Genomic DNA, 72,089 nt, shown 5'->3' on the forward strand with positions numbered 1-72,089 from the left:
AAACTGTGATTTCGGCGGAGAGACGAGATTAAGAGTAGAAATTAAGTTACAAAATTCCTATTTTATTCTTAAAATAAACAAAATGTACAATCACAATGCCAATTTCACTCACTGTTGTCAGGTCTTGTTTGTCCCTTAAAAAAAAGAAAAAAAAGAACAACCTTACGATCTTTATGAAACGTACCAGCAAAAATTGAATGGAGTCTCCATTTCCTGACAAGTGTTCATGAGAAGAAGCATAGCAATAGAAATAACAAGTAAACTTTACATAAGAGGAAGGTAAAGTACAATTCCTGGATATCATACACGTTGATCATTAAATAATACAAGGTTTGTAATGACAGTTTGTACGCAACATTTCAACAAAAAAAAAAAAAGAAGAAAAAGATGAACCTCTGTTGTGTGAGGAAGAAAAAAATACAAACAGGAGACAAACAAAAGCAGATGAGGACAGAGCGGGATGTCAGTGCTGCGTCGGTGTGTAAACAGTTTTTAAAAGACCGTTTCCTGGTAAACGTCTGAAAAAGAAAGAAGCAGATGATGTAAATTCCCACAGACGTGCAGAGTTACTATGGAGACACTGGATATGAGTGAAACTGGGAAAATGCTCTAAAATGACAAGAAACTAAAAGCTTTTTATTTGCTTTCTTACGTTTGACTGCAGCAGCAGAAATAGTTTTCGTTTGGGCCGGAGCAGTCGGGGAAATGTAGTGTGACATGTTCAGTTCCATTAACAGAGTTCAGAACATCCTCTGCAGAGACTGCGTGCAAAAGCTTCAGTGAGAAGCTTGAAGTCGGATCCTTGGACAGGGCCTTGTTTTTCTCAGCTTTTTCAAATTGGGTTATTATATTACCTACATGCACTGAAAATGTATGAAAGGGAAAAGAAAGGATTTTTTTTTTTTTTTTTCAAACAACTGCCTTGTGAGATCAGATTCAACTCCAATGTAAATGGCTTGTTTGGCCAAGTGTTATCCATTCTGTGTGTGTGTGTGTGTGTGTATGTGTGTGTGTGTGTGTGTGTGACTCCAATGGCGTTATATCTGCACCGAGGACCAAAACCACGAGCCCTGCTGGCAGCCAGCCGCAAGTGCTGCTCGAAATAAAACAAGAAATAAGTGCTTCATGAAACAAACATACACAAGTCTCCCATATTTTTTGGTTACCAGTTTGCTGCCAGCAGCTGAATCCAATCACCATTTTTTTTTTCTTTTTCCTTGAACTTTGACGCTTTTTTGAATCTCACATAGTCATTTTAAAATCCAGACCTCCCCTCACGCTGGGGCCGCAGAGTGATTTTAGGCTGGGACATTAGTCGGGGGGAGGAGGGTACAAATCAATCTGGTGAACCATGCCAACAAAAGCAAAAAAAAAAAGCAAAATAAAAATTGATAATAAATAAATGTCAGAGGGAATGGTCACAGTCTCCCGTGTCTTTAACTGTAAGATTTCCTTTTCAATCTCAAAGACTGAAAGAGAAATAAAACAATACAAACCTGTGTGTCACACACTAAGACAAACTTTTTCAAAGCTGTCTTTTGCACATGATATGAAAACTAAAATAGACATGGCGGGTTTAAGCTATAATCTTGACGGAGCTTTCAGCCCGGCTGGATGTGGAAAAAAGTAAAAGAAAAAGAAACGCAGATACAGCAAATCTGTGGGATCATCCGAGGATTATTCCAGTCCTGAGGAGTTCATGTATCACAAAGTAACCGAACCTTAAAGTCGGACCTGCTGCTTTAAAGTGCACCACCAGGCGTGGCACCGCTGTAATCATCTTTGGGCTGAGTGTCGGTTCGTGTGTGAATGTACCATTTTCTGATTTGGACGAGGAGATACTCAAGTATCTGTGTGCATGTCAGACGAGACGAAGTCAAGAAATCAAGAAGAATTTCCCCAAACGGATAATTATTCCCCCCCCCCCATTGAAGCTCTCCCTCGTGGTATGTTGCCAAGAGGCACAATACGAGTTATTGCTCAATAAATACCGAAGGTTTAATTCGGAGCCAAATGTGTGTCAACGCCTAGCGAGGATGTGGGGCTCTTAATGTGTGGAGCCGTTAAACTGAAAAGTTACACCAGAAGAAACATGTTGCAATACTCTTTGGAAATTACATTTCATATTTGAAACGATGTAAATCTTTGGGTGCCACAAAAAAAAAAAAAAAAAAAAAAAAAAAAAAAAAAAAGTAAACCTCTCTTAAATTACCTATCAAAACAAAAAGGATTTTAACTTAGTCATATAGATGCATCAAAAATATTCAGATTACACTTCTTTGACTCAAGTTTCAAATACAATACATAATTTATGGCTTTATAAGTTAAAACGAAGAAAAAAAACGCCTCAATCTACATCAACGTCTCACCCACAATATACAAGTTAAATTAATTGGTTTTAAAGCAAATTTACTGTCCACACCACTCAAGGTAACATATGTGTTACTCTTCTGACTTGCTACTCAGTGCTTAATTTGCATCTTGATATTGTCGTAGTACAAAAAAACATGCTCTGCAAAAAAGCCGTAATGAAGTACAAACACTATACAAAAGAGGCAGTCTTTTACAAATATTGTTGAAGCATCCCTTAGCTTGTGGAGTAGAATAAAAGTAAAAGTCTCATCCACTTGGGCCAAGTAAACAAAAAAAAAAATTGTCTTTCTCATCACTGCTGTGAGAATGACTCCCTTTGTAATGCCTTGGTCACAACACATTCCAGGAAGACAAGTTCGAACAAGTCTGGTCTCTTTTTTTTTTTTTAACTTTTTTTTTTATCTCAGCCTTAATTTCCAAGCAAAAGGTAGAGATCGCTGATGAGAGCTCAAAAATCCCCTTTCCACTATAAAAAAGGTTTTGTGCTTTCAAACCATGACATCAGTTGACTTCTTATCTGGCCGCCCCGCTGCCCTTCTTCAATATGGCCTCCAGACTGCTTCATCCATGCGGCCCCCCGGGTTGAGGACGGTCGGGGAGTTACTGTGGCTCCCGTCTCCGTCCACCCCTCCCTCCGTCTGGCTGGGCAGGTTGGGGTTCACCAGGGAGGTGCCCGTGGAGGCGCTAGTGCAAGGCGGGATCATGCGGGATGGCGAGCGGTCCCCGCCGGGAACCATGGAGAACTGGTAGGAGTTGGAGGAGGCGCCGTAGTAGAGATAGGGCGTGCTGCCGGTCTGGAAGGGTCCGCTCTGGCTCTGGGTGGAGCCCGGGTACGGCGGGGGAAGGTAGGTGTGATAGTGGGCGCTGCCCAGCGACATGGCCGAGGTGACGGGCGGCGTGTAGGTGAAGGTGGCCGGGTAGTGCATCCGAGGGCTGGAGAAGCGGGTGTCGGTGAGGGAGGAGAGGCCCGGGAACTGACGCTCGAACTGACCGGGGAACGGGCTCAGGTCGGAGGAACCTGAAAACACACACAGACATTTCTTCAGGACTGTCTGACATCACGGATATCATTATGACATCTCTTCACACAGTTTGTCAGTTCTGATTATGTGAAATGTGGCCTGGGCTCATAAACTATTTAGCACTTTGTCTTGTAGAGTAATTGAATTTAATAAATAAGTCCCTTGAGAAATTAAACAGTAGTAAACTGAGTCGTCGTTTCCAGCCAATGTATTAACCAATTTGGAGAAGCTAATGGATTTTGTGGGCACAGTTATGGAGAAGCATTTATCTTAAAATATTGTTACATTCATCAACTTCAGCCGTGTTTTTCACTCCAACTCCCGAGTTATGATAAAGCTAACAAACACTCCGTGCATCCATGTGCCTTAATGTGTTTACACCTCTGCATATTTACGTTGCTGAGCGTGTGTTGGTGCATGTTTATGTGTATCTCTATGTTGTTTATGCATGCAAATGCATGTATATGTGTGTGTGCAGTCCGTTCGTCTGTGTGTGTGTGTGTGTGTGTGTGTGTGTGTGTGTGTGTGTGTGTGTGTGTGTGTGTGTGTGTGTGTGTGTGTGTGAATACTGTATGCACATAAAAAAGCAGTTGGGATGAATCAGGAGCTGCACATGTGGAAACACTTTGAGCAGAAACAGTTTCCATGAGATCCATAATGAGGCAGGGCTGAGCTCTGATGTGGCTCCTCTCCTCGCCTCCCATCGGCTCCAGAGCGTGTGTGTGTGTGTGTGTGTGTGTGTGTGTGTGTGTGTGTGTGTGTGTGTGTGTGTGTGTGTGTGTGTGTGTGTCCGCGCGCGCGCGAGAGAGAGAGAGAGAGTCAAGAAGGAGCCGCTCCATCTCACCCTTCGTTCCTCTTTTCGCTTCATCCCTTTAAAAAATACCCAAAAACCACTAACTGGCTGCGGCGAGCTTCGCGCTGGGCGAAGAGTTTAAGGAGAATACGAGGTCCTCCCCCTCTCGCGCTCCCTCCCTCCTTCCCTCCCTCTCTCCCTCCCTCCCGTCTCCTCTTGGTGGTTTAAGTCCAGCCATGGCGCTCTTATCATAAATCACCAGGCGTCTTCCGTGTCACCATGTCTGCTGCGTGAGGACAGGGGGCGTTGGGGTAGAGGAGGAGGAGGAGGAGGAGGAGGAGGAGGAGAAGGAGGAAGAGGAAGAGAAGGAGGAAGAGGAGGGGGGGCAGTGTTTATGTGCAGGGGAGGAATTGCGAAGCCGAGGTTTTGTCGCTAGCGTCAGATAGCATATGCTGCCAATTAAGGGCCTTTAAACTTCCTCTGTCCACGAGATGGGTTCGACTGGAATAGAAATGGTCGGTGATTGTCTCCGCTGTGGAGCAGCAGCGTGACCTCAGACATGACCGGCGCGCTTCAATAAACTCGCGACGTTTAACTTTTGGACCCGTTTTGTTTTTCTGCGCTCAAAAGCGGTCCCCCCCAGCGATGAGGAGCCAGATCGAACTTTATGAGCTTAAACGAAACCAGGGTGCGAAATATCTGGAAGAACCCCACAAACTGTGAAGCATCACTTCCGACTTCAGGTGTTTGACTCGACTGATGGTCTTGTGCATCTCAGCAAATGTCACATTGCAGCACAGGAGCTCGATTGTTTGAAGGTGCGCCGCGGTGGGGGGGGGTGGGGGGGAGGGGAAGGGGAGGTGAGGGGGGGGGGGGGGGAGTTTGCAACCGGGAGCATCCATATCAGCTTCTGCTTGTACTTGTCGGTATGTTCTGCGGCGGGATACTGTTACAGAGCGGCCTGGCGAGGTGTCAACATGATCTCCAGAGATCTGAGAGCCTTAGTCACATCACTTAGGAGGCATTAAGCGCTCGAGGTGTGCGAGTGGGTAGAAGGCGGGAGGCGAGGTTTGAATCCCGCACGCGCTCCCGCACGCACATGTGTCACTTGGAGAACAAAGCCTGACGCTCAGGAGATGAAAGCTGAAGGGAAAGACCAAACTAATCAAAGCTGACAAGGCAGCTGGCTGGATTTTAAACCCTTTCTAATGCAGAGTCACACGGCTGCATTGCTTAATCACTCAACCTTGCTCGGGGCGCGCGTGCACACACACGCACACGCACACACACACACACACACACACACACACACACACACACACACACACACACACACACACACACACACACACAGAGTAGTGTCTCTGTGAGCAGCACAAGGAAACAGACAGAAAAAGTAAGGAAGAAAAAAAAAATAAAACCCTCACATGGCAGTGAGTCAAACAGGTGTACGGGGGAGAAAAGTTGTCTGGCGGCATGTAGGGGTTTTAAAAAAGGAGCTTTCACAACATCGGGGGGAAAAACAGAGACAAATTGGAACACAGATGCTGCCGTTACTGCAAACAGACTGGCTAATGCAATTACCCAGAATGCCTTGTGAGAGTGGCGTATCGCTGTAAAGACACTTTATTTGTCAGTCACGAGCCTGTTATTATCCCTGGGCCTGTTATTACCCATACTCCTCTGGGATCAAAGGCTTACAGCTAGGAAAAAAGGAAACAATCGCTTTTTTTTTTTTTTTTTTCCATCGCTGTCTGAGAGAGGCCGTCCAAACCGCTCTCTGGAGAGACAGTCAGACTCTGACAACATGCCTAATACCTCACGAGCAGCTAGCTGTGCCGTAATATTCTCTAAGAAGTAACTAATAGCTTGTTTTCATCTTAGTATGATCCTCTGTTTTTGTCTGAATGTGAACCCGTGTGTGTCTGTCTCTTCACCCCCCCCCCCCCCTTCTGACTGTTGTGTCTGACTTATATGCAGCAGATTTGGAATCATCCCGATGGGACGAGCAGACTGGGTGGAGTCGTGGTTTCTACCTGGCAATCGTCTAGGCACGTCACTGATGGCTGGCAGGCCCGTGCCTCGGCTGGAGGAGAGGGGGGTGGTGGAGTGGACTGAGGGGGACGCCATGGGACTCAGGTAGGACGGATACGTCTGTTCATATGACCAGGGAGGAGAGGACTGGGACTGACGAGGGTCTGATGGGGAGAAATGGAGCGAGGGTGGGAAAGAGAAAAGGAAGGAAGGAAAATAAAAAGGAGCCCAGAAAGACAGGAAAAGAAAGAAAAAATAATTACCAGAGGCCCACAGGCTTGTTCAAATATTCGAATTTTCTCTGGCTAAAATTGGACAATAACAATCACAACAACTGTAGACATTATTAGAGTCGCTGTCTGTCAGGCTTGTGTTTCGAGTTAAGTATCAGTTGGGTGCGTTATGCAACATCCTCCATAATGACACATCTCATGTTTACCTTCGAAGAGAAGATCTTCCTGTTTGCCTTATAAAACATTGGGCTCGCAGCTGAGGCACAGAGAGCCTCGCTGGCACTCTCCCAGGGTGTAAACATACCGGCAGACAACCGCACCACACTTTAGTATTGTGTCTGTGCAGCAGCACAACAACAGGACGTTGATTGAGACTGGAGGCTTTATCATATACATATCTATGTATGTGTTACGATTAGATTTCTAATGTGATGTGTAGTGAAGCTGGGCTACTTATGCATTTTCCAGGAGGTGCAAAGAAACATTGTAGAGCACCTCAGCTAATGGAAATAGAAATCAATATTTCATTAAAACATATATTTACTTGCGTTAGCTGTAACTTCTGAGATGTGACTGAGAGTGCACGAAAACGTCTTAGCACAGAGCAGAGAGATCTAATACGTGGCTAAAAACAAACAAACGAGAGAGCAGCTCAAAATAATGAACAAACAGTTTTTATTGTTAGCAAAGAAAAAAAACAACTAAATTATGGGTTGTATAAATGGTCGGAGCAGATCGCTGAATGAGCGGAGAAACAGCTGGAATTTGGTCAAAATTTGAGCCAGACATATTTCGATCAGCGGATTTATTATTCGATATTGACCTATCGCGATATTTGTTGTTGGTCGATATGCCTCGATATGAAAACTGTTTTTTTTTTTTTTTTTTTAACAGATCAGAATGCAGACAAAAAAAAAGGTTTGGGGGGTAAATTTTTAATTGCTCTATTTGTGTTTTGTTTTTTTGTAGTTATTGATACTGCATGGACAATTTCTTTTTTTTTTTAATTCTGCCTCCATTACATATCTAAAAGTGTTTTATAACCACATTTGAGGGATCATTGCAAGAAATGGGTGTTTATTTATACTGTATGGGTAAAAAGAATATCAGCTGATATGTTGATATCAGAGCTTTTCTACTCTCTAATATCGGGTCCCAAAAATCCAGCGTCAGTCGGTCTCTGGTTTAAATAGCCAATAGTAATAGATGTTGTCGATTCTCTCCAGCTCCAATTAATATGTTATGAAAATGCAAAGGCGACGAAACTAAACTGTTCAATTGTATGAAGACATTCATATCCACTTTTATACACTTAAGTATCTCTATTGTAATGTAACGTATTCTGCAAATGAAGCGGTACTTGAGTTCATCTGACAGGGCCGACAGGGCGCGTCACACAACAAACTGTGCTAATTATTAAATCCGCACCTTTCACAGGATGCTCAATTCAGATATAACACGCTGTTTAACCATGCCTCAAATGATCCACTAAATAGCACCACAAAAGCCACGCCAGAGAGTAACTAAGAGCTAAATGATGGCGCGTGGCGAGCCTCCAGAGGTGCGGGCCGATCGGGTGGCAGCGCATCCCCGAACCGTGAGAGATGCCGTTACCTTCTGAGATGGAGATTGATCGAGCGGCGGAGCAGAGACAGACAGACGATCTCGGAGGCAACGTAACACACCGCAACGGGCGTTTTTGTGGCACAACCGCTGGTCCCATGAGGATGTGGGGTTTGATATTTCACCTTACAAACAGTTACTGTAGCTCAGCTTCTTGCCCGGTAATTCAGTGATATGACGCTGTTCAGAATAAGTGCAGTGTGCTGATGGTCCTGTGAATCCAGTACTATATTTTCCCGGCAGTTTGGGTGTTAAATACATGATTTAAAAACACAAAAAGTTTTGAACACTTTCAAACCTTTTTGTCCTTGTGTGCAAATATGAAATACAAGGCTGGATAATCTATCCGCAATCAATGCTGTGATATTATCAAGCATGTAATAACAATGAAGTGTGGTCTATGCATCAGACAAAACTCTTCACACCTATTGTGATGTCTTGTTTTGGCAATTTCTTTTAAATCTCAATTTGGAGCCTTTTATTTTGACTCGATTTCCCAAGATGACAGACACAGTACGATCATGTCATACAAAACGATCAGTGCCAAAATACACATTTCAAAAGAAACACGGCAACCTAACAGGTAAAGCCAAAAACATTTTTTGACTCCGGATAAAAAAAAGGTTTCATTGTTCAGTTCAGTCGGTATCATTTTACAGTCTGACTCCTCTCACAGACGACACATACTTCGAAACGGACTTTAAATGCCAACCACCCGTGCAGCAGAAAGGGGTGTTTGAAACTTCGCTTAACTCCCCCGAGGTCGGGATCAGCTAGCGAACAGTAAGCTGACAGTGAATCAGCGCTTCGGTTGGTGGATGATTCTTGGTGCCTGAACGCTGCACCATCACCACCAAGCAGCTGACCACGGGAGCTCACCTGTGATCTGCGTCTGTCCCTGCGGGTTGAAGGAGTTGGCCCCTGTGTTGAGGGTCGGCCGGGGGCCTTGAGTAGGGACCGCGACCCTCACTCTCATCCTCTCCAGCTCGCTGAGGCGGTCAGAGAACAGGCCGGTTTTGGGAGGGTCCTCGAGCTTTTGTCGATGTCCTGCAGACGCAGGGGGAAACGCAAAGTTGTATTGATTAGTATGATGGGACACAGGCAACCTAATTGTAGTTAATCAGTGATTCGAATGGCTGCAAACCACATTGTTATCATTATGGGATGAACTGTGCCGTCAACACTCAGCTGTATCACGTTCTCTTGGAAGACAGTTTGTCAAGTATCCTGTACAAGGTATTGATTCTTCTGAGTCCTGCCCTACTTTGTAAATAGTTTGTGCTCCTACTCAAAGAGGAGTGACAGAGCCTTACATCGTATTAATTAAAAACGGCAAATATCGTATTACCTTGCATGAGAGAAAGGAGGAGCATTGTATTGAGAGTGAGAGGTTGCATGTGTGTTCGTTCTTTTAACCTGAGGCTTCTTCCTCAGGTAAACACCAGCTCTCACGCCATTGCCCCATTATCCCCACAGGAGTCATAACTTATGCCAAATATATTCTGCCCGTTCTTTTCCTGCATTCCGCCGCTGATAATTTTACACCCTTTATATCCCAGCTTCTATTCTCATCCCCCTCTCAGGCTGGAAACTCTACACTCCTCCTATGTACGAGTACACTACATGCACATCGCCGCTGCGGGTCGGGTCGTCTGCACAAAAACACAAGAGACAGTGTCACTCGCTCTGTCTGAGCCCATCCCACGTCCCAGCAGCGCTATCGCCCCAGTAGCAGGAACCAAATCAAAACCTGCCCAGGGGCCCCAGGTGTAGACGACAGTTTAGCAAAGGCGGGGTTAGAAAAAAAATGAGGCCTGAGCACACACAGTTCTTTTTTAACACCGACACAGTGGTGTATCAGTGCGTCTGTCTGGTCTTGCACTAGTTCCCCTGTAAAGGCGGTAAAGTAAATATCAAACAGAGGAGAGTAGAAACTCCTGCTATGCTTGGCAGAAGTCCAGCTGGCTCTGGCAAAAAAGCCGAGCTACTTCACAATCCAGCCCAACCTGCCTGCTGCCTGCTGTGGGAACAAAGGCCTGATACTACAGCTATACAACACAGGGCAGATGATGAAGAGAGATGAAGGTGAGCAACACAGACCTTACAGACCTTTTAAAAAGACTCATCATCAGTGTGACTAAAGCATGATTACAGCGATCAAAGGCAAAAAAAAACAAAAAAACCCTGCCTCACAGCCAAACAATGTGTATTAATGACATTCTGGCTGCAAGTCAAACCCACTTTTCTGCCTGTCTGCAGATTGTTTTCAGTCACTTTCACTGTCACATAATGACAAAACCGCCCGTCGCAGCCTCGCATTTTTCCACTCTTGCAACAACACATAATTTTAGCTTCAGATATTCTATTACAAACCATATGACTCTTCACAACAAATTAATTTACTCTGGAACAACTGTTTGGAATTTTAATGCCAAAATCCTGCAGCAGTGAAATGAGACTTGAGAATGGCGGCAACGAAAAAGGCAGCCAGTGACAGTGAGACAGACCCCGATTTTTATTAGGATGACGTGACCGGACTGGCATCGTCCAGCTGAAAATAAACAGGCAATCTCATCATCGGCTTCTTTGAGTTCCTTTTGGAAGCGACAATAACATCAGCTACTTAAAAACCTCAGCTTATTGAAGACTTTATAACATAATTCATGTCCATATTTCATTAATAATATTTCCCCATCGTTTCTTCAGGATAATTTGTGCTGCTCGTTGGCATTCGTCGTCTCTCTGTGCAAGCGGTGCCCAGTCAATCATAGCGTTTCCACTTTCAACAGACTGAATTTCTATTCTAAAAAAGCCTCGGGACACAGTGCGGGCTTTGTGCACAAACTGTCTCCTAGTGATGGGAATAAATAGCAATGGGAGACCGGGGGAGATGAGGGGAGACAGAAAGGGGAGACAGACACAAGTGGGGAGGAGGCACATGGAGAGGAAGAGACCCTGATGACCAGTAAATTAAGATCTCTGGATGTGTCTGAGGCGACGCAGGCTCCAGGAAGAGTGCAACAAACGGCGAAATGGGACAACAGGGTTTAGGACCTTTGAAGAAGATCCCAAAATACAAATATCGTATGTTAAAGGAGATAAAACCAACTCTGATGTGCGCGACAAAGTCTGTCACTGGCAGCTTAAAATCGACATCCCAATTTCAAAAGTCTCAGCTTCCATCATGATGCGCAATGTTGTCAAGAAATCTATGGATACAACCCACATTAAAGGAAACCGTATTTATTTCTCCTATAGGAATGCAGCATGTCAACCACCACATTACGCTCCAATTTACACTCCAAACAGCCAGACCTCAAGTCCATTAGTTTAGCAGGCCCTGACAGTAAATACAGTTTTTCCTGAGTTAATTACACCTTTTAGAGGACAACTGTTGCCAAACACAAGACGTCTCAGCTGTTTTATCGGAACCCTAGCAGGGCGGAGGAATGAGCCGGGGGTATTTAAAGGAGCGGGAAAGGCGGATGATTTCACTGCCGTAGGGAAAGTCCCTGAGATTCCCATCATCCCTGTGAAAACAGCGGAGATTTTCGATAGCGCCTGCCACTTCCCTGCCCAGCCAGCGGCCGGAAACATGGACAGATTCAGACCAGATGTGAGCAACTTGCGCACACAGGGAAACACACACATGCAAAAAAAAAAAAAAAAAAAAAAGAGGACGTATGGAAACACACTTCTGCACACAAGCATCACTACACACAGGCTCACACACACACAAAAGATTAATAATGATTAGATAACACCTCTATAGATAGTATCTCAAATCACACAGTTGCACAGTGATCCTAGAATAGTATTATTTCAGCCGTCACAGAGACACAAGTCTGGATTCAGCTCCCCCCCGCTGATCTGATAACAGTTAGTACAAGCAAGTAGGAAAATACAATATAAGTCCTCTGTAATTAATGGCAGCATTTGACTGCATCTGAGCCTGAGCGCAGAGATCTTTGACTAACAGTGAGCTGCCACCTCGTCCTGTCCTGGCTGAAAATATACCTCAAAAAGGTCTTTCAGCTCGGTTTGCGTTGGGATTTCACATGACAAGAGTATCAATGTCACTTTTTGAAAGCTTAAGCAGCTCCAAGGGCTAAAACGTTGAGAGTACTGAATTAATTTAGAAAATGATTTCCCTATTGGCTTATTTCCAAGAGTCAGACGAGAAGATTTACACCTCTCACATGAGTACATGTGAAGTTAGAACCGGCGGCCGGCTAGCTAAGCTAAGCAAAGACAGGAAACATGGGGAACGGCTAGCCCGGCTTTGGCTGAAGGTAATACAATTCATATTTTGTACATATTAAACAATTAGGACATAATGTGTGAATTAGTGAGCTTTAGAGGTGGATTTTATTACTACTGACGTGAGCCAAGCGAGCTGGTTCCCTTCTGTTTCCAGAATTCCCATTCACCTGAGAGGAGTCATCCCCAACTGAGAAACAAATAAATAGAAGTGTATTTTATATCTGCAACAATTAGTCGATTCATTGATTATTATTTGTTACAAATATATGAATCATTAATTAATTGAAATATTTAATCCTTAAATATGAATATTTTATGCTTCTTTTAGTCATCCACGATAATAAACGGAATCATTTTATTGTTTTGAACCGCTGCTCGGGACAAAAGACATTTTTAGGCTCCACCGTAGGCTTTGGGAAACTCTGGTCTACATTTTCTGACATTGTAAAGATCAAACAGCTAATCAATTAATGGAGAAAACAGCCAACAGATGAAAGTAATCATTAGTTGCAGCCTATTTCCAGGATGTTGATCTATTCGTTCAAAGATCCTCCTCCTTCTCGAACACGTAACGATCACCAGACACGTCAGTAGGAAATTCTACTGCTTTCTGCCTGACTAAGTAACATATGAGGAAAACGCCGAGCGCCAGAAAAGCCGGAATAAATGGGATGATTTATAAATTTAGTGTCACGTCATGCCCTCTAAGCCCTTCAGTCTGGTTTATGATCACTGGGTGAGCTGGGATGAATGTATCTTTGGGGCTGATTCAGAAAACCCCCCATGCTCGCGGAGCCTGGCTTGAATCAGCCAGTCTGTGTTTGCGTGTCAGTCATCTCATGGTGGAACAGTAAAGTCAATGAATGAATACACTGGGTCCATATTTCACTTTTTTATTTGCAGCTCTCACAGTGGCCGTGTTGTGTTTTGCGAGCGGTCAGAAACAATGAATTATTTCAGGTGGTGATCTGAAGCTGGCAGAGCGTGGCTCGAAGGGTAAAGCGTCTACCGTGGGGGTCTGGCATAGGAGAGGAGAGGAGAGGAGAGGAGAGGAGAGGAGAGGAGAGGATAAAAACAGAATTGGGGGTAAAAAAAAAAAATAAAAAAAAAAGGACAGAAAAGAGGAAGAAGGGGGAAAAAAGAGAGAAGAGAAAGGAGGTGTGTGAGACGAAGCAGCCAGCGAAGGAGAAAGAGAGAAAGAGGGAGCCAGGCTGTCGTGGAGCGCTGCCAGCCGTCTGTGTGGTCCATGCGTTCCAGCCTGGAGGAAGCTAGCCAGGCAAGGGAAGGGCACACACACACCCACGCACACGCACACGCACCCACACACACACACGCACACACACGCACACACACACACACACACACACACACCCACACACACACACACGCACGCACACACACGCACCCACCCACACACCCACACACACACACACACACGCACCCGCACACACACACACACACACCCGCACACACACACACACACACACACACGCACTTGCATGCACACACAGACATACACAACAATTCCCAAAGGCGATACATTTATTGAGCGCAAACACACTTTATACAATATTGTACAAAGCGTGCGCGCACACACACACACACACACACACACACACACACACACACACACACACACACACACACACACACACACACACACACACACACACACACACACACACACACACACACACACACACACACACACACGCGCGCAGTTTGACTTGTGTGTGGTTTTCAGAGCGGCTCCCTCTGCACCTCTCGGCTCACATTAAAGTGTTTTGATTCAGAACAGGGGAGAACAAATCCCTCAGAGGTGTTTTTTTTGTTGCATCTCGGGACCAACCAAATCCAGACTTTGTCTCTTTATCTCTTTTTATGATTCACTTTGTACCTCCCTCTCTCCCTCTTTATTCCTCTGTCTTCCTCTTTGTCTCTCCCTCCCACTGAATAATTTGGTGTTTTTGTGTTGTAGAGGCCTTGGCACCTCTTCAAGGAACTTCATGAGACATTCAAGTGACTGGCTGCCTCTGGAAAAGCCTGAAGTATTTTTTTTTTCTCTCTTCGCTCTTTCTTGCCATTCTCCCTCCCTCCCTCTTTTCCTCCTGAAGTTTGGGTGAGTTTTATTTGTCCGGCTCCCATTGTTAAAAGCTGTTTCAAGTGAGGCAGCAGAAGATAGGTGAAACTTCTGAAATCCTCTTTAATTACCTGGATGCTCAACAAAAGTATTCTGTATTTTTTTGTTTCAGTTTTCTGGAGGCAGTTACTGACGAGGTACGATAATAAAGACACATAAAGGGGCCTCATTCCTGTACATAATTCAAGGAAATGAATTAACAGCTGGCTGACATCATTTTAATTTCGTGGTACAATGGAATTAGGATCTGCGACGCTCTTAGCATTTAGTGCTGAGCATAAATGGCTGTTGTAAGAAACAAAGGCCAGGCCTGACAGCAGGTAATAGTACCCTATGAGAACATGTGATGGCATGTGTGTGGGTGTGTGCGATGACACTGTTCAGAGGCCTTCTGGTGTCATCATGACCAATGTTAATGAAGGCATCTCACTTACTCTTAGTGTTTCCAGACTAGCAGTGTTTTGTTTTCAGCAGTTTAAAGGTCCTATGTTTTCCATTTACATTGTTTCTGCAGTCTTGATATTGATAAGATTTTACTGTGGTTTTAAGTACCAAAAATCATCGTCGTATAGTTTTACATCTCCGTTCTCAAACGTCTCTTTGGAGCTCTTCCAAGAACAGGCTGTTTTGTGTCCGTGTCTTTAAGGCGCATTTATATCAATGAATCTCTCTTCTGATTGGCCGACTCTTTCCTGAGTGACACACGCTCAGGCCAACACCAGGTTTACTTTGCGGTTGTAGCTTGCCAGCTCCACGACACACTGACCAGTCTGTGTTTTCTTCCACATGACAGATTGGTCAGGAATTTGTGACATCATAAACTTACGAAAGTCCAAACGGTTTGTCCAAACAGCAGAGTTGCTGAATATTGGCTGAGCGTGTGACATTTTCACAATATTTCTAGAGCCCCGAGGTCTGCTTAAAAGCCCCTTCAAGTACAATGCGATTGCTCCTGGGTTCAGCACGCATCTGACCAGGCGTTCGGGGTGTCTTCTAAACACCTGGATTGTAGTCGGGAAAACACTCAGTAAACCGTATAGTAAAGTTCAGCTACGTTTATCACATCACACCACACATACTGCCTCAGGTAGCTACAAGCTTCCTAACTGTTGGAAACAAGTTTTAAAGATTTCCTTTCGAGGTCTCGATACAAACACAAACCTTCGCTGTACTATTCAGATAGCTCAGACACACAATCTCCACTTTTTCTCCATTTCTCTTTCTGTGCTCTGTTTGTTCTTGCCGGGCAGATATTTGTCACAGCGATCATGGTTTGACTAAGTTGGCACAAACCCGTTTTATAACATGCTGCGCTGTGCACGTGCTTTGCTCAATGCAGCGAAAAGCCGTAGTGGCGCGACGCACGCAATAAAATTACATAAAATACAAAAAAAAGAAATACAAATCAGAATTTATATATGGGACCTTTAATAGGTTGTACCCTAGCAACCAGTCCAATAGGGTTGAATTTTGGATGTGGGATTCTTGGGAAATCTTACAATTCAGAATCAATTAAAAATGATTATTAAACCCATAAAAATAAAAGGTGCACACGATATATTTTTGGCTTTTACTGCAGTTTCGTGTGTGCCAAACCACTGACTCCTGTCTTTCACCCACTGCGCTGCAAATGACACATAACTGACATTTAAGCCAACTGGTTTTGACGAGGCTTCTGTCTGACTAATAGAAAAAAGCAGAGATGTGTGTGAGAGTATTCAGCTATTTCATTGGCAGGGGTCTCCCGGCTGCTCCAAGCCCCTGGTTAGTAAGTGGAGGTGACAGAGCCTTTGCTGTGAGGGCTCCCCAGCTTTGAATTTCATGACAGCAAAACATGCAACTTCTGTGTCAAAATTTAAATCGCTTATGTTTATAATTTCCAGCCTGCTATCAGCCTCTGGTGTGATTTCGCATTTTATTTCATTTTTTCGTTGTATTTCAGTGTATTTTATCTGTTATATTTATGGACATATGCAAATTTTTGGGGCTCTGCGAAGCACTTTGTATCTGCAAATAAAGTTACTATTATGACAAATATATAGAAAACCATAATTGCATAAGTACTGTGCGTGTCTGTGTGTCACAAGGGTTTGGCTTGGCAGACAGGTCTCCTGAACCACTAATATTGTCTGCAGGCCTGTAAGTAACCAGGGCCTCTTCACCAGACTTGTTAACACCCTGACCAAAACCGAACCAAAACACGACCCCGTCCCCGAGCCCAGAACCCCCAAAGACCCGATGGCTTCAAACACCACAGAGCGGAGACGGGCCTGACCACTAACCTCCACCACTGACACACACACACACACACACACACACACACACACACACACACACACACACACACACACACACACACACACACACACACACACACACACACACACACACACACACACACAGTTATGCGTAATAACCACGGGAATATGCCACAGCGAGACACAGTATGTGTGATGCCACAATGGTTTTTGTCACCTTCTGTGTTTGTCTGTCATCAATTATCTGTAATGAGAACAGTGGGTTTGGACAGAAAGCCTTGTATATTGTGTTATTACAGCTCAGCTATTATCACTCAGGAAGTTTGTCCCAGCTGGCCGCAGCCACCGTCAGGAGCAGCCGAAGGGAGACAGAGCCACCTATAAAAGCATATTGGTTTAAACAACCACTCCCTGTCTATTAGCTCAAAATGGCATTTAATGAGGCCTATTACTCTGCTCCAAATCAGCACTGTGGCCACACTAGACTAATGACACCAATAACACACACTCACTCTGCAAAACAAGTCATGTGGCTGCACAAATGCAGACACGACAGACATACACGCAGATCCAGTCAAACAGATACGCCTGCATGCATGAACACACACATGTATACACACACTCGGTGCAGTGGGAAACCACAGGGTAACCAAGAGCTGTCAAGCGATTAAGCACAATGCGAGCCACAGAAACCAAGTTAGCCTCCCGCTAATAACACAGTGGCCAGAGGGACCTGACTAACCACTTACCATCCTCGTGCGCACGCACGCACGCACGCACGCACGCACGCACGCACGCACGCACGCACGCACGCACGCACACACACACACACACACACACACACACACACACACACACACACACACACACTGCAAACCTCTGAGAAAAATCCAACCGCAGATCTTTAAACTCGGCCTCACTGATATTCGTCACTCTGACCACGCAATTAATTAACTGAAGCTCAGCGCCACAGTTCAGAGATATGAGCCCTGCTGAGTCACGGGTGGTCCCACTTTATTCCCCCCACTGATATTAGACGAGGAACCGCTGGGGAAATGACATCCCTCAGGAGGACTCATATGGTTACCATAAGGCTCATCAAACACACTCAAACAAAAGTGTCCTTCCTGGAGGAGACACCCACAACCAGGCAAGTCATTAACAAGCAGAAAAGATGCCAATAAAACCTTGAAAAGTGTCAAAATGATAAATAGATCTGCAGCGAGTGCTCTTTCCTTGTAGCCTCACCAGCCCATGTTGAAATGTAGTGTTACTGTCAACTCACTTCCCAGAAACAACACAGTGTTTTTACAGACGAGGGCCACAGAGTGCCAGTGTATGTCAACTTCAAGAGACAGCCTACTGTTTCCCCTCTCCACGCAGACCCTCCCCGCGGGGGCCCAGCGCACCGCAGGCCTCCTAATTACCCACTCGTTTAACACAAAATAGAGCTGTAATGGCCGACAAAGCCCCCCATGTCTCAATGAAGCGTTCACAGATAGAATCGCCGCTTTGGAGACAGCCGGTGCTCTCTGCTCCGAGTCTCAGAGACCTGGAGGAGGAGGAGGAGGAGGAGGGGGAGGGAGGGGGCGGGGGGACTCGGTGGAGAGGGCACATGTGTGTTTTGCCACCCTTCGACCTCGGCTTAATGACCCCTGAGAGGGAGACGTGTTCTGGCTGTAGTTTCTGGGTAAATTATACCACCACTGTAATTCTGACCACTTAACAGCAAAGGAAAGAGGTTCAGGGGTTATGTATGATGACATAGTCTTTATTGCTTAAATTACTGTCCTGAGACTCGAAGTAAGAACATGCAAACTTTAAAGGTTTTTTTTAAGACCACAAATTGGGCAAATAAAAGGAAAAACAATGGATGACTGTGTAAAGTCTCTTTACTCTTCCAGAGTTCCCCTTCACCTGATATCAGGTAGCGCTCTGTTTGTCTAGTTTAGCGACTGGCCTCTCACATGTTCAGGCTTCCAGTAAAACCTTCTGGACTAAAAAAAAAAAAATCTCAAACTCTGTTGAGACCAAACTGAGCTTTTTCTAAACAAACTCAGTTCCGACTCCCATCTGCTCGCCACCAAATAACAGGACTTGTTTGAAAGTCATCTGACGGGGGACAGCAGATGCACAGGAAATGCTTTTGATCAAACAAGATGGCTTGAGAGTGAGAACGGATGATGGTGGTGGCGAGGGGTGGGGAGAAGGGAGAGAGTGGGCGTGATTGCGAGTACATGTGCGTTTGAGGACAAGCATATGCCTTTGTTTTCGGGGCGCATGTCGAATGCTCCGAATGTGGAAGTGTGTGAGGCGCTTTTTTGGCACCGTGGGCAGGTTTTCCTCCAGCAGAGACTGATGGTGGTACTAATCCTACTGTCTCCCGGCTCCTCTGTGTCTCCTGGTGCCATATGTGACGGGGCAGGCGGGCGGGTTGTTTGTGATGTGATATTGTTCATTGAGACGCCATGAGATGAGATTTTTTTTTTTTTTTTTTTTTTATGAATAGGGAGGAGGGTTGTGGAAACAGCTGCATGCCAGACCAGTTGGCACTGATGGCTATAGTAAAGTTTTTTTTTTCCTCCTCAGTTGTTTTTATATGACCCATTAAAAGGAGCTGATGCTAGCACTCTGCTACCCAGTGTACCCTCTCGAGATCACTTTGCCTCAAAGTTGTATTCCTCTTCTTTCTCCCAAACTGTCACACGGGTGACTGAGCTGCTTTCTGAGAGGTTAATTGTGGTTAATTGCCTGTTGATTGCTAATTAACAGAGTTTAGAAACTTTTTTTTCCAGTAAATCCCTTTTTTTTGTTAATTTCCTTGTTTAAATAGCCTGTCATCATTTTGCTGCCATTGGTCATTAAGTCACACCCTCAGCTAAGTTAAAGGGGGTTTCCAAAAAATTTTGCGTATCAAATTTAGAAGTACAAGTCAGTCTGTGAAAAGAGTTGAGCCACAGTAAACCTGACGATCTCACCAGAAACTGGACCTGAAATTTGATCTTCCATCACAAACTGGAGGTGCAGGGTTAAATCGTTTAGAGTGGCATTATGGGAAATGTAGGATCCAGTATTTTTCTGCAGATTCATGGCTGCAAAGGAACGATATTTTTTCCACCATCCTTATTAAAATCTGTCTCTTGTGACTTCCCCGTACTAAATCGCTGGCGTGCTCTTCTTAAGGCAGATTGATATCGTTCACTGCCTCTGTGTGTGTGTGTGTGTGTGTGTGTGTGTGTGTGTGTGTGTGTGTGTGTGTGTGTGTGTGTGTGTGTGTGTGTGTGCGCGCGCGCGCATTGGTACTCACTCCTGGGCTCACGCGGTCCATCCACGGTGACCTTTATGGCTCGGTGGTAAGTGGCCACTTGTGGCGGGTTGGTGAATACTGTGATTGTCAGTGTGAAGCTCTTGCCTGTGGTGACATCAAACAACATCAAATGACATACCATCCAGGGAGACAATGACCGGTATTCATCTGTAAACCATCCCGGAGTCACAAGTGTAGTTGTGATCACATAAAAGCTAATACAAACTGAGTAAAATCGACTTTAAGAGGATTAACAACAGACAACATTGGCTGCTTGAGAGGGTCTATTTGGGTTTTTTGTCCAAGTCTAAATGGAAGCTTGACTGCCGGAGCCGGTATCTTGTTATCCAGAATTTCTGATGCAGTGTGAGTGGGCGAGAGGCATTTTAATAGTCACTTCCTTTCTCGCTAATCCCCAGCAGTTGCTGCCTTGGGGTGTGAGTGTTTGTCTGTGCAAGCGTATGCGCTCCTATGAGCATGCACGGGGAATGCTGTGAATCAGAGCACAGCGGCCAAGTCAGCAGCAACACTAACGTTTGAGGTATGCAGACGCGTCCTGTAGCCATGGCTACGCGCAGGAAACAGGAAGTTGGGGAGGGGGAGGGGGCAGCTGTCCATTGAGTCGCAGCAGTCTACCCGAGCGCGTCCTCCCCTCCTCCTCCTCTGCTCGCTCTGCCCTCCCTATAAACACGCTTTTTCAATGAAGTGATAAGGCGAGCCAGGGGAGAGATAGCAGATCACAGAAGCAACAGGTGTCCCACAGACCTGATTGGAGGCGCATGAGGGTGAAGCAGGGCTGCTGATCTACGATAAAGCGGGACACCCAGTGCGTCACTTTTCCTGCGTCCCTGCGTCTATTACCCGTCATCTAATTTCTGCTTACTGTCAAGGTAAACCTGCACACTCCACGATTAAGCCTATTGATGCTATCGACGGTATCTGATTCCTCTCAGAATTATCCGTCCTAAACGTCGCCGCTATCATCATGACGCGGCGACTATCAATCCTTGTCCATCTCTGCTGGCTACATCCTCCTCTCTGCATGACTTTTAGCTATCTAACATCCTATCGGTTCGCTCTGCTTGTACTTATCTGTCATTGCTGGGTATTGATTTCAGACACCTCGTAGTCTGATCTGCCCTGGCTCCTATGTCACTTCCTGTTACTAGATTCTGTGTCACAGCAAAGGGGACGCACGCAAAGGTCTCCGTGGCAACAGGTCCAGTCGACATGCCTCTGCTCTCCTCTCTATGCTTTATCACCCCCTCATCCCTCCGGACTTCCTCTGCTTCCTCCCCTGTTTCTGACAGCTACTACAGAGAAGGAAACCAAGAAGTGAAGTCACTGGCGGAGCTGCTGACAGCACTTATCACCATCAACTTATTGCAGGCGACCACGTTCTGCAAGACTCGCACAAAAAAAAAAAAAAAAAAAAAAAAAAAAACAGAATAGAAAAACAGCTCCAGAAAGTTAGGAGCGGGTGAGAGAGGGCGAGCGCACGTCGTCACAGCCAAAATGTCAAATCGTAAAAAGACATGATTTAGTAACAGGACAGTAAATGATGCAAATAGTCACTTTAGTGACGCCAAACATTCGGGGAATGCCACTTGACTCAATAGCAGTGTGTCTCTGCCTTGACAGCCCGAAGATATGCGCGGAAAGTGATCATCTGCGAGGCAGCAGCACCACCCAACATGTTTACGAGCCTCAACTGAGCTGGGTCACGTCAGGTGAAAGTTAAGGGTGAAAAAAATAAAATAAAACAAGTGTTTCTTGTTATCGGATCGACACTTTCTACTGCATCCTTCTTTGTCCAATGTTTTGATTACAAATAAGAAAAAGTTTTTTTTTTTTTCTTCCTATAAAGCGTGTTTGTTTTTCGTCTGGATTAAAAGATGTGAAATATATCTTTGAGGAGTCTCATTTTGAGGGGGAAGCAACACGAATCGCCACTCCGGCTTTGGGAGACGCGTGGTGGGATTTGAGTCTGTAGTTAGAGACATCATTATGTGGTTGCCACGTATTGGGACTGTGGCCACTAATCCACTCCACTGAACCTAATAGCTCCGGCTGAGTCGTAGCAGCGTTGCAGTGAATGGAGCACACAGAGCCTCGGGCCTCACCTCTGCCGCTGCGGCCCACGAAGCGCAGGTCGTTGAAACGCGCTACTTGGTTCTTCATCACCCCCGAGGCGTTCCGCAGCTCGGCGGAGTAGTTCTCGTCGTTGCCCGCCATCACGGTGACAACGGTCCCGTCAGTTATGTCTCCCAGGGCGACCACCTGTCAGGGACACGAAGGTCAAAGGGCAGAAATTCAAGAACGGTTAAGGTCAAAGTTTTAAAGTCGTCCTGTGACAATAAACTGGTAAAATATAACCTTCATGTGCAGTATGCTACAACTTATTCTTTTCTTCTGTTCATGGTGAAATAAATAATTTTTTTTAAAAAACAACAAAACATTAAAAAAAGGAATTCTTTCAGTTTAAAAGACAAAATGTGTGAACCCTTCTTCCTCCTTGGTTCCACTTATCCAAAACCATCTAGTTTGCTTCGCACCATGTCAGCCTCCTCCAGATGATGTTGATTAATGGTTTTAATTTTGCTCCCCTAGAGCAGTTTGATATCATGATGAATGGGATTTTGTGAACCATCTCAAATGCAGACTTCCAGACAAAAGTGCAGGGGCCTCGTGTTATCATTTAGATTCTTGGACGCAGATAAAAGAGGATGAGTAGGCCGACAGAGCTGCGATAATTACAGAGTCGTAGTAATAGGAATGGTTAAATAACACTTCAATTTTTATAAAGTGTCACATTTGATTTGGAGCCAGAGTTACAGCTACAAATTTTCTCTTTGATTCAGACTTTAAATAATATCTGTCATGTTAATAAGGCCTTTCCTGTGAAACATCATGGGAGCAAAAACCACGTTGAGGCTTCAAAAGTGCCTACAGAGGCCAAAAAGAATAACTCTCAGGTTTTATTTAAAAATAAATTTTTCTGTGCATTTCAGCTTATTTAAAGCCCAGTCAAACTCAACTGTGACAACAAATTAAAAGAATTTAGCATGATCATTACAGCAGTGATTAAAACAGAGGTAAATGTAAATTACATAACATGCTGTTATATTTGTTTAATAGGTCTGGTATTTTAAAATAACATCTACAAGAAATAAAACTGAATTTATCAACATCAATACAATGTTGTCTTTGTTGCTATGGGGAGACGTTTTAAATAAACAAATGTTACAGTAAAAAAAAAAAAAAAGCATCCCATTTTCTGATGTTTGGAAATAATTAAAATGTTGCTATATTAACAAAATTTCGGAAGAAAACAATGTAAACATGTGATTCGTTTTTTTAAAACATGTTGACACATTTGAACTTATATTTACACGACCACATGGACAATTTTCTTTAATTTATGTCTTTAAAATTATTTTCTGACTACAATTTGTTTTTAATGTAAAATTATTAACTTTATGCATGTTAATAAAGCCTGAAATATGTCATTGGTAATACATTTTCCATAAGTCCAGGTGATAAATAGTCTCGTGGGACATAAGGGGGGGAAAAGTTCGAAATTCACGGCATCTAACAATATGAAATTAATTCCCGATGTCTTTCAAGAAAAAAAAAAAAATCATCCGTTCACTCTTTTTAAAATACAATTTTCCGCTTCATTTCATGGTTGTTTGTCTTACAGTGAACTCCGGGATCATTCTGCGGCTTTTACACCTTTTAATTTAGCAGCACATCTCTGAGTCGGAACTCACCTTGAAGGCGACAGGCAGCGTTTTGTTGCACCGCCAGTGGGAGGGCAGGACCGAGCACAGAAAGTTGGGGCTGTCGGTCCGGACAAGCTCGGCCGGGTGGTCGGCAATGATCTCGGCCATGCTGCGGTTTTCGTGGGGACGCAGTCTTGGCACCGCCGCCGCCGCGTCCGGCTGCCCGGCAGGAGAGCTCACATCGTTCATCTTCCCTGGGACCGGCTGGAGGCTACTGGACGGCGGACTGAACCTCCGACTGGCGCTGGGATCTACGGGAATTCGCATCACAACAGCGCGGATTATCAGAAAAGGCACCAAAGGCTCTCCAGCTCCCCCGCTCTCTCTTCCTCTCTCACACACTCAGGGAGAAACTCGGAGCGTGCGCCGCTGCTCGCTGAGCCTCAGCGCGCCTGCCAATGGAAAATGGGACTCGGTGAGCGCACACCGCGTTTCAAAACTCTCTCCACTACAAACTTCAGCGGGCGCCTTCAAACGACATAAAACATACTTCTCCGGCAAGAAAAACAAGCCTTGAAAACTTGATGATGTTTTAAATGACAAGCTCTTTTTTTTTTTTCAAACTTCTCGGGGGAAGAGTCCATGTGCCATAACGCAGGCGTAGTTGCTCGTGTGTGGATATAAATAACATCAAATAAATGTCCGAGCGTGTAAAAGGCTATACAATTACAAAAAAAGCAGGACTAAAATGGAACAGTCGACCCAGATGCTCAAAAAACTTTTTTTTTTTTTGTCTGTCTTCCTTTAGTGAGAAGTCAAAGCGCTGCTCCAGGTGCGTCATTGAAGTCTTTGTGCCAAACTGAAAGGCGCTCTGGAAGCCCGCAGGCTATGTACACACAAAAACGTTTTCAAAGTCAAAGGGGTAAGCTTTAACAATACTTAATGGAGCTATTTATAATCCCACGACGCCTGCACATTGTACATATTTTTCTGTAAAATCTTCCGGCCGAGGCGCAGGTTTTTGTATATGGGGTTAAAAAAGGTTGATGAAGTCGGAAAGAAAGAAAAAAAGAAAAAGAAAAAAATAATCATCGCCGGTGAGATGAAGGCGGCGGAAAAATGAATCCCGTTTTTGTAGCCGTAAATGCGGTTAGTGTTTGGAGGCCGGGGTTTCCCGTGCTCAGGCTTTTTGTGGTTTATATAGCTCGAGCGCCCAGCAATTATTGCGCTGATGCGACTCCAACACGTGGTGTCTGGAGTCAGATCCATTCCCTCCGCCATAATCTATCACGCCTATATAGAGCGCCGGACAGCTCTCCGTGTAATGTCTATACCTTCGCGAAGCACACCAGGGGCCACGTCTCGCGCCTTTCTATCTGTCTCTATCCACACTTTCAGAGTTTTTACACACACACACACACACACACACACACACACACACACACACACACACACACACACACACACACACACACGCACACGCACACACGCACACAGCCTAAAGTACAACATACCGACATATTACCGCTGCCCCGGACCGTCCGTGCGCTCCCAACTCTGAAGGTGGTCATTTCCAGTCAGCAACACGCGCGAGTCCATCAGAGCGTGTTGCGTTACCACTATGTCCTGATAATGTGCGGCTCACAGGAGAGTTGGAAGGGAAGCCCAAGCCCGGGTGAGAAGCTGCACTCCGTACGGTAGGAGTGAGTGAGTCACCGGAGAGCGGTGAGTCAGGTAGAGGCGCAGGAGTAGAGTTTCACTCGGTCGCAGGGGAGAGCTGTTGTGCAGGTGTACAGGTATTCTACTTTACACGGGCTTTAATTTATGTTCATCCAACCATGTGGCTGTCATGCGAACCGACTGCCCGTTTAGGAGAGTCATTTATGTTCAATTCAACTTCACCAGTTTGTGCCTCATGCTGTTAAAATGCCCTGCTGTTCCATTCCAAATAAATAAAAACCGAAATATGAGTTCCTGGATCATTTTCACTGTGTAATTACGCACAACTTACTGTATGCCTATTTCAAAAATAACAGTGGTGGAGTACGCACATGAGATACAACACTTGCATTTTATTATACTTCCATTTCATTTTTACTTTTACTACTTTTATACATTTCAGAGGGAAATATTGTACATTTACTTGGCACCTGGATTTACTTGTTACTTTTCAGATTAATATTTTACACACAAAACCTATAAAATAACTATATAACATATAATAGGTTGATATAGATTAATCTATTCAACGGTATGTAAAATAGCTCAAATTAGCTCCACCTCCCCCAAATAAAACAATAAGATGCTGCCATACACGAGTGGATCTGCAATAATAATTGAGCATCAGTGGAACCCTCAGAGGGCCAATTTTTTACTTTTGATCATCTTTGTACATTTTGTTGATAACACATAAGTACTTTTTTGTTTTTTTTTGTTTAATTAATTGCTATTTATTTTTGAATCCGAAATACTACTGCAAAATAATATTTAACTTTGAAATGATACATGTTTGAAAGCATGGAAAAAACAAGAACCAACAAATCAATTTTGAACAAAATATTGTTTTAAAAATAATTAGTGGCATCTTTCCACTCCTTTGCAAACGTCATACTATTATATATATAAAAAAAAAACATATCAAATGAAAAAAAAAAAAAAACTATATTTCATGCAATATATATATATATATATATTCCGTGAAGATGCAGCACTGAAAGCAGGCAGAGAGAAGGCCCACCTCGCCTGCCCCTCTTCTGTCTACTGTAGAGGGCATCATCTACCCTCTGTGAGATGCCATATCTCAGCAGTCTCTCATCACCCCCCCCCCCTTCTCTTCCCTGATTACCCATCAGTCTCCCAATGAGACTTTTTTTTGGTTTTTTTTCTTTGAGTGCCACATCACACAGCAGCATGTGTATTGCCACTCTGTGTTCCTTTTCCGTTGCTCCCAAACAGGCTTTTATTGCAGCGAGTCTTTAAGACAAAGGTCTTTGATACTCCAGGCCTGTTTCTAAATAAATGGGACGACAGGGAGGCACAGCTGTCGGGGTTATTTGGATCCTGCCGGGGCTTTTGTAGCTTGTATTTATGTTGTAAACTTGAATCTAGTTTTATATATTTTCACAAACAAATTTCTGTGTCGAGACAAAAAAAAAAAAAGAAGTTTTTTTCACTGCAGCACACAGCCGGAGCACTTGAAATAACTGGACTTCTTGTGTTTCACAAGTAAGGATGTATGTGTGTGTGTGTATGTGCACATACGTACACGGCTGAGCCTGTGTGTGAGTGGGAGGATGTGGGAGGGATATATCTCTCTCTCTATATATATATATATATATATATATATAGAGAGAGAGATATATATATATCTCTCTCTATATATATATAAAGTTTGAAAAGCACTGACACGCATCTGGCACCTCGTCATGTGGATGGAGGGGTGGGGGGCAGAGGAGTGATTGAGTTACACTTCCCTTCCTTGTGCCCCAAACACCAGAAATATGGTTCACATTGTCCGACATTCTCAAAGATCAACTAACAATTCATGGATGGATAAATGCGAATAGTAGTAATTAAATCTGTAATAGCGATAAACATGGCCTTGCAGGAACCGTAGAGCCGGTTATTCCAGCAGAGTTAAGTTTCAGCTCCGATAATTTCTTTTTCTTTCTTTTCTTTTTTTTTTTTTTTCTCATCGCTGACTACATGTGCAGTAATGTGGAAAACATCCTACATGTTGTAGTGGAATTTAATTTAGGAAATGTTCGGGATGAAATAACAACCTCTGAGTCAATTTCATGCCATCATCTCAATCAGCCTTATTACTTTTAATTTGGACTCAAATTTGAGATGGAATTGAACTTCAGACCCGTCTCCTTGTTTCATTTATAAGTAAAAGACCCTTTTAAAAGTACATTATATGACTTCTCTTAAGGCAAACCAATCAGGTCTAAATTTGGATCTGCTGCAGTCTGTTATTGTCCCGTCAGAGGCACCATATTTTCCCGGCTCAACCCCAGGCCCCCCTCCGCACCCCCCCCCCTTCTCCCTCCCACCCCCTTTCACCTAGTCGTGACTTAAACCCTGACAAGCTCGGCTCATCAAAGGAGTGTTTGTCCCATCTGACTCCGCTTTGCTTCTCAACTGCACATCCAGCATCTGTCTTCCAGCTTCCCTGTACAGGATACGATCCACATTTATACAGTAAGGCCTTGCCTGTCTGGCTCTCCTGTCATTCAGAGGTTTTGGGTGAACTCAAGTTTAAAAATCCCACCGTTTGATGTGAGGGAGACAGCAGAGAAGGCGTTAATGTGCCCGTGTGTGCCGTTCGATCAAAAGCGCCACTTCTCCGCTCCAGTGTCGCCGATTTTATTCCAAATTATCTTTTGATTAAATGCGAACGCTGGAACGGTGGACTTGTGGGATATTTGAGCGATCCTGCTTAGTATTAACAGATTTAACGTGATGTAGTAATGAATCTAGCATAAAGCTGTTTAGCTGTTCGGTGGGTCTGCAGCTCGCCTGGTGCACAGCTGCATCGTCTCTCTCGGCTCTGGTATTATTCATCTACTGTGTTACACTGGCTCGGAGTCATTGCACAGTAGGAGAAGTCACTAACAGTGAAGAACCACAGTATACCACATTGAGCAGGATGTGCGCTTTATGATTTATGGTAATACAGTATTTCTGCCGCTCAGTTTCAATTATTTGTTTTCAATAAAAATCGAACTCAGCTGACGTTCTCCGGCTAATTTTCCTGTCGAGATATCAAGCGTGTAATAAAAAGTTTCTGTTCTCGTTCCCACTTGGAATGACAAAGGCTGTGTGAACCGCTAATATGTGCGCACACCCCCGCTGCCTGTGATGTTGTCAGCAAACTAACCATGCGAAATCCTGCCCTGTGTGTCTGTGAACTTTACATCTCTCTCGCTCTGTGACATTCACAGAGAGACGGAGAACGAAGAGGCCACGTCTAACTCACTAGGGAAGATGACAGGACAAAACCAACGACACGGGCTCGTGCAAATACACTCCCTTTAACTCCTATAGAAAAACAATAATGTCCGTCTCTCAGTACAACTCTTCCTCGCGCTCGCTCTCCTTCTCACAAGCATCTACTGTACTCTCACCATTCAGGAGGAAAAGTACAGCCACTTAAGGCTCAGGATTAAGGCTCCATTTCACAGTGGTGCATTTTTCAAGACACTTAATTATAGCTTTCTAGAGGAGCGCAGTGACGAGGCCCGGGCTTTTTCAGCTCTAACGGGATGTTTCCATGTTTGGCGGGCCACCGGCCGAACGGCTTGCCAGCAAAACCAATCAGCGAGCCCACCAGGCTGCACGGGCGGCTAACCAGGCCGAAAAGATGCGGCCCGCTCTAGCAAAATCAGCCACAACCGTCCTGGAGGAGGACAGAGGCATGTAGCCGCAATGCTAGCTTTGCCGGTCAGCGAGCCAGCTAGCCATGCGGAGGAGGAGGATGACGACGGGCAGAAACTTTACTCCTCGTGTGACCTCACCGGCTCACGACTGATCCCAGATCACAGCTAAGCCCTTAATGACTGTTTGTGACCGAGCACCGTGACATCACGTGAACTGTTGGGACGGGGACGGCACGTTCTGCGGTGTGTTTGTGTGTTTGTTTGTGTGTGTGTGTGTGTGTGTGTTTATGTGTGCGTGTCCCTATGCAACTATAGTCACAGACTGCAACCCAAGTTGTATCAGATGCTGAGATGGCTGCAGCGGCCGTGCGTACCGAGTTTAATATGTACATAGTGTTTTGACGCGAGATGCCGAAAGAGGGTCTGATATTTCACTCGGTTTTTGAAATGGCAGTGAGCAGCATGGAAAGAGATGGAGACATGGAGGGGGCGGCTGCTCACGGCTTGTGGTAGGAGGGTAAGGAGGGAGGGGGGAGGTGGAGGGAGGGAGGGAGGAGGGGTATAAAGACAATTTCCTCTCTGCTCTTATTGCTCTGACTGTCTGCCGCCTACCGCCTTCATGGAGGTCCCTAATTGAGATCACTTGTACTTAAAAATAGGAACAAAAAAGGAACTTCTGTGGGCTGGGAGATGGAGAGGAGAAAATAAAGCGGTAATATGTGACGAAGGCTGCCATTAAAGAGTCCCAATGATAGATCTGAGCGAGTGGGGCGCACGGAGCTGAGAACTCCATCTGGGTCTGCCAGGGAACCTTCAGATGTTGACGTGTCACACACCACCTGCTGTCACTGCGCTAAAACGGTTCGGGTGCGAGGGTATATTTGTAGGGTTTCTCTGTGTGTGTGTGTGTGTGTGTGTGTGTGTGTGTGTGTGTGTGTGTGTGCGTGCGTGTTACTCTTTGATGGGGTAGGGTGACAGTGCCCGGGGCTGAGGCCAGAAACATGCCATTAAGGAGGAGTTCAGTTTTTCCACTTTTGTATGCGAGCGTGTTTGCATGGATTTCACAGTTTGTCTTCACATAGCTGCAACAGAATATCTTTAAAGCCATTAGGCATATCAGGCTACCCCTCTCCACGCAGCTTTTGTGTCATTAGCTATGCTATTATTAGTCCTTCACTTTATTTCAGCCGTCCCACCAATCAAAACCATTGGCGGTGCAGACTCGGTCCCTGAATGTCCCTAAAGCGGTGCTGGTTTTCCCTTCAAACCATCTATCAGTCAATCAGGGCCAATCGTGCTATTAATCAAACAATGAGCCCGGCTCCGTGGAGACCAGTTTGAAGGATTGGCTTGAAGGAAACGCAGCGTATCCAGGAGTGGTACCGGACCACGGCTGGGAACAGGAACCCCGTAAAGAGCGTTTTTCTTGGACCGAGACCCTCTGTAGGTGCTAAAGACAATACAGACACTCGGGCTAGGCCAACATTCCACTTTACACTTTCCCCCTTCCTCTGTGTATTTCACTGGTCTACTTCCCCTCTGCAAACTAGCCGGCTAGTATCAAAATATTTATAGTACATCTGCAAGACATGCTGTTCTCATGTATCCAGGACCGTTTAGCCCTGTGTTCATTATGCGAGGTAAAACTAATACCAGATTTACACGGGGATATTTCTCTCTGTTCTCCCTGTCCGGGCAGTACGACCCAGGATGATTTATGTGAGGCGAGGACGCACAGGCGAGATAGATAGAGTGACTGCATGGGCAAGAGGCAAAAAAAAAAAAAAAAAAAAAAAAAAAGGCAGCGGCCCAGACGAGCGCTCGCAGGGGGGCTATCGGCTATCGCTCGCCCGTTTCCACTCATCCAGTGTCAAGACTGGAAGGACGGGCAGCGGCTGAAAAACCGGAGAGGAAAAGGAAGGAGACAGGAGGCAAGGATGATGTATGTATGTATGTATGTATGTATGTATGTATATGCACGGAGGCAGGGTGGAGGAATGTCCAGGTGCACCGGGTCCAAATCGAAATAAGGAGGTGGAGAAGAGTGCCAGATGGAGGAGGTAAAATAATAATAAAAAAATAAAAAAAAGTCAGTCACGGATGCCCAATTGCACGCAGACATAAACATTTAACCAGAGACAGAGCAAACCCACACCTGGAAATGTCCCATATACATTTTTTTTGTTGTGGAGCGTTTAAAATGTGTATTAAATATACCATTTGTTTTGCTTGGCTATCATCACAGAATGGGTATCGTGAATGGACTTTTACAGCCCGTGTAGGAAAGCTTACTTGACGAAGCCGTGGCATTGCTTTACTGCTTCATTTCTGGGGGGTCACGAACATCAAAACTGTCAGTCAGTTAAGTGAGTATGTTCAGCGTTGAGACAACAGCCAATCAGATAAACACAAAATGAAAAAAATGAAAGTGCTGGGCGAGCAGTGCGAGCAGCCACCGCGCTCGGCGTGCGTCGAGCAACTCTGGATCGCACTCCCTCTTTCTCTCTTTCTCCTTTTCCTGATCTCTTCCCTGATCACAGTCCAGCTCGGAGCAGCTCCAAAACACTGAGCCTGAACTCTGCAACCTGGAGCCATACGTACTCGTTTGAATTCCAAACCGTTCAGACGTCAAATATGGCCCCAGGAAGTCTTGGCTTGTGAACGCTCTGAGAGGCCCTACGTATAGCATCTGATGCCGAATGAGTTAAAAGAATCAAATCGAGAGCGCCACAGCTGATGCAGCTCACCCAGAGATCAGCCTAAAACCGTAATCCTATAATTACACTGTGCCTATTAGGCCACTGGTCAGAAGTGACTCACAACAAGGTCGGGGTGTGGAGAGAAAGAGGCAGACGGGATGGAGTTCACATTCATAGCTCCAAGCCTGAGATGTCCTCAGACAAAATCAAATCCAGTCGTCTTTGGAAAAGAGGCTCGTGACAGAAAGCGTCATCAAAGTTGAGGGAAAACGGGATTTCACCGAAGATAAATGCCTGATTATGCGACTTCTGACCCTGCGTTTTACACACGCACGCACGCACGCACTCACACACACACACACACACACACACACACACACACACACACACACACACACACACACACACACACACACACACACACACACACACACACACACACACACACACACACACACACACACACACACACACACTCAGAATTGACTGGTTATTTCAGGACAGGGCCTTTTCATGTCGGGTGTGCTCTGCCCCTCACTGAGACTCAGATGACTCCAGATTCATAGAGCGTCAATGGAGTCCTGAACGGAGGAGACTCATCGACTGCCGGGTCCCACGGGGAACATCAATTACGTTGTGAAACGCTGTCCTTCAAACACAATCTATTCTGTGGTGTTGCATTATGGCAAAGCTGAGAATTTGAACGTCACACATAGAAGAAAAAAAAAAATCCCTCTTTGGCAACGAGGGACGTTAGGATGTGGTCTCCGGCTGACAATTAAATTGTCCGCTCGGAATACGCTGTCGCTCTGGAAGCACCAGATTTATGGCGAATAATTTTGCGAGAACTGATCATCTTAAATATTATAAATGCATTTTATGATGTCGTAGATCACTCCGATGTGTTCTTGCATCCTCGAGGGACTCAAATCTGTCCCCAGTAGTTGCAGAACTCATTTAGAGACAATTAAAGAAGCTCTATACAATCCAACCTCCCCATCACTGAAATATGGTTTAAAAATCACAACATAAATGCTCTTTTTGCATCGTTCCCGCAAATATTTGACGCCTTACAAACCACCGCTCCTCACCGTCTGGCTCCCCGAACCATCTTTCAGGCGACACAAACTCACTTCAGCCAGTAAAAAACCTCTGTATCGTAAAACGGATATACAGGGTTAAAAGCTGTAAACATTAAGCCTGTGTTTACATTGCGAGGCGTTCTTTTTCATCAGTAATAGTCTCACACTGTGAGCCCGATGATTGGGTAATATTTATTATGGGCCCTTGGGGTGTGCTTCCCTCTCAGTCTCTCTTATGTCTATAAAACCTTCTTTACCCTCAGCTCAACTGTGCAGCACAGACAAGCTCCCATTAGAAGCTGATTGTATATGTGCTTTTCAAGTGTGCCTCTATAGTGCCTTTAATGTGCATACTAGGTCATGTGCATATGTGCGCATATGCATGTGGGTGTGTATGTACGGTATATGAGTGTGTGTGTGTGTGTGTGTGTGTGTGTGTGTGTGTGTGTGTGTGTGTGTGTGTGTGTGTGTGTGTGTGTGTGTGTGTGTGTGTCGCAATAAACGGGCTGGCTCGGAGACTTTGGTTAACCAGACTATAATTTGGAGGCCCGGTGAAGACTCCCAGCAGCCTCGCACTGTTTGTTTACCAGAGAGACCGACTCTACTGTTTCTGCTGCATCTGCAGGGTCTTGCAGGGAAAGGGCGTGTGCATCTGTCTGGCTCTGTGTGTGCATGCAGAGTGTGGAGGTGTACTCCTGGGTGTAATGAAGAATTCATGTGAAAGTGACATTTAGGTGAAGCATTACAAAGATCTATGAACTTTCCTAAATTAGCATGTTTTCTATTTTTTTTTTTTTTTTTTTTTTTAAGGAAACAGTGCGAAGCTAAAGCTAAAGAACATCCCTCGTTGCCCTATTTTCCTCCTACATCTTTAAGCTACAGTAAATCAAGGCTATAATATACACACGGTACCCTTTCCAGACAGAAATGGTAGCTTTGTCATAAATAAGAAAACAGAAACAGCCCAACTTGACAAAAAAGAAAAGAAAAGAAAAAACCCTCGCTTTAAAAAGTGTTTGTCAGCAAAAAATGACTGCTATTTTTGTTTGTGCTGAGAGTAATTCTCCCGAGACCGAACTGCTCGCTCTCTGTCCCAATTGGCCTTTTTTTTTTTTTCTTTCTCCCCCCCCCCTCCTCTTCCTCCTAAGCAGGAATAAAAAGAAAACAATGCGATTCAAAAGACCGGAGCTCCCAGCCTGTCATTTAGCTGTAACTTTGAATTGTTGCTGCTCTGTGTGAGCTGTTTTCTTTCACACACACAGACAGAATTGTTGCAGCATCCTAAAATTCCATCACGAGAGGGGAAGAAAGACAAGAGGAGGAGGAGGAGGAGGAGAGGAACTTTCAAAATATCACACTAATAAAATATTCCTGCTCCTCTGGGATCCTCCTTTGCTCATTCAGCATCGGGAGAAGTGAAGTGGAAAAAGGCCCGTTATTGTCCAAAAAAAAAAAAAAAAAAAAAAAAGGAGGACGAGAAAAGAGAGAGAGACCTATTTCCTCTGGGGAAAGACACGAAATAGAATGAGCAACAGTTGAAAGGGGGAAACTTTTAACTGCGACAACAAAATGAACTACAGACGACTGTAAGAGAGCAGCTGTCTGGGTGAGTGACAGGATTCAACTCCAGACTGAAAGCGTGCGGCAGTGAGGATCAGACGATGTGTATGTATAGAGACTTTGATCAGACGGCGCTGCTTGTCGGAGCGGCGTGATTGGATTGAACGTGTGTAAACTGGAACAGCTCGGGGATCGACATGGAAAGAAAAAAAAACGACAGCCGAGTTCTCCAGAGATGTCGGCCCCGGTGACAGGAAAGCACTTTGAAACGAGCTGAAATGTAACGTCGGGGATTTTGCAGTTTTGTAACATTGCTGTATGAGCAGAAATCGTTCAAAACTTTTTTTTTTTTCCACAAACAAGAGTCATGCCGACAATTTGCAGCAGAAGTGTAAGACAAAAAGTGGAACCGCTTAATATGAGCCACCTATTCAGCATTTATAAGTAGATTAACACTTAATGAAAGATTTATGATGCACTACAATATGTTGTTATAAATATAAGAAAATGAAATGTTTCTTATGTATCTGTCAACAACGACGGCTCCTTCTAGTGAGGTGCTTAAACACTATCATACTTACGTGCAAGTCTCGCTCTAATAACATTTAACACACATTAATTTATTATTTAAATATGTCTCCTTCAGTCTCATAGATGAACTCTGTCAAGGCCAAGAGGTACAACGCAAATTTCCCTGACAAATTACAAAAAGTAATCCTTGACTTAAATTTTTGTTGTCGTTGCTGTTCAAGGTCAAGAATGAACCTTCCAAGTTGACACGTCTTCATTTGTGGTTACCTCTATCGTATCCTGCGTATTTACGACCTGTTTTCATCCCCGGGGTAACAAACAATGCCGTTTTATCACAGCTAACGGGCGTCTCAGAGATTCGCACAAAGTCTGAAGGCACCAGAACCCCACATGGTTAAGTTGAGGAAAAGATCACGGTTTGGGTTAAATGTGACGCAGTCGTCATTTGTCTGGGTTTTGGTGCAAAGGACAAAGATCTTGGTTGGTTTGAAATAAGTCGTGTTACGCATATTCATGCAAGTTACTTCACAATCGTTGCTTAAGTAACTGACTGTTCGTTACTTTAAAGTAATCCACATTGAATCCACATTAAATTGACGTTTGTTCAATTTAACCACCTTAAACCGGCTCTTCACTTCGTCGCTCTTTCTGCGACCCGGGTGGTCGCGACGTCGAAGGCCAGCTCGAGCGTTTCTCTCCGACACTGACGTCTCTGACAAAACGGCAGTATTCGAGGCCCCGAGGATATCAACGGTCAGGGATTCAAGGTGTTGCGGGGAGAAGTTATAATTGTTGTCAAACATATTTACTACCAACAAAACTGTCGGCATGTCTGCGTAGAGCCACATCACCGTGTCCTCCTAAATATTTTACAATCCTTATAAATGCTGCAGAGGGCCGTTAAAGTAAAGCATCAGCACGTGACCTTCTAAATTAGTTCGTTCTCATCCCCATTTCTCTTCATGCTTCTTTCTTCTCTTTCTCTCTGCTCCTTCCTCCTCTCTGGAGGCCACTTTACAAATGAGAGCAACCTTTTCTAGCTTCCCCTCTTCTCCCCGGAGACTTGTCAATATCAGCTACACACACTATTCGAAGTTCAAAGACCAAGCATCCCCCTACGCCCCTCCCACCCCCCCTTTGTGTCTCTGGGGCATATTTAATTTCAGTGTCTCTGCACACACTTGAATGGGTCACCAGGCGCGCTTGTGTGTGTGTGTGCGTGTGTGTGTGTGCGTGCCACAGGTGGTGCAGCGCTGGTGACTCTGATTATTGTGGTGACTAAAGCATCGCCGCCCCATCATGTTTGTCATCGCCCTGTTCCTGGGAGCGTGGGTGGGAGGGGAAGGATGGCGGGAGGACTTGAAGGGGACAGAGAAGAAGGCAGGAAAGGGAAGAATGGAGGCAGAGGAGGGTAGATGATGGTAAATGGCCACCCCCGCAGTGCCATATGGGAGGTGGTTTAAAAAGAGTCAGTTTTGTGTTGCTCTTACTGGATAAGTGCAAACCGATCCGTCTCTTTGTATCATATCTCCGTCTCACTTGCTCTTTTCCTTCTTTTAATGTTTCTTTCTCTCTAATTTCCTCACATTATATTCTCTAACATGACAGAATACGCACGCAGCCCCCTCTCTTGCGCGCACGCACGCACGCACGCACGCACGCACGCACGCACACACACACACACACACACACACACACACACATTCAGAGTTGTCAGAGCACCATGAAAGGCTTGTGTGGGCGTTGCTGAGTGGGTGGGCTCTCTGATTTTCAGGTGTATTTGATCTGTTGTGTTCACACCTCAGCGCTGGCAGGACGCCCACTGTGTGGGCAGGTAATTTGAGCAAATTAGGAGATGGGGCCTGTGTGCCATTAATGACACCCCATACCCTCCACTGCACGTCCAGCTATTGTTCCCCTCCCCTGCACACACACCTTTCTTTTCTTCCGCTCCCGACTCGCCCCGGTCCCATCTGCGCCTCCTGCTCCACACCCACCGTCGGTCCCTCTGAAGGGAGCAGTGTGTGGAATGCACACACACGGACACACACACACACACACACACACACACACACACACACACACACACACACACACACACACACACACACACACACACACACACACACACACACACACACACACACACACAGTACACATGGGGGCAGCAGGAGGAGGGGATTGGTTCCAGGTGCCAGTTTGAGTGAGAGCATTAATCAAATGGACAGATCTTCCTGTCACAGACACCTTATATATATATACACACACACACACACACACACACACACACACACACACACACACACACACACACACACACACACACACACACACACACAGAACTAGACTCTTTACACTCATTTCAACCAGTCATTACTCTGTGACAATGCTACACACCAAAGTCCCATTTAAAAAAAAAATTAAAAAAAGGCCAAATTCTCCACTGGTGCTTTTTTGAATGTGTGCTGAGTGATAAATGATCGTGACTTGAGAGAAAGTGAGCGTCGATGCCAGCGTCTGAGGGCGCGTTGTAACAAGGTGTACTTATCCCCTCACACAGCTCCACTGATGTGTTGCCAAGCTATTGATCACAGTCAGACTTTGATGCCCCTTTAACTCATCTTGTTTCACCGCCGCCTTCAAAAAATGGAGCCCAGTCCGGCTGCTGCGATGTTTACACTGCAGCACATTATGTGTTACATCATGTAAATAATCAGAACTGCTCTAAAAAATACGTCCAACCATCGCTGCTCTTTTCCTGAACTGCTGGAAAGTAGGGTTTTATGTTTGGGAGTCCGGCCTGAGTCAGAGGGGATACCGCATTCCTTTAAGATTAAACTAACAAGGCGAAAAACCTGCCCTTTTCTCCAGCGTGAGGCAGAACAGGTAAAGCCTTGTGTAGGTGCCGCGGCCGTGCTCTCGCTCACATCGTTTTACACGCCGAACCCAAACTTCCAGAGGGCTCGACACTCCATATTTCCCCCTTATAGAAACACGGCTGCAGCCGTTTCGCAGGAAGGGCGACGGGAACGTTGGAACAATGCTGCTCAGCTTTCCTGTGGTTTGACTTTGCTATATCAGCTCTGCTTAAAGACATCTTCTAACTTAAACAACTGAAATAAAGCATGAATAAATAGAAAAGCGAGCCCATGAACCGGGTTATAATACTGGTGTTCTGTTTCATTACGGTGAACCGCTTCCAAGATAGACCAATTTTCAAAGTGTTAGGTAGTTACTTCCTCTCTGAGGGCTTATATCGGATAACGGTAATTCGCCCAGCATGATGCTATTGAAATGCATGATGGGCTGCAGGATCTTGTTAAGTGTGAAAATAGCACAGCGCTGCATTAAAAGCTTCACTGCAACGGCATTAAGCTACCTGGCAATTATGGTGCATTCAAACATCACTGCTATGCGTAGCATGCACTTCCAGGGCGATCCAAAACACACACACACACACACACACACACACCAATTTGGCTTTTATTTCGCGCAAACACTGTCAAGATATTCACTGATTTTAGAATAAATTTAGCCTGATTAGAAAGAGAAGATCTAAGCACCCACAGCAGAGAACAAACAGGCTTCATAGCTCCTTTGATAAAATTGATGTGAGTCTATTAGTAACACTTTAAACAAGCAGAACGCAACAGTGAGCACAATCAACTGGCAGGTTGTCTTATCATAATAGTGTAATTATCCCCACAGCTACTGAAATATGAAGGATAAAACAACACCGAGCCCCTGTGAGTATTTACACTCAATTCTCCCATTTGTTGTTGTAGTCTCCATTTTACAGCCATAAGTGTAATCTCACTCGATTCAACAACTTTTTGGGACAGAAGAGAAGCCGGTATTGTACGGGAGTCAGTAGTTCTCAGTTGGATGGGGCAGCAAAGTGCATCAGTTTACGGGAAAGATGCCACACTAATGTTATACTACAGATCTTAGGGAAACAGCTCCAACATTGTAATGTCATATAAATATGACTTGTTTCCCAGAAAACAAGAGAAACCAGAAATTGATTATTTTAACATTCAACACTTAAAACTTATAAAAAAAAAAAATACAAAAAAACTTTCAGCTTCCACATCAACATTAAAATCACAGGTCACAGTGCTCCCGAGACTCTCTCATTTAGACTTTAATAACTGCCTGCAGCTTATTTTTGGCCACAATTAACCCACCATTCACTTCCAGTACAGTTAAGTGAAATCGCAGACCAATTAATCTATCTTTGATTAAACCCTGATCACATTAACACTCCCCACCTCCCTGATTGCCCTCAGGAGTCACGTAGACGAATGGGAACCACCAGCGCTAATAAGTCCTAATAGCTGGCGCAGCCTCGCAAACACAACCAGCACCATTTTCCTCCATCAATACGACCCTGCTGGGATTAAATAACATGTTTGCCTCAGAGGTACAATTAAGCGATGCTAAATAGAGTTCCTTTGAGCTGGGAGTTAAGGGAAGAGTCTTCTCTGCACAGTAGCAGCCAGTGAAGAGCTCTCACTTTTTTTTTTTTTTTTTTTTTTTCCCCACTGGCATTTTCAAATTACCTATTGATGAGTGGGCTTCACGTCTCTCGCGCCGGCTGGGGGGGGGGGGAGGGAAGGAAAGGATGTCTGGTTTACTTTTAAGATGTCTCCAAGAAGCAGGCCCTGTGGTTAGATCTAAGGCAACACTTATGCAACAGAAGCTGCCTTTCTCAAATACATATACGGTTTCCCTGCAAATTATCTGAGATTTTCTTTTGGGGAAAGTTTTCCGCTCGGAGTCTTCAGATATTTACCCTCATCGTCCCGCTTCTCTTTTGATCGTGTTGATTTGGGTCTCTCTGTGTAAGCATTTCTTTTTTCTTTTCCTCTACTGTGACTGCACAACTTTACTGAACGATAATTGCTCCCATGACTTAATTGTCTATATGTAATTAAGTTTGTAATAGAGAAAAGAGGCACTTAAATGTTCCCCAGAGAGGCATGGTGGTTGAGTGGGTGCCACACATGTTGAAGATTACTTTGCCCTCTCCATCTGATCTGCCAGTATGAGGAGTTATAAAAAAAAAAAAAAAAAAAAAAATAGATTTGAAGCAATTAAATGAAAAAAATTGCTTGATGTAAATGCCAAGACAAATTTTAATGAGCCCCCTTTTCTCAATTTGGAATATTTGCCCGCTCCCTCAAGTCACTTTAATTTATCGCTGGGATTTCTACGCTCAGTTCTAAATTAAAAATGTCCTTAATAAACACAAGTATACGGACGGAACGGAGCAATGTGGCTTTCTAACTAGCAAAACAATATTTTGTAGGTCTCAGCAAACTGGCTGACGCCGGACAAAATGATCCAGGAGAAACATGGCAGCAGGAGAACTTCAAGAAAATATGTAAAATCAACAAAAGGCAACACTTGAGCTCAGTTTTATTATGTTTCTGTGCACCGAGTGGATTTAAACTGAGAGGAAAACACAGCTGAGACTTACATCTTTCAGTTAAGATAAAGAGAACTGTATTTATGTATTAAAATCTTCATATTGAATGATATATTGAAGGTAAATGTGAGTTTATTGAACTCAACTTCAATCAAACTCAGATCCTTTCTGTCTGACCAAAGCAAAAATATTCAGGACGCCAATCCTGATTTTTGCCAGTTCTGACACAGCGCTGTACACGACATTTATTTATCCAGAATTATAAATACAACAGAAGGAGCTGGTGGTCTTGCAAAATCACACTGCGCTGTCAAGGGGACTTTTTGTGGTTGTACTGACAGATTTACTGCCCAGATGTTCATAAACAGGGGCAACAGCAACGAGGCGCGGAGCAGTTATCAGTCAGCGATGCTTTATGAGAATTGATCTGCGGCTATCTCCCCTCTGAGCGTCTCTACCTGAACATCTGTGCACATCTGCTCTTCTCTCTCTCTCTCTCTGTCTCTTCCCCTGTCTGCCTCTACTAGCAGCATGCTTTCAATTTCCTGTGGCGGTCGTTCCTCTCCTCTCCTCTCCTCTCCTCCGCTCTCGTTCTCCCGCTCTCCGACCCCCGGCGCACACCGAGAGGTCAGGGGGTTAACGTGGTAATAGGTGGTGGTGATTGGTCGGAGACGCTCCCTCTCTTTCCAGCTTTCAGAGCGCATTAGGAGCCACCGTGCTTCTGTGCCGGAGCCGGGGGGAGCCCAGAACAGCTGCGTCTGACCACGGAGCGACTTCTTAAAAACATCTTTTAAACATTTGATTTGGACAAGAGGAGCGGAGGCTGTGGACCGGAGCGGGGGAGTGGGGGAGGAGGGAGGGGGGAGAGAGAGGAGGGAGGGGGTTGTCTATTAACCTGAGTCCGTCTATTTCTTGTGTCGCGCGCGGGGGGGGGGGGGGGACTGAAAATGTTTGTTTGAATTTGAGACATTCATCTGGTAAACCTAAAACATCATTTATTTGGCTGATGAAATTAGGCTGTGTAAAGAAGCTGTCACAACACAACGCATCAAAACCCAAAACAGAGGCCGCAGAACTGCAGCATGCAGGATGGCCTTCACAGGTAGTTGGAAATCATTAGGTTGTCACGGCTACTGTTCACACGTCTCATATATTTTGGTCCTATTTCCTATAGATCCACTTCAGGAAGCAAGGAGGAATTGGACTAAGACAGAAAAATAAATATGAAAAGTAAATTGAACTTAAATATGCAATATTTCGATGAGAAGAAACTGCAAATCAAGAGTTTATTGTACAGAAGAAAACATATTTTGTGTTTTTTTTAGTGTTAGCAGAGAAGCAATAAATCAGAAGCAACTGATTGTTTTAAGTTTAAATGAACCATTACAGACTTAAGTTATGAATTCATAGGATGAGAGTGGATCAACTTCTTGTTCAATCTGGATTTATGTCTGTGGGTTAAAGGCTCCCTGGAGGCTGCAGAAATCAACACTGATTAATTAATGACAGCAGCGCGACCGAACAATTTCAGGAAGCGATTACAGAGTTTTCTTGGCAAACTAATCGATACTTCTTGTCGATGCTCAATAAGAGACACCCAGCGCAGTCATACACAGCCCAGTAAATCCCCACATCTTGTTTCAATGCTCCACTGTAAACGCTCCGCTGCAGCGTCTGTTTACGTCTGTCAAAAATATCACCCGTGCTTTTGTTTTTGGTTCCGCAATGGCATCGCTTTGTAAATCTATGGGCTTGTTGCACAAACATGTCATCCCCCTCTTCCAGAAATATTTATAAACAACACATAAGAGTAAATATTGCAATCTCTAAGTGCAGACTTTTCTTTTTTTTTTTTTTGGTATTTGTGCACCCAAAAAAAGAAAAAAGAAAAAAGAAAAGCGCCTTGATGATGGTTGGATCTTTCTTCCACCACTAAAGCTTGGATCCTGATAGCAGGGTCCTCAATGACCTCAGCTGATCCCCCCCACTCATCTGGATCCTTCACTCAGATCCGATATGTTTGACCATTTTTTACTCAAACCCCTGAATTCCTCCATCCAAACCTCAACACCTGACCCCAGAGTCCTCCCCGCGACCCAAACCCCCGACCCCAGAACTCCAGACACAACAGCAAGCAGCAGAAGCGGTACTCACCCCAGAAGAAGTTTTGTTGACATGGTGTCACTGTGCTGAAAAGGCTGTTCGATGCCATAGCTGCCTCTGGTCGCAGCAAGCCCCACTTTTGTTCCTCTGCGGTTTCCGTGACCCTTGACACGTCCTAAACCAAGAGCATGTCATGAGGAAAAAAAATGGAAAAGCCATCCACAAGACATGCTTTTACGTATCAACTATTCAGATGACCACAAGTAACAACCAGGTCTGGTTTTATAGAGCAAAAAAAAAAAAAATTGCAGAGGCAAATATCGCCTTTGCGGATAAATCAGATGGTGTCGGACTTGCTTGCTTGGCGAGTGTGGTTGGAACGTACTTACTCGCTTAGCGCCGTCCTTGTGACTGGTGCTGGCCCGCGACGATTAACCATTTACACTCCAGGTCGCCCTCAAACACCAACCCCGAGCCGCACGTCTGTGGTTCTGTGGTTGTTTGGGAGGCGAGCAGAGCCCTCACACAACCCAAAAGGCACCAGCTTTAAAACTCGTCTCTTTCCTGCCCTCCATGTGCCGTCACTGGAGAGCCTGGGTCACATGCCCTCTGACGTCATCACGGCACAGCAGCGGAGTGGGACAGCCTACCGTTGTGGCTTTCTTCCCTCTCTCCTCTCGTCTTCTCTTCTCTCTGGACTTTTTTCTCTCCTCCCTGGCTCCCCTCCTTCCTTCTCCTCTTGCGCGTGGTTCGGCAGCGTTTTCCAGGCTCTCTGGGGACTGGAGTCTGACGCTCCCATGAGTCAGGAGGCTTCAGTGGGGGCAGCTTGTTCAACCGCCCATGCCCCCCTCAGCATATGGGGAACAGTGCTCTCTCTACTTTGCTCTCCCTTCACTCTTTCATCCCCCTCCCTCCTCTCTCCTCTCTCCCTCTGACTCGGCTGCTCCTTCCCTCAACTCCTTTAACAGGCTGCCGTGCTGCTCCTGTCTGCCTCTGAGCAGGGAGAGCTGAGCTTGGTAAGATTTGAGGGTGTGAGTGAAGAGCGAATGGCTGGCTGGCTGGCAGTGTGAGACTCCGTGTGTGTGTGTGTGTGTGCGCGTGTGTGCGTGTGTGTGTTTGTCCGCATGTGCAGCAGAGAGAATGGGGAAAGAGAGAAACCTGAAGGGAAAGCGGAGGTGGTGTGACACATGGCTTATTTACAGAGGAGTGAGTCTGAAGAAGTTTCTTCCGTCTGAATTTGTTGTCTTTCTCCCGTCTCACACGCTGCTGGGTCACAGACAGTAGTCGTGTTATTGCGTTGTTACCGTAACAGCCGTGTTTGTGTTTGTGCATGTGCATGGACGTATCCGAGCCTGCGCTCAGCTTTTATTGGCTCTCATGGAAGCGACAGACGGGGGCGATTCCTGTAAGAGGCCATAGATCACGGCCACCTGTCTCCTCCGTGGAAGAGACGCCTTCTCACACACATGCAAACACCCACACGGACGGACACAGACACTACGCAAGGCCGGCCTGCCAACATTGTAGTGCAGAGTAGGCAGGTCATCACAATTAGGAATGAATCATCACACGCCACACACGCACGCACGCACGCGCACGCACACGCACACGCACACACACACACACACACACACACAAACACAAACACACAGCGATTCCCACACATGCTGTACACACCCTCCCACATCTCAGCGTGGTTCCTCTTTGATCAGCGATCACAGGTGTTTGTTTCAACAGATCAAAAACACAGACGGGGTGTTAGTGCAGAAGTGGAGGAATGTGAGGAATGAAGCCGGGCGTTCAGTCAGGTTCGAAAGTGTTAAACTAACGTTTGTCACTATAGCCGGTGGGCAAGCGTGACTAAGCAGTAAATAGTAAAATAGTGCCCCGGGCTTTTTTCATGAGATTTGTTATTGCCAGATGAAACTTTTAATCAGAAATGATATATCGCTGATGTTGAGTTATGGGCTGTGATTAAAAACAAAACAAAACAAAAAAACATTTTCTCACTAACAAGATGGTATCTCTCCACGTCGGTAGATTGGCTTTTATGTGGCATTGGCTTTGAGATTTCACACAGTCAGTGTCTTTAGAGAAACAATGTTGCCAATACTACACAGACCTCCCCATGGACTATTAAATGGCTGGACGTCAATGGTGGCTCAGATAAAAACACTGTTCTGTAGATTATTCATGCTGCTGCTGCTGAATTCTCTGGAGCACCCCAAGCAACCTTACTAGGATCTCTACTGTTTTGGGAAGCCAGTAGATAACAGACACTTCAAACACAGTCAGATAAAGTCAAAACGTTTTGGGACGATGTTACATTAAATGGGAAAATATATATATTTTTTTTATTTGTTTTATTGCCAACTCCAAAACTAGTATAATATAGTGAAAATAGGAAGTATTCTCTGATTGTTTGGGTGTTTCTTTTATATATATCAGAGTACTATTTGATTATTTGACTTGAAGTAATTTATAATTTTACAGCAACGTAACATGATATGTTAAAAAGGTAGGCACTTTGTTCTTACAAATGTTTTTACAAAAGTTACATCACAGCCCCGAGTTAAACAATTCAAAGTGTGTACATTTGACTGCATTAAATTGAAGTGAGGCCAAATGACAAATTTGTAATTTGTGTTTGCACTCAGGCAACATAAAGAAATATAACTTCAAAATTTGTCAAAGCAATTAACGTAATAGACCAAATAAACAAATACTATCTGGCTAAATGCTGAAATGAAGCATGCAGTCATATTTTAGCAAAGGAGTCTGAACCATTATGTTTTTCTAATAATTCTGACCTTAATTTAGGTTTAGAGAGAGAAAAAAAAGTGAATAAAAATGTCAAACATAAAGTATAAACACCACCCCCACCCCTCTCACCCCCCACATTCCTCAGCACAACAGCATTTCCACAAGTCTTCGCCACCTACCTTATTTTTGTGCAGTGAAACATTTTCCTTGGCCCGGCACTTTGTAAATATTTGCTGTCTAAAACAAGAACATGCCTCTTGAGCTGCAGCGCATGTTACAGAATCCGTAGGGAAAGGCTATTCAAATCCTGCAAACACACTAACTACCACAGTGCATACACAGCACCGATTTCTATTTAGAGATTTGATCGATCAAGTCACGCCTGCAATTTAACTTCACTCTAAATATAAAAACAATTTAACTGCATCCTTAATAATTATCAGACCGTTTGGGTCTCCAGTACAACAGCACAGACAGGCTGCACATGAGGACTAGTTTGGTACGTGATACTAAAGTATTTCCAGAATAATATTGAAGGTCATGTATAAACATCTTTAAGGTTACTGCAAATGGATGCTTTTCTGTCAGAAGCGTTAAACTTCAGGACAGAGTCCAGCCCCGCTGTGAGTTCTGCTGAGCCTCAGTAAATTATATGCAGTATGATTTGCACATCGTGATTAAATCTAAAACACGGGATGAAAAAATAAAGCAGAAATGTCAAACCCCGCTCATATGGCAGGAAACACAACTTCTTGGGTGGCACGGCATGCGATAAACAACCTTGATGGCGAAAATCTGAACTGTGATGATGTTGCAGTCTCGGATATCTCTGCACAGATCCTTTAAGGACGGCAAAGATTGTAACTGGAAGCAGCGGAGGATGCCCCCCCGGTACAGTAACGAAGTTTAGTTAAAGTCGGCCAAATATTGTTTTACTTGCCCCGCTCTCGGTCAGGTCGAAGGTTCAGCCACCTTAAGAAAACCACAACAACCTTTTTCATCACTGGAACCTCGACTGAAACTGCTGCTCGTCTGAAGATTCAACTCAACTACGCCTTGATCTAAACTGGGAAACATGCAAATGGAAGAGTCCGATTATTTTTTTTATAAGAAAATTGTTTATGGAACATTTGACAACTCGACTTGAAAACTTGTTTATCGAATTTATGCCGGCCCGATGGGAGGAATATTTGGAAATTATTGAGAGAGGAGCCAAGCGAGGCCGAGTCGGACTGTGAGCATTTAAAGTTTGTGTAAAACACAGTGTTTTAATGGTTTTAACATATCTAATCATGTGTATATAAGAGGAGGAGGAAGTGCTATACAGCAACTCATTAAATAAAAACCACCAGTGTGGAAGCTACATTTTGCTGAAGAGACAATTTTATAATATATGTCCTTCTTGCTGTCAAAAAAAAAAAAAAAATCTTTTATGTGAAGGTAATAATGTTTAAGGCTGGAATATGATGTGGAATATAATATTTCATTCATTACTGCCTCTCCACTGGTGGCCGTATACTACCCTCGCTGTACTTGTGCGTCTGTGCGGCGCTGAAGAGCTTGGCCATGCTCTGAGCTCTGGCCAAGGTCTGCCCTGAGGACTGTGGTTGATGGCCCACCCTGCCAGACACTTTCTCTCTCCTACCACTCAGGACCACACACCTTCAAATGGACTCACTTTGTTATCACAAGCTCTCATAGAAACATAATAGAGGTATCATGTGTTGGAACACGCTTAAAATGACACATGCTATTAGCGCAGCGTGAGAGCGATGGCGAGCTGCTTCCTCGCTTTGTCACAGCAGACGACCTTCGCAGTCGACCGCTTTCACATAAGATGACTTCCTCGCAGCCGAGTATTTCAGGAAAAATATTAGGGCATAATGACACCTAAGATGAGTTAAAATTAACTCAGACTGAGGCTGTCTGTACTCGTCTCTTCTGCGAAAGCTAAAAATGACGTGACATAATTAGCCCGGCGCAGACATTACACACATGGAGGGATTACAGTATTAGAAAAGGAAGGGCTTATTAATAGCCCCTCTTTGGCCCGTGTTGTGTACTCTCTCTGGCGAGGCATCAGAACGGCCCGGCCGGGGCAAACAGGCAGGTACAGTGATTCACTTTAACAGGCGACATCTGTAAAACGCCAAGGTAGTTTACACTGCGGCCGAGCCCGAATTAACGTGCTTTCATTGGAAACAAACACCACTTGCAATCAGCTTCTGTTGGCCGCTGGTGTGAACGTAAATATCTCCTCACGGCGCTGCTGAAGGCAGAACGGCGACCGGCAGCCACTTCAACACGGTCCAAAAACTATGGAAGTGCAGAAACATAATCTTTGACGCCATGTCGCCAAGAAGATGTTGATGTTCGACGCAAATTGTTTGGTGAAGTACGGTATGGCAGACTCTTAATGAAAAGTAGATATTTTTCTTTTGGAGTCCAGCGGTGGTATTTACATCTTCCAGTGACTTCAGGCCCTTTCTTGTGGTGTCTGGACAGCTGTTTTTGGAGTCACAGCTTTGAGGGAAAATAAAAGTCGGCCTTTAAGTAATAAGGGGAAATGTTTAATATCGAATGGCGCGCGCACAACCTAAACACACATTAAAAATAGCTCTCGGAGATGTGATTACATAAAATTGCAAAAACGGGGGAAAGTCGGATCATTGGTGTAGGCAGCGATGAGGAGGAGGCTGTGGCTGACCACCGAGAGACTGAGCCGTTTCTTTTTTTTTTTTTTTTTTTCCTCCATTCCTCATTTTAATCAAGGGCCCGGTCCAGGATAAACAGTGCCTACCTACACTGCAGTTCAAACAGCGAGGCCCGCCGAGACCCAAGCGATGATTTCTAAATGTTCACTGACAAGTTGGTTTAATTTGTGTGCTAAGTAGATGGAGTCCGACTTATATATATCTTTCTTATTTTGGCGTGCATACCACTCTCCCGCGATTTCTCCACCTCTGAAACTTCATGGCGCTTCCTGAATGAAAAGCATGCTGGTCCTCCGCAGGTCCCGCTGTCTGGTTTATATATGCCATGCTGTGTTAAAGGTGAGGACAGGTCCAGCCGCGGAGACCTGAGCTGAGACCTACAGCGGCTCCTCCATACCGAAGATTTCCTCACCATGCCTGAGGACCTCGCTGATGCTCCTGCGTGCTTCACCTCCAGCTTTACTCTGATTTCCTCCACAGTCGGTGTCCAGTGAGGCCGGTACAGTATAGTTGCGGCCACTGGAAACCCTGTCATTGTGTGGTCAGCTGTCAACAGCTGAGAGAGTTCACAATAGCAGCGAGGCCCGAGGTTGACAGAGTTCAAGTGACTGAACTGCGAAGTCAGCGTTATAATTACATCGCGCTGATGATACAACTCCACTACAAGGCTGAGAGTCACATGACGCCCCCGGTCACATGATGCTGTCACGCCAAGCAAATGTCAATAACACAAATGACTGTGCGTCATGCGTAAGCGAGTGCGAGGAAGAATAAATTAACTCTGCGCGGGCCGTGACTCAGATCTGGGGGGTCACAACAGCCAATCACAACCTGAATGAGCTCACAGATAAGCTGCCCATTATGTGTCTCAGAAACTCAAGTTTACTTGCTGAGGAGAACAAAGTGCGTCTGATGAAGGCAGACAGCTCACTGGAGAAACAAGCTATTATGAGGAGGAGTTCGGCACTGTGTCACTGACAATGGGGCAAACAAAAGGCTCTGTTGTCTTCTCCAGTCGGTGGGTTATTTTTTTGTTTTTTTCTGTGGCGCTTTTGTGATGGATAATTGCCCTCCTCACATGATTTCATAACGCTGTGACTCGTCTTTCAGTCCCTGTTTAACACAATAACAAGATAAAAAAAAAAATAAAGAGGGGAGGAAGGAAAGGGATCATCTAAAACTGAATTTTTAGATGTTCTTTAGAAGTGGCCGCTTTTCTTCATTGTGGTGTATAATTTTAGAAAGATGTATGAGCAGGACACCGACTTGAACCAGTCAAAATACAGCCTGAAGCGCAGGCAGGACTGCAGGACGGCAGGACGGCAGGGAGGCAGGCAGGCAGGCAGGGAGGCAGGCAGGCAGACAGGCAGGCCAGCTCCCAGAGTTCACTGGCTGCATTGTCTTGGGATAATCATTTGAAAAGAGTGCTCACACAAATGTACCATAGTTTATGGCTTTATATCATACTGATGTCTGAATATCAAATTCAACTCAGATGGGAATACTCCAAGTCAACCCACATTAAAAATGGATAAAAAAGTATATTAGTTTACTTTTCTAACAGTAGAACAACGACACGGTGTGGGATAAGGAGGCGATATTTATCACCTGCACCTCTTGAAAGATTAATGTTTTGTCTTGTTGACAGTAGTATACTAAATTCTGCAGAAATGCCTGACTGTGTTTCAACCCCAAGGACTGGGCTGAACTGTAAACACTGTTTTCAAACACAAAAGCCAACTGTATGTGCGCGGAGGTAACCCCCGGGCCATTGTCTATTAGATGCTCGCTAGGTATGCAATCTCTTTTCTGAGTCAGCAGAGATCAATCCAGGACAAGCCAGCAGAGGAATGTATTTACTCTTCGTGGAGAAAACACTTCACTTCAAACAGAAAGTCTGATCACATTGTAATGAATGTTGGAATATGACTTATCTAAAAACATATCAGTACATGGGAGTGCATATATTACAGTGTAGCAGGACAGAGCTAAACACATAATATTTAGTGTTAGAAAACTGCATGTAAATTTGGCTTACGGCGCTTTAAGTAAGAGCATAATACTCAAAAAGCCTGTTGAGCAGAGGCGGATTAGAATTTGCTTAACTGAAATACATTTCATAAACAATGTGTTATTTTTATCATCACTACATTCAAAATAACAAAGTGTTATCAGCAAACTGTACATAAATGTATATTTGCATCTATATGTAAAATTTAACCATAGCGGTCCAATTCTAAAAGCAAAAACGTAAATAAAACATCTACATGTGTCTTTCCCAAGACTCAAGACATCTGAACGGTGCCCTGTGGCAGCGACACATTTGGAAGAAGCCTAAACTGGCATGAGGACCTAATGCTGTTCCAGTTACTGGGGACTTCTAATTGCATGTCTCCCTGTAACAGACTGTAGCAGACTCTTATTTCCAAACAATGTAAAATACTTTTGTGCCCTTTTAATCCCAAACAGTCCCAAAAACTAAATATGAAAGGAGCACAGCTGCAGTTAAATGAGCTTTCTAATGTGTCTGGTTTGAACAGTACACTCACATATTGTTGCCTCTCCAACGCTATTTTACAGATGGTGGTTTTGGGATGCGTAGCTGTGAATTACAATGACGTTTTTTTTTTTTTTTTTTTTACTCTCAAAACATTCCTACAGCCTGCAAAGATGAAATGCTGGAATCCGAGGCACGATGCTAATTTGAAGACAGAATAAATCTATAAATCTGACTGGCCTGGGGCTATACAGCCATGATAATTACAGGTTGACTTTACAGACATGCAGACATCTCTCATCTGCACTGCTAATAGTATAACCAGCAGGCTGCTGCGTGCTCGCTTAGTGTCTAGCAGTAGGGGTGAGCAGAGGTAAGCTGTAACAATGATATCATTATAAAGCAGAAATCGCTTGGCTCAAATTGCATGTTGTTATGATAAAGATTTACTGCAGCTTAAAGACAAGGATCTGTTTGTCTTTACTCTGTGTGTGACTTCTAGGACTGTCCGTTAATTACCAATAATTCAGAAATGAAAAAAAAAAAATGAAAAAAGAGAGGAATGTAAAGCCAGATGTTCAGGCGATGCCATGGCATTAGTTGGCAGCCAGAATTAAATCATATTTGTGTCCCTCTAACAAACAAACAGGCATCTCCTTCAACTGGCAGCGTGGCTATCTGAGGAAGATCTGACACTACGCATAACAGATGATCTGGGAGGACAGGGCTGCATCTGGTTGTAGTTAAATCCTTGTTTTGCTGTGTCCTTCAGACTTGGTGCCATAGGCCCAACTGCTCAAGCAAGTAGAGTTCATATGAACACAAAACCAACCATGCGGTGCCTGGAAGACTCCCCACAGAGGTCAGCTGCAGGACTCACCGGCCCAGGAGACAATGGATCGGGACAGGGTGGATTGGATCGCTGCTGCAAAAAAACACGAGAAAGAGACATTTGAGACGTTAAATAGACCCTTGGCCATGTGGGGAGCTTCACTGAGCTAGAATTTTGGAGACGGGGCAAAATGTAGGCCTGCTCAGATTTAATCTGCGCTGTTAACAAAATGTATTCTTTTCCTGTTTCTCATTTTATTTCTCCGTGAAGTTATGGGTTTTTTCTCAGCTGTCTGGGTGGGCTGGATGAGTTCCACATTGGTGGCCAATCAGGACAGGTAGGTCTTTGGTCCAAACCAATCAAACTCTCTCATTCTCTAATACGTGACGAATTTCTACGCACAACTGCTAACACGCCGTCTCCGCTGACAACAGGCCCGCCCTGCACCGGTCGGCCGTTCTGCCTCTCCGACTGCATTTGTAGGAGTTCATCAGAGGCAGTTATATTGTTTTTGCATGGTCAGACTTTTCCGGGTATTTTTGCGGCCTCCTGTTTGCACACCTGGCGGAATTGTGAAAGTTTGTCTTGGGTCATGTGTGTTTACCCACCCCAGGCCCCAGAGGTGACCCCATCACGCCACCGACAGGGAGGCCAGCACTTGCGTGTGGCGATTTCCAAAGTGGCCAAGTTTGGAGGAGGGCCACACTGCCTGTGCTGCCTTTCAAGCAATCTGGCCCCGCTCTGGCTGTGCCGGGAGCGGTGGTGTGTGTGTGTGTGTGTGTGTGTGTGTGTGTGTGTGTGTGTGTGTGTGTGTGTGTGTGTGTGTGTGTGTGTGTGTGTGTGTGTGTGTGTGGGGGGGGGGGGGCTTGTTGGCAGGGAACTGCTATGTTTTCAGAAGCACAGACTTCTGGCAGCATCGCTCAATATGATGGAGAAAAATGCCTGCTGCTAATGAAAGCCAGCAGTGTCTCTCCAATTGGACGGCAACCCAAAAGGCATTATGTAACTGAGATACCGTAAACATTTCAAAATTGTCTCTCAACAAATTATCAGTGTTTATTTTTTCCACATTATGTCTGATATTTTTGAAACAGTTTGTAATTGAAGGAAAAGCTCTGAATGTGGACTAAGTTTCTTTTGAAACCAAGGACATTTAGTCTGCAATTATTTTTCTATTCCATTATCAAACAGTCCGTTGGCCGTAAGATTTCAGGAGGGCAAACACCAGGCGTAGTTTCGAGATGTTATTTGTAAGGACCTAATTTGTATCAATAAGCAATCAAAATACAAAGTCTGACTTTGTGGCTTTAGGTCAATGTTAGATGTTATATTTAGGAGGTGTAATTTGACTTAATTAAATCAAGATCCTGCTTTATCAGAGATGTGCAAACACTGCATCTGCAATAATCGGCGGCTGGTGAATGCTCCTCTTTCACTCATGTTTTGATAGCGGTGTTTTTGGCCCGAGCCCAGTGCTGCACCTACACTATGTATTAGTCAAATATTTATCTTGTTCAGAAATACGTGGCTATATTGAGATGGAAATTGGGTAAGATGATTTAATGGGCACACCAGAGGACCTTCTTGGGTGCCAAAGTTTCGCAATTTTGGTGGTCTTCTCCCAGAGATCAGACACCCGAAGGGTCGTTTAGGAGACCACGAGATGCCATGATTCAAGACCCACTGAGGGGACATGAAAGTGTGCGAAAGATGGAAGGTTCTGGATGGCAATTACTGCTCATCAAGGCAAATTTCAAAGGGTGACTAAATTGTTGAAAGTCTTACAATATGAAAGATTTACAGTTTTTCCCCTTGGTGTCTTCCCTAAAGACTCGGGGTGGGGAAGCAGCATTTTTATGTCTGCACAGACATCATTGCTGCACAATTAACTATAAACTCCTCTTCACAGGAGGATATTTTCTAAAGCTCATGGAGTTAATCTAAACTTACATTTGAATTGCAGAGACATTCCAGCCTGTCCAACGTACATATTTGCTGTACTGTTTACTGTATAACCATTAGATCCCACTGGAATAACAGGAGTGAAACATTAAAGACAAAATCTGTCTCTGTCTTTATTTGGAATTCTAAATCTTCCTCCCTTTGACTTTTTTGCTGCAGACCAGCATAGAAAATCTGATTTTCCAGTATATTAAATGAACCAACTTTCACTCAAAATAGATTGAAGGAACACTTCATCCTTAAAGCTGTTTCCTCTGGAAGATTCCTAGCAGTATTTGAGAGCTGAATAAGTTTCTAACTTCACATTGCACTTCATATATCACAGTTACTGTCAACTGTCATAAACTTTAAAATAATATTTGTCTTGTTGTATTTTTCTCCGTGTCATGAAATTTGATGAAATGTTCTAAAGTGTCTTTTTGTGTTGTCCTTTGGATAACCAGCCACGGGGATAGATATTTCCAGAAGGTACTACTAAAGTTACAGCATGAGGGGAATGAATCAATATACCCGAGTTCTGCTTTTTCACTTTATAGTAACACTTAACCACTGTACAGTTCATGGTTTAAAAACATTGAAAGTACCTTTAAGTTTTACCATGAATAACAATTTATGAACTTTTACTAAAAATGCTAAGGTGATTTGCAGCAATTCAGGGGTAAACATAATGTGCAAACAAAATTAATATCATGAAAGCTGTATGTCTAGAAGGGTAACAAGTATAGGGTGTATTAGCTGTGTGTATAAATTATGAAAGTAATGTTAAATTTTGTTGTTGTGTGCTTTTGTGCAGTGTTTGTCTGACAGGGTGTCAAATGGGCCCATGAATTATTTCCAAAGGAGCCATTTCTCCATCAAGAGAAACAGAAAGCAATATTTCTAAAACTATACACGCACTGAATAATAATAAATAATATGAGAATTTTTAAATCTAATGAATAGGCATATAATACATGTCTGCTACAACTATATAATTTAATGCAATCCAGTACAACAAACCTGCCACAAATCCTTTACTTAGGAAGACTCAACCTTTGTCCTTGACCCTCCACTGACCCCTGAGACTTCTGCCCCTGGTCCCCGGCCCTCTCCATTCCTTCAAATGAATACCAACGGATTCATGTCAACATTAATAGCCTGCTAAAATCCTGACCCTGTTCATGATTTTTATTGGACAATTGGGTGCAAGGAGGTCAAAGTGGTTGGCAGTTTAATGATTTATCCATATTGGCCTCTTTCGCTTAAACCCTGTTCCTTTAATGTTTAATTTCATTGCATGTATGATTTCTCACACTACCTGTGAATCATGTGGCTGAGACTTGCAGCGTTCTCCCAGATAGCTAAATTCGGGAGGTAACATTTTTAAATGCAACAAAGTCAAGCTGATGTGCTTCAAACCACACATTATTATTACCCAGTTGTAAAATGTATTATTTTATTTACTTTAATACTTCCACTTTTACCATTCGTAGCTCATGTGTTTGGTCAAGAAAAAAAACCCTCACGAAGCATTTTGATAATTCTCTGTGACCCTTCCCAAAGGTTTCCTAACATGGAGAAACTTGGGTGGCCTTGATAAATGACATTTGACATTTAGAACTGCTTGCATTCATAATAGTCATTACATCAGTGTTCCCTAATGGTGGTTCTCATTGTAATGGGCGGGATTATATAAAAGGCCGTGACGTTTATATTGAATCTGTTTCACCTAATTAGAGTGGAATGGTGGATGTAACGCTCTGCTTATTCACAGGCACAAACCACCCGATTCGCAAATATCCTTCCCTCTAATACGACCGCAGTGCTTTTGTGTTGTTTCAGGTACAAAATCTCCACGTTTCATTTATTTCCGAAAAACCTCAAAATGAATGAGGAAATGTATGGCAAATTGTTTAGGCGTAAAGTATAATTCGGCAAGACGTGAATTTCTGTTGGATGGTCTGAATTTGCACAATAGGGCAAGGCTTCAGGCAGGTCAGGTTTCACTGTATCAAGGCTCTAAAATTGACGTTATCTTTTGTTGTGAGAGATAAAATGCCACGGGGGAGCTATCCGAGGCACCAGTGTGAACTGCTATTACAAAGTCATTGAGCAGCAGCGGTTATCTGCCCTGACCTTCTCTTATAACCGGGACCGGGTTTCCCTGAGGCATGTCTGTACTACACTAAGATCTTCTAGCTTTCACTGTAAGCTAATGTGCAAACATGATCTCTGTAAAATGCTTTTAGGAATCTTCACAGGGCTAAGTGCCCTTATGTAACTGGTCTAATTACTTCAAACAAGAGTAATGGCTCAATCTTACACCTGGCACAGGGTGGCGCCAGGGATGACTTTACTAGTGCTTGCTGGTCTTAACGCTTTAAATGTGTTGAGGTGCATTGTTGGTACATTGCTATCTTAAGGAATGAGAAGGCGATAGACCAAAAAAAAAAAAAAACTGTTCTTAAGTCAATGGCACACATGGGAGGAAGTTGAATGGGAGTTCATGGAGCCAACCTCTAGAACGGCACTCAATGATATCGCAGCTTAGGGCACTTCCGTATCGGCCTCATTTTTTGGAACTGGAAGCTACGTCTACTTGTATATACAGTCTATGGTCTGCCTACACTCGATTGACAATAGTTTCTAGCTGTTGCATCCTAATGGGCGTAGACCTCGGGTTAATGTTGAAACTATTGGAGCCGCCCTAACCAATTGGAATTGACTGGCATATACCGTATGTTGTGTGCTGAAAACTCCAACTACTTTAACGTCATCCGACCTTGCCACCCTCACTGGTTGCTGATTGGTCCGCCTTCAGACTGGTTGGGCGAACCAACATAATCACAGCAAAGACCGAAGCTCTGACTGATAGTTGGGAAAATCCAGGATTATGTAACAGTGCACAAACATGCAAAAGACCAAAAACAAAAACATTCAAATGCGAAAGATCATTATTGTGTCCATCAATCTACTCAATCTGCACATGAGCGCATTAGTTTTCTCTGCAGAGAAGCACTCTGTCTACTAGTTGGCAAAACAGCTTTTATAATAGGAAATACGCCAATGTTTATTTCATGGTACCCCCAAAACACACCTTTGGTTAGTTAAGAAACTAAGTGCAAGCCCTCTGAACCATGAGCTGCTTTACTTTGTGCTCAGATTATCTGCCCTTAAACTTGTAGAAATGGATTCGAGATGCCCTAAATGCACTTGTGCCAAGAGTTTAGATTGGATAAGTAGGATTCTTAAAATATAGTCCTGAATGTTTTACTCAAAAATATATATACAAACTATAACTACAGCCTCACTGTTTCATCAGATATCTTACTCAACATGCAAAAACAAGTCTCAAGGGAATGAAGTGACAGGTCCCATCCACTCACTTTCTCAGCTGGAGAACAGACAGACAGACCAGAGCAGATGCTCTCTGTGTGTAATATAACGGCATGAATGTGCCCGTATGATATACAAGTGACTCATCTCTTTCAAACAAATGCCTTCATTTAAATTTCAATTTACTGTCATGACAGCTGCAAGATAAAATATCACCAGCGGAGATACTGCTGCTTTCAGAGGCGAGTCAGAGGACGACGATGACTACCCAACGATTGAAGGCATGACTGAATCTCAGGGCTGCTGCCAATGGAGGGAGATCCCCTGCTAAACAATATGATATCACTTAATCCTACTCCTATTCCCTGAGCAGTCAAGCCCACATAGGCTTTCCACTCAGTAGTGATGACTGGGCTCTCTGCTGATGAAAGAGAGCAGAGGCCCATTAAACCTTAGGACTCAACGGCTCATCTGAGTAATCTGGAACAGGCACAGAGCGAGGGGAGAGGGTGAAGGAGACACATGATAGAGACAAACAACTGACTAACACATACAATATTTCTTACATTTTAATACTGTGAATACTAAGAAATTAGTATAAACTGTACAATTTATTACCTTGGCATTTGATTTGAGCTTTGTATTTGGTCCCATTATACATTTTATGAACAGAGAATCCAGACAAATGAATAAAGAGGATAAAGAGAGGACTCAGACAATAGAATAAAGTCACTCTCATAAACTATCTTCTATTGTATTTTCCTTTACAAACAAAGCAGGAGGAATTCCGTGGACGAACAATGGGGATTAGTGATTGGTTATTAAGTACCATGAGGCAACCCACCGATTAGTTCAACTGCAGGTTTGAAGCCTTGACTCGGGCATTTTGGCCGTCGTCATCTTGGCTTCGTTAAGCCAGAAGTGGCCATATTTGAACGAGAGGGTGGAACTGAGAATCCAAGGACACTTTGCCCGCCCATGATACTGGAAAGCAAACTGCACCCCAGGCATGCCAATTAAATCAGGCATGGCCCTAAACATACATCTCTTTGTTGCCTAATATCTAATTAACTATGGAACTATTTTCAGAGGGACCATTAGGACACTGGTCAGAAGGAGTAAATTTAGCTAATGACACCATCATTATTTGTGGAAAAACATAGTTTGACTTTGCATTTCATGAGAGAAGTTGATGCTTTTTGAATTTGAGTCCACTGGAGCCAGAGATTTTTTGGAGCCAGCCCCTAGTGACGCTCGGTGGTATTGCACTTTAAGGCGCTTCTGCGTTGGCTTCGCTTTTCAGACCCGGAGGTTACGTCGATTTTTATATACAGTCTATGTTAGGTACGTATATTTAGGGCTCATTCACATCTCGCTGATGATTGGTCGGCCGAACGTGCTGCTCCCTCTTCCTCACTGAACAGAGTCATTGCGGAGAACCACAGCCAAGAGAGTTCCTACAATATCCACTGAGAATTACAAACAAATCTTTTCAAGCAAAATAAGTTAAGGTTTGCCAAAAAAAAAAGTTGCCAGTTTTGTCACTAGACAATAAGCTAGGTTTGAAAAAAAGGACTCTTAAAATTCACCAAATCAAGTGAGAAAAGTCACAAGTTGTCAACACTGATTAGCTGTTACTCAGTTACATCTGTTTCTGAGCACTCCACACATTAATCTGTCATTTTTGTACTTTGCTGCGAGTTAGGTTTGCCAGTCTGGTCATTAGTCTGGACCCACGACAGGCAGCTAATGTTAGCTGAATCCACCGCTTTAAAAAGGAGAACGAATGCAACAATTGAATAAAAACTCGTGACACCATGCAGGCGTTAAATAAAATGACGAAAAATGATGCACAGATGGAATCCCTGCTAACTCCACTTTCGGAGTAAAACTCAAACTACACAAAAGGGTTGTTAAATGTTGTAAACAGGTAATAGAGCCAGTGGTTGAGGACATAATTGGGGATGCCTTTTATCGTTGTTTGTAAGTTATTCAGGGCTGTGACATTCTCCAATCAGTTGTGTACCACAGATGCTGACAGCGTGACTCCTTGCTTTCAGAAGTCAGTCATCTGCTGCCATGGGAAATGTACCGCCTTGTAGCTTAAACGCGTTTTCACACATCTATGTCTATAAACACTTTTATCCTCTTTTTGACAAATGGAAGAATTTGATAAATAGCTGCAGCGTGGGGAAGCCTGGTGGTAAATTCTCCCCTCTGGATTAGGGGTTAGCTAGTCGACCATAAACTACATCCGGCTGGGACCTTTGTTTCATGTACTTTCCAACCCTTATTCTCCCCCCTTCACTTCCTGTGTTCGGTTTAGTGTCGCAAAAAAAAGCACAAAATCCCAGAAAAGACATAGTTTCGCCTTCAGTACATATTTACAAGGATTATGAGAAGTCACATTTCAGAACAGTTTTAAATGAAACTTTCAACTTGATGACCCTGTCCTTCAGCACAGTTTGAGAAATTACACCACCTCTCTGCTCACTCGTATCAGCTTTATTAAAATTCCAAATGTGCAGTACAGAACATCTACTGTGGCTCATTTAAAAGTTGAAAGACTTGTTTCAGCCTGCAGTTTCTCCGACTTCCGGACTATATAGGTCAGGGAAACCTGCCAAAAGCCTTCCTGCATATTGGGCACACGTGTTATGCCACACATCAATGACTGACATTTGATGTTTTCTACCTCTCCACTTCCACTCTTCTCATCGCTCCCCCGTCTCTCCGGGATGCTCTCACCTCTCTTGCTTTGTGCTTCCAAGTTTTTTTCCCTCTTCTTCGTCTCCTCTTCCCTTGGGTAGTGTTTGTGATGGAGAGGTTAATCCGACCGGCATATGGTTGCCATCGGCGGCAGATCTCCTCATAATGGTGGATGGACAGTGTGGGCTAATCACGATCTTTGATCCTCCGCGAAACCCTCAACTCGCGTGGCTCTGATTTCCCCGCATCGCTGGCACGCTGAAATGAGGAGGCCCCCGCCGCTCTGGAAGTCATTTTGGGCTTATTACTTAAGCCTCAGCGTATCCCCATTGTCTTTGCAAGCATTGGAAATGACTAGAGGCTGTGCTTCTGTGCAGTCAGCGGTGTGGGTATTTCCTCTAACTGTGCTGCTTTGTTGGCCAACTTTGTGCCTTCTCGCCCTCTTTCCACGGCAGCCAACTTTTGATGAGAGCTTTAATTTGATGTTGTTAAGGTTGTATGGTTTCAACTTTGCCATTTCTTTGGCTTATAATAGTCAAGTTTTTTTTTTCCTGTGCGAACTCACAGCCTGTTGGGCGACGTCCTAAAATGGCCTCCGGATTTATTAGTGAGATTTTTTGCTATGTGAGCCAAAGCAAGAACATTACTCAGCAGCAATTACTACAGCAGTTGACAGGGTCGCTGCTTGCCACAACCTACGCACATCTAAACGTAAGGTGTGTAGTGATTGAGTGGCGCGGTGCTTTTGAAAATGCACAATTACAGCTTACGGACTTCGGGTTTTGTGACAGTGTCATCTTGGCGGGGCTGTAACAGCACACCAGCCAAGCTCAGCATTGTCACCGGGGCAATCACCGACACCTCAGCGGTAATTAGAGTAAGACTTAGAGAGGGCATCAGTCACGTCCGTGCTCCAGTGACTCATGACCCCCCTCAGTGGAGCCAGCGTGCACACAACCGCACACACACACACACACACACACGGCTCAGTGCCGCCTGCACACACGTGGAACCAGTCAGCGGACACTGAGCCCGGGCTGGTCTTAAGTCAAATGTAGAAGCTTTGAATGGATGATCTGTTTACAGGGAGAAGAAAGGCGGGCTATCAGGTTGCCAGATCTGGAACACATTGATGCTGATGCTACTCCCATTGTCAGATGAAACTGTGGATCTACTGGATATTCAACAGATGATTCACAGGAGATATACTAATACTGCAATCGGCTGCAGGGAGATTCAGAACTGCGAAAAGTGAACGAGCCTGAGATCGCATCTCCTCTGTTCGGTGACTGCATCCAAAGGCTCAGTTTCATTGCTTCTGTGACTGTTTATTCCGAGCTGGCACTGCTAATTAAAGGACCCATTTCAAGTCAATATTTAGACCATAAATTCTCCGACAAATAAAAGCCCAACAGACGTAAAAAAAAGTCTGTGTTACTTATTTGTTGCATGAGGTGAAGTTTTCCATCAAGATCAAATTAAAACTTTTGACAGCTGCAGCCCGAGTCACTGCTCCTTTTCACCCGATGGCCTGACCAAAGGGCCAACAAGTACTGGCAGATACACTCACCCCTGAGAACTAGAAAACAAGGAGGGATATTTGACACAGCGAGTGTGCCGGTGTGTGTCAGCTTTTCTATTTCAGCCCCGTTTTGAGGCACACCTTTGTGTGTTGCCTGTGAAGTAAGTGGATATTTTCCTCAAGGATACCTCACAGCAGAGTTTGTGTGTTCACCAGGAGCTTTCAGTGCGTGGTTGGAAGACAGACTACGCTGCAGACAGATCTCTGGTTTAGCTCTGGGTTCACCTCCTCCTCCTCCCCCCAACCCCCCAAAAACCCACCGCCACTCTTCTCCAGGCCAAAACTATGCAGATGAAAAGTTTGGAGTGTAACAAAGTGATTAACAGCAGTACAGCATGAATGGCTGAGGTTCGCCATATTCCTCCTGCTGGGTGGTAACCTAATGGCCATATTAACATTAATTCAATTTTCTCCCACTCTGTTTTTTCAGAGAGTTGCTTCATTAAAGAGCTGGGACATTCCTGGTTTTTACAACACAAAGAGTGGGAAAACAGCAGTTTGCACAGTTAGAGAGGAAAAGCTGTAGCGACAAAGCAAAGTTTCCCAGGATATGGGCGGCTGCTCAGTGATTCTTTGTCTCTTCTTTTTTTTTTTTTTTTATCAAACAGAAGCTGCGTTTTATTTAAAGAGCTGTTTGTGCACATTTTCAAAATGAGAAATGCAGACCATATCCTGTTATTGAAGGCCCGGGTGTCTTTATTGCCTGGTGAGGCAGCAGCAGCACATGGCATTGTCCCTCTCTGCGTATCAGCTCGGTGAAGGGGGCAGCATGTTTAGTCATACATTAGGGTGAAGGACACTTAAGTGCTACCTGATGTTAGCGGGAGTGCATGTGGACACAGTGGGGTTTTTTAGGCGTGCCTCAGAAAGTATGCACAATAATTTTACCATTTACTGCGGTCTTGTGATGGTGCACTGCCGCTGTTATATTGGTTTGGAATGTACCATTCTATTTTGGAGCGAGCCCACTCAGTGGGTTTTGGGCCACTACGGCCACTGGCCCACTCGTGACTTCTACAACAAAGCCCGGTGATTGGGTCGAAAAGTCGCAAGTTTTAAGGCAGGACATTTTTGAGGCGATTGTGTCAACAGTTCTCCAGTGCAACATCCTTTATAAAGAAATATGACTGACAGAGCGGACGTTGAATTTCACCACAGTGTTTTCCCGAATTCTATCCAACAAATTGCTCTGTTGGGATTTCCACGGTTTCGAGCTCAATCCGTAAAAAGCAAGCAGAGACTGATACAAATATGATGAGTAATATGATGAGGAAAATCATCTTTTGTTTCCTTCTGATTGCAATTTGACCACAATTTGTTATAAATCTTAGGAACGTGTACGTCTCGAGGAACAATCCTCATTCTGTGGCCGTCTGTCTCAGTCATCTGTGTGAATGGGGCTTGTAATTACAGAGCAGGCAGTTGTGTTTAAATGGCAATACAGTTTGCAGTTTTTCACATAAACTGTCAGAAGCTTGAATCCGAAACGAAGCAAAATAAGCAATATTTCTGTGGAGAGTCGCTGCCAATGGCCCGAACAAAATAACAACTCCCCCTTCCAGGCCAAATGCTGTGGCTGCCCTGTTTATTTTTCTGGACAGAGTTCATCGATGGAATTTCAGAATTAACTGACAGACTTAAAAATATTTATCGAAAGGGCACCATAGCAAAAATGAACATCAGAAAAAGGGGAATCAAAAAAGCCTCCATCATCGCTGTACGTGCGAGTGGTGCAGCTGCCGTTTCATTTCCACTCGCGCTACATTAAATAAAGGGCGAGCTGCAAAGAAAAAAAAAAAGAAGAAAAAAGAAGAAGAAAATTCCCTCTGTGCTGTGGAGTCTCCAGCCTTCTGGCGCTCCGTTTGACTGACCACTTGTCAAACTGAGAAAGAAAAAAGGTACACTGCAATCATGCCTCGCCACAAGACTGAGCGGTTATTAATTAAAATAAAATATATTAGAACATATTTCATGTTGGATAACCGGAGCCTAATTAGTTCGGAAACACAAACATATTGTTAATATTAGAGTTATTCGGTGGTGCAAAAAGATTCTCTGTACAGTTGGGAACAACTTGCATGAATATTGATCCATCATGCAGCGTCGGTAATAGTAGCTGCAGTAGTTCTACTCGTGGTACAGTTAGGCTTTAAACCTCAAAAGCATTTCATATGTGAGCTGGCTTTGATTTGGAGCTTGAATGGGGGAGTAATGGGAGGCAGACAAGCTGGGGAGCGCAGCCACACAAAGGCCCCGTGCCGCTCTAAGGGGTCTGGCTGCCTGGCTGTCTCAGGGCCCTGGGCTGAGGTTTGAGACTGAGGCTGAGGCTATAAGGTTGGGGTTTCACGGAAGACGGAGCTGCATGGGGATTAGTAATGAAAGGCCTGGATGGATGAGGAGAGTCAGAGGCGTGTCATCCTCTCCTGCAGCCTGACCCTCACCCTCTTCAGATTATTTTATCACAGAGAAGCATCAGCCGAGCTGCGGGGAGTGCAGGCGAGGGAGGCACGAGTGGGAGGGCTGCGCAGCGGGCAGACCGAGGTACTGTGGGGTGAGATGGGACACGGGCGGGGTGGGCTGACTTGGGGTTGTGGCGGCTCGTTCCCAAACAGCGCTCCTCAAAATAGACACTATTTGAGAGTTCAGTCATGAAAGGATGAAAGAGTTTTCTTTGAAAGTCAATTTAAGCAAAGCAAATCTTGAATTTGTTGTAAGATTAAAGTTTGGTCAATGAATGAAAAAGGCCAAATGTGGGAATTTTCCATTTCTTTAGTAATAAAGTGACACTACTAGAAACTAGATAATGTACCTTTCACACACATCTGAATAAACAAGCAGGAGCCATAAAAAAGAAATAAAAGATTCTCCGCAGTTTGAGAGGGATGGCGCAGACTAATACAGCTGCAATAAAGTTAGAACATCAACTATGGCTGATTTATTTGAAGTGGAAGGGAAGTATTTAATATGAGACACATGGTTTCAATGGCTAGCTGAAGTTCCACGCTATGAACTAAAGAAAGATGTAAAACGGGCTGTATAGGAACTGGTCAGTGATAAGTACATGATATAAGACAGACACAGAGTGATGCCATATGAGTCCATTCTCAAACTGACTATTCACTTTCATTTCAGTGGAGCAACTGAAGAAGATTTAAAACAATTCAGACGTTTTTAGGGTACATAAACTTTAAAGAAATGTTTTCACTACTTCCAGAAATGTTTAAACTCATTTCAGTCCCTGTCCCGTGTGGAAGCTAGAAACCTTGCTGGTTATATCTACAGAGACAGACAGGTGCCAACAAGTACCGCAATGTGCTTCAGGTGCCCTGCTGGAAGGATGTCCAAATACACCATTTAACAGACCAAATGTAGTTGTCCCGACTTTGTTCAGTGTCTTGCACTAACACTCGGTGCCTCTTTTGGCAGAAAAATAAACACAATCCAAAATAGCGACAAATCGAGACAATGACGAAATAGTGTGTGGCACAGAGCAGACGGGCAACAACGCCAACGTGCACATCCCAACATTTCTGAGAAAAAAAAAAATCTTGAAATCTATTTTGATAAATTGCGCTTTCAAGGGAAAGTCAAATGTCAACTTGTGAAGGCTCGTGATAGATTGGATCAGCGGGAGGGATGCTCTGCCTGTGATTGGTCATCATGTTTTAGTGTGAGGGTTTACACAGCGAAACAATCAGAGCAGTGTAGACTTTACAACCAATCACAGAAGAGTAGTATTTCGACTGTGTTCCTACAGCTGAACCAATCTAGCACCAACCAAGTGTGCGGCTAGATGTTTACAGTTGCCATGGTCACAGGAGCTGCTCTCGTTACTGATGTCAACCCTAACCCTCCAAAGAGATTGTCCTGGGTAGCAGAGGATAGCGTTTTACCAACCAGAAGGATCTAGATTGTGATTCTGCATGCAGGATGTTCAGTAAGACGTTGTATTAAGAGATTTAGATGGTCGTAACAATCACAGCAGCTCATCTGTCCGTTACGCCACCTTTTACATGATCATTAGTTTATTTTTGTTGACAAAGTTTGTAATAAATGTGGTCTTATTTTTAGTCCTTGCTGTCGACCACAAACTCCCCTCTGATTTTAAGCCTTTATTTCCCAAGCAAAAGTCTCCACTCGCTCTCCTCAGCAGCTCCCCGCTTCACATTCGTGCAGTTACACACATTCACACCTGGTAGCTGCAAAAATATCCAAAGTCATCAACTGCTGGCCACAAAGCAGCTCTGCCGGAGTGGATGAGGGTTAAATAGCATGTACAAGGCAGCCTGACAGCCAATCCAGCCTTTCAGCAACTTCCTGGTCACAAATCAGCTTCTCCAACCTTTAGGCTGCAGCTAACACGTTAAATGACCAGTTTCCTGCCCCACTGTCTGCATGCAGGACAGCTGCTAAATCAAACGCGTCTTTCTCACTGCTTAGCATTATGTTGTGGTGGCGAGGCTTCATTTCACAGACTTTTAGTGGATGTTTTTTCTTCTGCTTGTTTATGGGCATGTGTGTGTGATTTTTTTTTTTTTTTTTTTGTGAGCACGGAGAGAGAGAGAGAGAGAGAGAGAGAGAGAGAGAGAGAGAGAGAGAGAGAGAGAGAGAGAGAGAGAGAGAGAGAAGCAGGGAGAGTGCGTCGGAGAGATGGAGGAAAGCTGCGAAACGGGCTGCGAGTGGGAGTCCTGAGATGAAACGCTGACATGGAGTTTCCCTATGATGCAGAAACAGAAACGGCCCGTGAGTTCGGAGGCGTTGTTGAGACTACAGAGAAACGTTTTCCTCGTTTTTGCTCCGGAGGAACTGACTGATCACCGGCCAGTCTGCTCGCTTTCGAAAGACAGTTGTCTCTGATCCGGACCAAAGCCCTTTGTGACTAAACAAATGGAATAAATTACCCAACTGGAGTGAATTATAGATTTTCCCCCTAGAAGTTGCTGGCATTTATTATATTACAAATGCCTTTATGTTAGGAGCAGAAATTAAATGGGGAAGTCGTAAAATTGCGCTCCCAGACTTATGGCAACAGCCTCTATTATACTGTTAAACAGAAACGCTCCTCTGGAAGGGTCAAGCATTTGTACTTTGGTATATGTTTATATCATTTTGAAGATCCCAGTTATTAGTTCAACCTGGTGACCCAGCAGTCGCTTTTCCTTCTGTCAGAGACGACATTTCCTACAGTGTCAAATGGGCTCCAGGCTTGAGCCTTTGAGCTCGGCTGCTACATCTGCTCTACATATTCATCCCAGGGCCTCTTTAATTCTTGCCCTGCGCCCACACACACACTCTCCCACACACACACACACACAAATGGCAAACGCACACACCTACCGACACATAAATGCGTTTATAAACATGAACAGCAATTACGGAAGTAAGAAATTATATATTTATCATGTCCGTTTTGAAGATGAACGACGGTCGTCTTCATTTGCAACAAACAAACCGTTTTTAATAAGCTCTGATTATTTAAAACATCCAGAACTATAAATACACAGCTGGTCAGCAATTCAACGTAATGGGAGACACATCCACAAATATAGCTGGTGGAAAGTTTTCATAAATGTTTTGGAATGGCCCGCTACCAGATTTATGGACACACCCATTAATTCATACTGAATATTATGTTGCAATGGCGGATTAGTTCCTGAAATCAATAGCTTGTAATAAAAAAGCAATTAAGGTCAGCTCACCCATTAGTTATAATTAAATAAATCAATGTGATTGATCACGTCCTTATGGCTTTGTGCTAGCCTGTGTCTGCCCGATGATTGCTCACAGCTTCAGTCTTCACTGTGATTATAGTCAGGAAACCCTGTTTCGAGGAAGGTCCGCTCAGACGCTTTGAAGGGCGGACCAATCAGTGAGCAGTGACAATTATTTCTAGATGTAGTTTCAACGAAACGACACAAACAGTTGTAGAAACATTTGAAAATATCAAGGAATTGAAGGTGGAACAAGCAAAATAAATACACAAAATTGTTTAAAGTCTGCAAGAGTCATTTACCACCATGCACTCTGTTAACATTGGTGGACGGTCTGTGTTGTTTACAGCTTGGTGAGTTCCCGTGCACAACATGTGTCATATGGTGGTCAATGTCGATTAGTTAAAGGCTGCTTCAATAGTTTTAAAAATGAACCTGAGGTCGACACCCAGCAGGATGTAACAACACAACGAGTCCATGCTTCTCTTAAATCACCACCTAGTCATGGAGTCAGCTATCCAGCAGATAATTATTAACTTATGCACATCAAATCTGTAAGACCTCGTGCCAGACACCCATCTCATGTTATGTTGTGTTGATATGCAGCAGATGACATCAGTGCATGGATACAAGATTTAGGTTGGAATAAGTGAGTGCAGCTGAGTGTACTACAGTAATAGAGAACATTAAACTGGTAATCGGGTTTGAGGTAGTTCAGATTAAATAACGATGTGAAGAATACTGAAAAAAAAACGGTCAAATAAATATAGAGCGTGTTGTAAAACTGTGACTGAGACAATCAAATACAAAATAAAATGCGACACGCAAAAACCGTGCGACTGACCAATTGCAGACCATCTTGACAATGCTGACCTTTCAGGTAAAAGAAAGCTCCGGGCAGTTCAAAGTGGAGACAGGTAATATGCACGATTTGCAAGCAATATATCAGCAAGCTTAAAATGATATCACCATCAGAGCACACAGCCATTCAGCCTTCATCCAGACAAAAGGGAAAATAACTTTAAGTACTTGCTGAATTTATGCCACCATGAAATATTCAGTGACATCATACAACCTAACCTCATGTTCCTTATAAAACTCTGAGTTCATGAGAAAACGGCTGAAGTCTCCATTGGTCGGCCCAACGCGGCACCTTCCTGTATTTGTTTCAAATTAAAAGCCCTCTGGCGTGTTAAACTTGTTTTGTTTTGTACTTCAAATATTTGTCTCCTTGGTTAAATACATTCATGTTGTAACATCAGCAATATCTAATAGAACCTCTTATTCACTGTAGAATTCAGAATGTGAAACTTAAAGACCTGCTGATGCCGACTGACTCACTGAACAACATGTGAACGAGGGAAGTTTTTTTTTTTTTTCGAAAAAGCCGTGTTTTAGGTTTTTGGTCAGCTACTCCTCAGAACTTTAGTTGATTTTAAAAGTCAGCTTTTCCTTTGCGCTTCTCAAAGGTTATGAAAATTAACATGGGTCATGTGCAGTGTTTCGTCAGCAGAAAGCTGCGGCCTGCGAGCTTCTGTTTTCCTAGCGATGGAGAGATAGACTGCTGTTTGCCAATGCGTCATGCTTTGTTAATGAGTCTCTGACTACCTGCATACAAATAAAGCAGCTAGGGTCCTGCCACATGGCTTATTTTTTTTGTTTTTATATGAAAGGCAATAATTCACTCAACACCGAAAGCACTGCTGCTTTGAATTCCCACAATGCTATGTTTGGGTCAAGGAAAACTCATCATGCTGCGGTACAAATTGCTCCAGAGGACCAATGAAAAAAAAAAAAAAAACTGAATTCAAGCAATTGAGTTCCAAAAAAACAATGGATAAAATCAGTATTGCATTAAAATGAAGTCTCCTCCTCTCTCATGTGTCTACCAATCTTTGTCTCTTGTCTGCCAATCTAGTCTCTGTTACGCCGTGTTCCCACTGAGTCATATTATTTCCATATTTATGTCGGCAGCAGCCCTTCTCTTTGATCTCCAGCCTTGTTCAGAGGCTGATCCTGTTATGGCTTGTTCCTGTAAATACTTTGAAGTGTTCCAGGATTATAAGATTGTGGACCCAATGAAAAAACAAACAGCTCTTTACACAGATTCATTTATAAGGCCCCTTAAAACACACCAAAAAAAAAAAAAAAAAAAATCATTTGGTAACAGTAGACGGAAGTTTATTCTATAATTGTTGGTAATTGTGGAGCCGCTGTTTATGGGTTCTGTGAGTGATTGAGGGGATTTAGCCTTTGAAACTTGACAGCAGCTAGGGTTTGCACACCAACCATCTTTCTGTTGACCGTTTGCTCAGCGTGGGTGACGTCGGACATTTCAGTGAGCAGGATAACGCTGAGCATGCACAGTTGTCTTGAGTTGGACAATGATGAGAAGGAACTGAAACACGTATATGAAAAACATGTTAAACAGGACTCCGGCTCATGTCTACAGCCACGCTAGCAGCTCCGTACTGTTCTTAGGCATAGAGGTGCTTTGAGATGAATGCAAACATGCTGATGATGTACTGTTTGCCATGTTTGTCAGCTGTGAAGAAGAAAAAAAAAAAAGTAGAGCTGCGGCTGATGGGGTTGGCATTAATTTAGCGGGACTTCCGTCGTAAAACAAAGCAACGGCCAATGAATTTTTTTAGTTTTGGGGATTTTTTTTTTTTACCTTTATGCAGACAGTTATGTGAAGACAAACATGAAATGTGGGAAAAGAGAAGGGGAATGACATGCAGTAAAGCTCCGGCCAGACAATTAGGGGACCGCTGCTGTCGTTTGAGCCCCAACCACTCGGGTATTCGGTTGCCCAATAAATGAAAAATAAATGTCACAAGGTTATCAAGGTGACAGTTGCATTGTGGCAATTAAAAGCAGCAGCGCTTTGTTCCTTCACAATCCATTTCCAGTAATTGTGGATATATATTTTAAGAGGGCCCTAAAAGAAATGTAAAAAAAATTACCACATTCAAATTCATTGTCATAGAAAAACCATCAAACATGCGACAACTTGTTCCCGAGGAATAACAAACAAAAACCTGAATTTGAATAATTAAGATACAAAAAACAAATGGACAAAATCAGTATCATACAGGCTTATCCTCAGGAGACCAGGCTCATCAAAACCAAATTTAACAGCAATCTGTCCTCATACTTTTTAAGATATGTCACTAAAAACCAACAACCTGCTGCTGGGTCGAAGGAAAAATAGGGAAGATTACTCTGGGAACAACGAATGTATGAATTTCTTTAAAAAAAAAGAAAGAAAAAAAGTTAATCCATCTGATTGTTGTTGAGATATTTCAATGTGGCCTTAATCGACCGACTAACTGACTGACAGACCAAGACTTTCATCCATAGAGCCACACCGCTATTAAAACATGAACAGACACACTCTCATGTTTACAGGGGTTTAGAGAACCAAAGTAATTCCCAGAGAAGTGTTTTACGATCTCCTGGCCAGTGGACTTGAGTAAGCGCAGGTGCTCTCTGATCCTCTGTATCAGCCTTATGAATCAGACAATCCTCCTTCTGCAAAGAAAAAAAAAACTCAATTACACCCAACTATAGTTTACCACGCTATCCTGAGAACAAAGACACCCCGATCCTTTCAAGTGACAAAAAGCTGAAAATAAAAACAGAGAGGAATAAAGGAGGAATGCATGGTGGTTCTTGCTCGACATCCACTTCTATTTGTCAAGAAATGTCAAGAGTTTCTTCTCTTCCCTCTTTTATGAAAGCCTGTTAACTGTCGCACAAGTAGTGACCGCAGCTGTTTCGTGACATTTATTTTGTTGTCGTTTTTTTTCCCATCGTTTCTCTAATTGGCTTCTGTTTGTTCCTTCTCATGTGGTCTCTCCACTCAGATTAAATGAATGTACATGCAAGCTGCTTTGAGAAGAAAAAAAGAAAAGAAAAAGAAAAAGAGACTTGTATAAGTTCTTCAGTGGTGGCGGCCTAAATGTTGTAGGTCACAGAAATTATTATCTTTAATTCTGAGGCTGTGAGTCTCTCAATTTTCAGTTTGCTGCGTGTGGGTGACCTCATCCACTTCACTGCACATTTCATCGCATATTTCCTGTCCTTTTGCCACTTGGTCTGTGGTCTATCGCCCTTCATCGTGTGGTCTCCTTCTGACCGAATCACCAAGCTGTGTAAATTGCACATTGGGGCGGACAAAAGAGTAGGGTATCATTTTGACTACAGTACGCTGTGGCACAGTATTAAATGAATGAAGTGACTCCAGTCAATGAAGTATATTTAACTGCAGTAAGTCAGACACACGGGCTGCCTGTTCAGTTGGCATGTTGAATCTGCCTCTGAAGTGCCTCCAGTCCTTTGATATTCTAGAGTGCGTCTTTTTACGTCATCGCAGCCAAAACAAATGGCTTTTTCTTTGCTGTTCTTTCTAAAGATCTTTAAGAATTACATCTCTTTATTTCTCTTTACTTCTCTATATCCTACACAATTCCTCCCACATGCAACTATATTTCAACAGTTAAAGACCAATTATTAAAACTTACTTACATTATTATTATTGTATTATTTAACAGAATCCAAAATAAATATTCTTAACTTTTTAAACCCTCATAAAACAAGAAAACACAGAAATGGGCAAATGTAGATTCATACACTGGCCATTTACCAGAACGGGTCGAAGAAGCAACCATTTTTTGTAAAAACTAAAGGAGACTACTGGGGACTCCTTGAGAGGGAGCTACCAGAATGACCTCTAGGGCAGTTTTTTTCTGTTTGCTTTCACACCGCCAACAGGAAGCCGGCCGGCCGGCCGGCAGTAGGTATGACGTCTCTTCTACACAACATACAACAACAATAATGGTCCATTTGCTTGTGTTTTGCTCTTTTTTTTTTTTTTTTAAGACTAAAGGGCTAGTTTGGATCATTTAAGATTGGATTCTGTTAGGTACTTGTAAAAGTATTACCTGCAGCAGATGGGGGTCACCCCGTCCCCCCATCCCGAGTTTGAACAAACAGGCAGCTGTACTAGCACAGAAGCTAAGCTACGTACTGCCATGGACAATGTCAGCAACAAAATACAATTTTGGGCACCGATAAGAAAGGTCCAATTAAGTTAAAAATCTCAGTGAATGCTATATTCAGAATTTTTCATCACTTTATTCTCTTGTCAGACAGCACTGTCCAACAGTGAACTGTGCTGTTATATGAGCTCTACAAAGCCACCACTCTTTTGACAAAAAAATTAATTTTGCTTTGTAGAACATGGGAGTTGCTGATCTACCCCTGCCTCAATTGGTTAAGTTTTTTTGTGTTATTGTGTCTTTTTTGGTGGTATTTTCTAAAATGTTGGAGGTGTTTCAACAGCTTAGTTGGGATCCAAACTAAAGTCACACAATAACACAAACCAACCAACCAACCAATCAAGGCAGTGTTACCCCAGCAACTCCCATGTTCTGCAATTTAA

General features: G+C 43.9%; 1 protein-coding gene across 2 annotated transcripts; it reads right to left on the reverse strand.

Annotated features, from left to right (window-relative positions):
- Positions 1–1,945: 1,945 nt before the first annotated feature.
- Positions 1,946–42,697, reverse strand: runx2b (RUNX family transcription factor 2b). 2 transcript variants are annotated; one of them, XM_069714232.1, is made up of 7 exons: positions 42,610–42,697; positions 23,820–24,082; positions 22,170–22,326; positions 20,047–20,151; positions 8,958–9,125; positions 6,225–6,386; positions 1,946–3,391 (listed from the first exon to the last, which is right to left on the reverse strand). In XM_069714232.1, exons 1-7 carry the CDS (start codon positions 42,665–42,667, stop codon positions 2,913–2,915), a joined length of 1,392 nt encoding a protein of 463 aa, XP_069570333.1. In that variant the 5' UTR covers positions 42,668–42,697; the 3' UTR covers positions 1,946–2,912. The 2 variants fall into 2 exon arrangements, with proteins under 2 accessions (XP_069570333.1, XP_069570334.1); XM_069714233.1 differs by lacking the exon at positions 42,610–42,697 and adding an exon at positions 25,286–25,581.
- Positions 42,698–72,089: the final 29,392 nt, after the last annotated feature.

Source organism: Brachyistius frenatus, unplaced genomic scaffold (genome assembly GCF_029030835.1).
Source record: "Brachyistius frenatus isolate BFR_SWC_R1_liver_20210118 unplaced genomic scaffold, ASM2903083v1 Contig_128, whole genome shotgun sequence".
Lineage (NCBI taxonomy): Eukaryota > Metazoa > Chordata > Actinopteri > Embiotocidae > Brachyistius > Brachyistius frenatus.

Bases quoted from the DNA above. Each gene is read 5' to 3' on its own strand.
- runx2b (XM_069714232.1), bottom strand. From the start codon at position 42,667: ATGGCATCGAACAGCCTTTTCAGCACAGTGACACCATGTCAACAAAAC. The intron at 24,083-42,609 runs GTGAGTACCGCT...GAATTCCCGTAG, and splicing joins TCAACAAAACTTCTTCTGGG to ATCCCAGCGCCAGTCGGAGG. The intron at 3,392-6,224 runs GTAGAAACCACG...GTGTGTTTTCAG, and splicing joins CGTGCCTAGACGATTGCCAG to GTTCCTCCGACCTGAGCCCG.